Source organism: Gopherus flavomarginatus, chromosome 4, assembly GCF_025201925.1.
Source record: "Gopherus flavomarginatus isolate rGopFla2 chromosome 4, rGopFla2.mat.asm, whole genome shotgun sequence".
NCBI lineage: Eukaryota > Metazoa > Chordata > Testudines > Testudinidae > Gopherus > Gopherus flavomarginatus.
This window is the reverse complement of record NC_066620.1, coordinates 57,162,782-57,234,870: the sequence shown is the minus strand read 5'-3', so window position 1 is coordinate 57,234,870 and position 72,089 is coordinate 57,162,782.

The following is a 72,089-nucleotide window of genomic DNA, read 5'->3' as shown; positions in this document are numbered from 1 at the left end:
GTGGGCCAAATCAAAAGGTGTGTTGGGCCTCTGTATCTCCCACTGTGTAGTATGGAAATGGCAGGAGCTCGTCAGGTGTTCAGGATTTGGCCCTATGTTAATCATCATAATTCTTGAATAACCAGGAGAAATGAAACCTTTAACAGTACACAACAGTTCCAGGCAGGCAGTGGACAAGAATACCTGTAGGCCAGTGAAACCACCCTCAGAATGTAATTAGTTAAATGGAGCTAATTACATGGGCAAGAGACCAGAGTTAATACTCTTACTCTTGTGGGGGGGAAAAAAACAAACCCACAGGCACTTTAATGACCACCAACCATAAGAGCTGCAGCTTAACATCTTTTAAATGTTGGCCATTAGCAAAATTATCCTGAACATACAGCTAGGTCACCACTTCAGAAAGGATTTGGGAGAAAAGCAGGGATTCAATAGGCAAAAGATTACGTCATACAGCGTGTAGGCATCCTTCTAAGGCCTCCATCCAGGGATTGCCCTTGCCTAGCTTATAAAATCTGGCAGCTGTAGGCTGTAAAAATAAATAAGAAGTATGGCATTCATTCACATTTGCCAGACCTCCCATTCCAAATAAAATATACTGGCAATATTCAGATTTCTTACTAACCCTTTGGCTTTTTCAACAATATAATGTAAGTAGGAGAGGTGGGGAATAAATCCAGATTGTATGTTAAAAGTATGCTTGAAAACGTCCCCAAAAAATATAATTGCAGGGCAATTTTAGCAATACCTGAGTTTATTATCATAGTAATTAATAATTCATACTTCCATATATAGCATCCCCCATCTGAGAATGTCAATGCACTTCACAAATTTTAGGTAAGCCACCCAACCAACACTCCTTTGAGACAGGTACAATGTATTACCCCCATTTTATGGATGGATAAACTAAACCACCAAGAGATAGAAGTGATTTGCCCAAGGTCACGCAGTTAGGAAGCAGCAGGGGCAGGAACAGAACCAGGAGACCTGACAGTCTTTGTGCAACTGGTCATTTATGGAGAGATTTTTCTATGGTGTCGATTACCACTAATTAATTAAGCCTCACAATACCTTTGTGAGGTAGGGTTATATTATTATTCCCATTTTACAGTTGGGGAAATTGAGGTACACCAATTAAGCAACCTGCTCAGGATCACACAGCAAGTCAGTAGCAGAGGCAGGAATAGAAACCAGTCCACCTGAATGCTCGTCCAGCAGCTTAACGTAATCACAAGACTGTCCTTCCTCTCTGCAGATAAAGGTAGACATCACTGTCTAAATACTATAGACAGACAAACTGATTCAGCTCTACTCTTTTCCCTACCAGTGAAGATTTCCCTCCATAATTACAGTAGGAAATCTTCAGGTGGGGTGACCCTCTTAACATTATGAAACAGAGGTTGTAGATGGACACAGCTGCCACCAGGTTATAATTTCATGATAACTCTGCTGTATCTAAACCCTTTCTTCCTAGCAACTATCCGGTTAAAGCAAGCTGTTTTGGATAAACACTGTGGAAACCCCTTCCAGGAGATGAGTCTCTGATGCAAACACACAGCTTATAAATGAATGTACTTTTGTGGCACCAAAGGTGCCTATAGAAATTCTAACAGCAAGTTTTTAACAATCATTATGATACCAGTGTGCAAACAATTTAATTGCAATAATAACAAGGTGATTTCTCAAAAGAACAAATTGTCTCTGCAGCAAGCTATGCCTTATACAAATAACATATTTGCAGAAACCTCAGAAACAATTACTTGGCACAGGAGTAACCCCGTTAGCAAGTACATATGGAGCCCAATGACCCAAAAGCTGGGACATGCACAAATAGATTTCCTGTTCTTTCTAATTCCTACCTCAGTGACTTTTTCCTTTGGGGAAAAATATTGGCTCTGAGGAAATTGAGATGATTTGTGATTGGTTATTACACTGCAAAATGGATTTTCTCTGAACATCTGATCTAGTTCTCTTTCAAACTAACCATCTAATGGGGATTAGTAATGGGATTTGAATTCCTTCACTGCCAGCCTGCCAGCTAGGATGGCGGTCATTGAATGTTACCTTCTGAAGGTGGTTGGGTGGCTTGGGTGGTTGGAGTCTCTCAGCACAGCGGAGTGATGAGTCTATAACAAAATGATCCCCCTGATGTGTAGGCATAGAAAGGTAAAGCCTGCAGAGTCCTGTACTACACAGGTGTCAGGTACTGTACTGTAGCCCATGAAAGCTTATGCTCAAATAAATTTGTTAGTCTCTAAGGTCCCACAGGTACTCCTGTTCTTTTTGTGGATACAGACTAACACGGCTGCTACTCTAATGACAGGCACTCATGTACTTGGCTGATCTGTTTTAGCCCAGTGCTTGTCTTCTTAAAATGTATTAGCTGTTAGCTGTGACTTTTGCCCAGATATACAAAATGTGAGGGAGGGAAATAAGGGGACAAAATGATAACATTGTTCAGTCTGCAAATACGCACATTTCTGCTCTCCTTTTCTCTCCCAGTGATTATTGTGCAGCTCAATGAATTTTGATTGCAGTTGTAATTTTAAATAATAGAAAGATATGGGTTGTAGTTGTGGGGTGACAGGTTACTGGAAAACAAAGTTTAACTGAAGGATATACCAGTTCAGAGCCGATTATAGTATATAGCTATACCTTGTAATAAGACAGGTCTCACATTTTGGACCAAAATTTCTCTTTCCCTACACATAAGGCTGGTATTTTCTTCTTGTTTACTTCTGTAAACTATTGACATCCAGAATATTGTATTAGCAAGAGCCAAGTAAATCACTGAAAGTGGATAATCTGTCTGATGATGTTTTGCCTCTGTTTTTTTTGTTCATGAATTGAACATGTTACCGAAATGTTGGGTCCGCCTAGCTGAGAGCCAATGACAGCCAGAGAGGGATAAGGAAAGGTTGCTTTATTCTGCAGAAGAAAGGAGAATTTTGTACCTTGGTACAAAGACTCTACTCCATACAAAAAACAAGAATCTTTTATACACACACACACACACACACAGGCTTCGGTCGTGTTAGCATTTGATTGGTGGTTAGCAAACCTTGCACTTCTGCAATCTGCTGAGCAAAAACTGGCTTAGGACCAGCTTCAACTGCCTCAAGACCAATAAGGGAAGACAGTTCAAAAGTTCAGGCTACTGGGTCCGTGAGATGTCCAATTTCCCCTAATCGTTGCCAGCTATTACAAGGCTACTAGCTGTTCGGGAGTCACTGCTGACTGTCACAAACTACAAATACAATTGAGAAAAGTGAGGTGGGGGGGTAAAAGTGAGGTGGGGGGGTTGTTGCGACTTATTCACTGATTATTTCTTAGACTGATCCTTGGTGCAGAGATTGCTTGTAAGCAATTCTTAGCAAGTATTCAGTATTTGAAATTCAGATGAGCTAGTTAGCTCTGACAGGGCTTAGAGGTCACATACCATTTTTGTTCCCTGTCTAGATAAGCATAACTCTCGGAATCAGGATTCAGGTGCAAGTTATTTCATTTACTGGTTCAAAATTCATTTACTGTGAATATTCTGTAATATTAATTAAAAATTTCTGTTTCCATGAAAACACCCGACAGGAAGCTTGTTTCCTAGAATATTTGTGGTAAAAGAATGAGTCATGAATGCAACCACATCTAAGTTACATTTGTATTCAAGCATATATTTAGGTAACGTTTCAAGCAATTTGCCAAGCGCTCAAATTAAGGATTTACACAGGGACTAATATTCATTGGCTATATTCCTAGGCTATACAGTGCCCGGCACAGTGTTGGTGCTCAATAAACAATGTCTGGGATTGATACTGGATAATAATGAAAAGAGTATGACTGCAACTCTATCAGCCACTGCAGACGGCGTCAGCAACAACTTTATGTGTTTACATAAGTGGGGAAAAGGCTTTCAGGCTCTAAAGCAAGATGGAGCAACTCATTTTGCTACCCCCACCACTGTAACAGTCCAACCAATTCTTCAGACCCAGATATCCCTAAAACTTTGGTGAAGTTTGAGTTTTGATTCACATCTGTCTCTGTCTCCAAACTTGAGCTTCTGTCTAGTTTAAATATGCCAGTGTAAATCCATTGAGTTGCTCTGGTGTAAATGAAAGCAGAATCTGGCCCCATGGCATTACTGTACAATGTATAGAAATGAACTGTGATCTTTCACTTACTCTAAAAACAACCAAATGATTTCACAGCTTCATATTTGCCATTGTTTTACACTGCGAGTGTTAAATAGAAAGGGTAGGTAAGGGTTTATTTAGGGCACTAGTGTAGCGTTTGGAAGACATAGGTTCAAATTCTTGCTCAGGTGTGAACTTCCTGTGTGATCTTGAGCGAGTCACTTAGCCTCTCTGTGCCTCAGTTCCGCAGCTGTAGCACAGGGATAATAGCTCTGCTCTACCTCATAAGGTGATTTGAGGATAAATACATTTAAAAACTGTGAGGTGCTCCAATATTGTTATAATGGGTGCAATATAAGTACTTTAGGGCTTGTCTTCACTGCAGTGTTAACTCCAAGCAGAACTCACATTTTGCCTCAACATGACTCCCATCCACACACAAAAATCTCTAGTTTGAGTTATATGGTGCTGCAAGCTCGAGCTGGCTGGCCTATCGGGTCGGGAGGGAGGGAGTTGAAGTGCAAGTGTTGCAAATAATGCAGTGGAGATTGTGACATTTTCTCAGGCCTATGAGTCACCTTGTTATTCACCTGGCCTCCAGCAAGAATAAGACTTGCTGATGCTTAACTGGGTGTCAGCTCCCTGACACCATCAGTCTGTTTACTACCCAGACAACCTCCTCAGGGCTCTGCCAGCCCTTACTTTGCCTTGCAGGTTAACAGTCGGTGCACCCCAATCCTGCAGTCCTGTTGAAGTGTTCCCCTGCAGTGTCCAGTCACTGGACACTCACAAAAATTACCAGGTTCACTAATCCTAAGGGGATGATGTACACACAAGTTTGTTTGATTCAACTGAGGGCAGCACCTATGTAAAAACATAACACTGAGATATATTTATAGTGAAAACAATCAGAAGTTTATTATCCAAGATTAAGATTTAAAAGCTAATGAGTATAGTTATAAACAAAATGGTTACATATAAATCAAAATATTAAAACGCAAACCTGGGTCTACACAAACCAGCAGTTACCTTTCTTATACAATAAAGTATATTTCCTACCATCTCCCGATAAGTTCAGTCCTTTGCAGAGCTAGCTTGTTTCAGACACACCAGGATCCAAGCACTCATGAAGCATCTTCCTCCGCCAGGCTATTCGTCAGTGAAGGATAAAGAAATGACTCCTTGCATTCTTTTTATACTCCTCTAAGTTCCTGTTTGCCCCCCCAGAGACAGGACAACCAGCTGTGGTTTAGTCTCAGGTGTTTTGCTATCTGCTAGTTGACTTCATATGTAAGTTGGACTCCCATTGTGCTGACTTGCAATGCTCAATTTACCTGTGAATTGAGATAGATGGGTGACTATACCTCCTAGTCCTGTCTGGAAGAAACCTGTTTTTCTCTTTGGTGATAGACTTTAAAACATATTTTCACTACATATACACAACTCCTTAAACATCATCCATATATACATCTTATGACAGTGTTCGTAACCAGTGTGACACCAGCTTTCATTTAAGAGCTCACATGATATTCTTTATGGTTAAATACTATGAAAGTGGTGTACTAGGTAGAGTGAGTTTGTCAGGCCAGTTAGGAGTTGCTGTTGCAGAACAGTGAACCCTTTGCCAGCTGGTGCAAGGATCTGTGTGTCTTGAACCCAGGCCTTCAGGCTACTGCTGCATCCCCAAGGCCACCTGATGGCTCTACTAGTGACTGGAGAACTGGGAGCCCTAAGGCCTTCCACTTCACCAAAGGTACCACCAGTGCATAGGGACCTGATTGGAGGAACTCCAGAGTCCCTGACTGGGCTGAGGACTCTATTTAAGTCAGAAGGAGGTGCAGGAAGTTGTCTGTGAAATGTCTGGCAGCTACATTAGACCCTGCCTTCTCACCTGACCTCCTGAGCCCTGCCTTCCTGACTTGTCCCTGGTTCTCTGCCTTGCTCCTGGTTCTGGCTTTCCTGACCTGCTCATGGTTCTCACCTTCCTGCCTTGTTCCTGCCCCTGGTCTCTGACTCTGACCCTTAGCTTGACTCATGATGCTGACTCCTGCTCCAACCACTAGGTCTGACCACCCAAGCCCCTGTTGGTCATGACAGTTAGCGCCAATGGGCCTCTGGGATCACAGGGATGCAGCAGCTTGAGTGACAACAACTTGTCAAGTATCAGAGAGGTAGCCGTGTTAGTCTGGATCTGTAAAAGCAGCAAAGAATCCTGTGGCACCTTATAGACTAACAGACGTTTTGGAGCATGAGCTTTCGTGGGTGAATACCCATTACGTTGGATGCATGTAGTGGAAATTTCCAGGGGCAGGTATATATATGCAAGCAAGAAGCAAGCTAGAGATAACGAGGTTAGTTCAGTCAGGGAGGGTGAGGCCCTGTTCTAGTGGTTGAGGTGTGAAAACCAAGGGAGGAGAAACTGGTTTTGTAGTTGGCAAGCCATTCACAGTCTTTGTTCAATCCTGAGCTGCTGGTGTCAAATTTGCAGCTGAACTGAAGCTCAGTAGTTTCTCTTTGAAGTCTAGTCCTGAAGTTTTTTTGCTGCAGGATGGCCACCTTAAGATCTGCTATTGTGTGGCCAGGGAGGTTGAAGTGTTCTCCTTCAAAGAGAAACTGCTGAGCTTCAGTTCATCTGCAAATTTGACACCATCAGCTCAGGATTAAACAAAGACTGTGAATGGCTTGCCAACTACAAAACCAGTTTCTCCTCCCTTGGTTTTCACACTTCAACCGCTAGAACAGGGCCTAATCCTCCCTGATTGAAATAACCTCGTTATCTCTAGCTTGCTTCTTGCTTGCATATATATACCTGCCCCTGCAATTTCCACTACATGCATCCAACGAAGTGGGTATTCACCCACGAAAGCTCATGCTCCAAAATGTCTGTTAGTCTAACAACTTGTCAGCTGCTAATGCAATCACTGTGTGTAGCTGTAGTGCTGTTTTGCACAGTGATCATGCTGAGTATGTCTACGGTGCAGTTGGAGGTGTAGAGAACAATCCTCTCCTGCCACAGCTACATTTGCTATTTTTAGCCCCCTAACTCAATCAGAAATAGCATTTGTATATCTACCTAAGCTGGAAATTATATGTCCAGCTGCAGTGTAGATGTACCCTTAAACTCAACTAGGCTGAGATCAAGTGGAACAATTCAAGTGTAGTAACATGAGCTTCAGAGCTAACAGTTTCACTGAAGACAAGCCCTAGATAGCAAAACTTAGCTTCCCCCTATTGTTGTCCTTCTTACTCATGGAGTTAGTAAGTGAAGTATTATTCTTTATGTCCAAAGGGAATGGAACATACAGTGCCTATCAATAGAAAGTGACAGAAAAGCCATTGAGGCAACTCAATGCTGAGGGCGAGATTGATTTTCTGCCAGGGTTTTCATTGTTCTGTAAGAAATACAAAGGCCTTCTCACATTTAGTTCTGCTAGTTTCCCTCTGGATTGAATTAAGCACCCCATGATACTGAAATTAGGTTTCAGGTACACCTCAGTTGGAATGATGGCTAGCAAGTCTTTAGGCTACAAACAGGAAGTTCATTTACCATCATAAATATACTGATCCTCTAAATTATGGCACTGATTCACTTACAAAAACTTTGTTAAGGTGGTGTTAAGGTTGCTGCTGTGTGGGGCTTTCTGCCCCTACATCCTTATGGTACATGCGACTTCTAAATCCCACCGTCAAACATTAGAAAATCAGGACATGCCAGATTAAAATCTCACCACTTTAGCCCTGAAAGGGTGAGTGTTACAAGAAAAAACAACCTGCAAATTTATGAGAATAAAGAAATGGACAGTTAGGGTGCTGCTTGGCACACAGAACCTTCACTCTGCATCACTCTGCTTAGAAGTTAGCCAAGAAAAATTCATTGATGTTAAACATTTGTATTGTGTACCACCTAGAGGCCAGCTACGTCAGGCCTCATTGTGCTAGGTGCTGCACAATCACATATAGGACACGGCAGAGCATGCCGCAAAGAGGTTGCAGTTTAAAAGAAAAGACGTGACAGGTGGATGAGACAAACAAGCAGGCTGAGGTTGGGAGTGGGGGAGATAGTTTACCAAAAATAATACTGTAGGATGTGCACAGTTCTTAGCAATTCCACTTCAGTAAAGTTCAATATAGTGTTCCCTAAATGGCAGGGCGGTCAAGCTTAAGAATTAAAAAATCAGAACTATAAACTCATGAGCAGAGTCGGATCAGGGATTTGTGGGGCCATGGGCCAGAGCAAGTGGGGGCCCCTCCCCATTCCACCCCTGTAGGGGAAATGGAGTTGGGGCATAGGGGTTTCCTCTGCCCGCCTGGCACTCCAGGCGGGGAGCAGGGTCAGGGTGCAAGGGCTTCCCTGCGTCAAAAGTGCCAGGCAGGTGGGTGGAGTGAGGCAAGCCCCTGCACCCCAAACCCACTCCCCAGCAGGAGCGCTGGGCAGGCAGAATGGATTGTGGTGTGGGGGCACCCATTTTTCCAGGGCCCCTCAATTGGCTGGGGCCCCTGGGCACAGGCCCCATTGGCCCAGTGGCTAATCCGCCACTTCTCACGAGAGATCATTTCCACTCAGAATACCCATCCCTGGTGCATTCAGTCTTGCTCCATACCTCCGTTTTATATGTGACACATTCAGTTCTTAGCCAGCACTGGAGAGAGCAGAGCCATGTTATCCAGCCAGCTCCTTGGAACATCACTTCTCTTTTTTTGGTTTAACTTTCCAATGTTTTGCCCATCACTTCAAGCTTAAATAATTCCCTGCGGGCAATGTGAAAACCACAGCCCTTGCTTTTCTAGACCACCTAACAACCCCTTGATATTATGCTGAATTCTACAAAAGCCTTGATTCTCCCTATGTCAGTGCTGTGAATCACAGGGAGAAGCCAGAAGTATTTTAACTCCTGGCAGGCAATCCAGGCTTTTATTTACATATCCCATACTGTCCATACACAGTGAGAGCACATACTTGTTGGCGTCTGTAGACAGCATAGTTTTGTTTCAGCTAGCTTGTATTTATACTGCTTGTTTCACAAGTTCATGCTTTTGTGTTTCAGCCTCTTCTTAAATTAAATGTGTGGTGATCACAAGGGAGCACCAGGCTGTTAACAAGAGAGGCTAATGGAGCTAGTAGACCAAGGCCGAGTAAGCTTCCTCACACTGACACTCACAGATGGCTGATTAGAGTAATATTTATGAGGTGAGCACCAGTCTGACTGAAACCTACTGAAGCCACCAGCACCAGCTTTCCTGTGGGCCACCAAGTAGTCATCAGATCTGACTGACCTCCACTCACTACTGACTTGGGATGGGTATGGGACTAAACAATTTTTACGCCATGGACTATTCCCCTGAGTCATCTACTTTCATAATCAGATGCATTCTATGAGTTTCACTTGTGGCATTCACTCACAGAATAAGCCAATCCTCTTTGTTCAGACACTTTAAGGGTAAAGCTTAGACAATACTCTGAATTCAGCCTGTGCCCAGCAATGTGGTTTATATGAATGGGAAGTACCCTGGGCTGGAATGACACTCCAACCTTTATACCAACCCTTGCCTTTGAAAACTTGGCATTCCACAGAGGGTGGACCACATAGGTGACACATTTTTATTATCCTCCTAAATTATGCCAGGTCGGGAGAGGACATCCCTTCAAACCTGACAATGAATTGTCTCTTGAGGCAGTTTCCACTCTCACTGATTTATGTCACAGATTCACAGAAGCTAGAGTGTGTCTTCTAACAATACTCACTTCTTTTCATCTTTAAAGTGCTTTACGTGCATTAACTAAGTCCTACCGCTGCTACCCTGTAAGCGAAGTACTGACGCTAAGCATCATTCATTATCCCCATGTTAAAAAACTGAGAGAGGTTAAGTAATTAGACTAAGCAGGAAATGGTTGTGAGAACTGGGATTAAATCTCTGGGAGCCTAAGATAGTGCTCAGACTGTACATGGTGCCGTTTTGTACCACCATGTTATAATGTCTTTGTGAAAGGCAGAAGGCTACTAATCTTTGCACTGCTTCCCTTCTGTCTGCTTGACACACCAATTCTCTAGCAGATGACTGCTCACTACCTTAGCAAGAAGTACATAAACTGTGCAGAGAAGTGAGGAAATCTGGAATGAAGAATTTTGTTCACACGTGCACCTTGAACAGGGGTTACATTTGGGTCTGACATAGTAACACATCAGAAGACAGGAAGTTTTCATAACGTTTGATATGCAGGACAGCAAAGCCCTGTAAAGAGAACACACACACAGAGGGATGTCTGAGCTTCCATTCTGCAGAAGCTTAATTCCTCTAGCACTAGCACTCAGGCCGAAGGGAACTAAGGAATGTTATTCAGTTAGAGGTATACTTTCTCAAGTGGTGTGCCATTCCCATTAAAGTCAATAGTAGTCATACTGCTACAAAGTCCCAGCACTGCCTGGAAAATACATCCCTATTACTGTCTCAGAAAGTACCAATTGTTGATCTTTCCTAACACGAAATTGCATCTTTGTGAGCAAAAGATCAAGCCCTTTGGCTCTTCAAAGATAAGCCCACTCAGAACAATATTCTTTTTGGTGTTTCTCTCAGTGTGATGCCCCCAAAGATCACATATTAAAAATCAGTAGGTAATGCTAGAAGCTGCTGCTGTGATGATGTTGGTGGGTTGTTTTTATCTTTGCCAAATTATTAACTGTCAATGACTGTTTTGTTTTCTTGTTGTGTACTGATTTGTGCTTGCCAGTAACTGAGCCAGAATAAAGCTACAGGAGCATAAATTCAGGCCAGGGAGGGCAGCCTCTTTCTGAAGTCTTTGTTTGTCTCTCTCTTTCTCTCTCTTTCTCATGTGCGCGCGCACACACACAAAATACTCTGTTAAAAGTATGTTAAGGTTCAAAGTCCATCACATAAAATTTAAAAAATGCCAGAATTAAGGTTGCCTGTGCAACCTTAATTCAGCCCCTTGTCAGGGTGAAAGTAACTTAAAGGATTTAGCAGTATGCCGGAGTCCTGAGCAAGGGGGTGGGGCCTCAACCAAAAGAGGCAGGGCTTTTAAATCCCAGCGCCCTTTAAATCAAGAAAAGGCCCAGGGCTCTGGCTGTGGTAGCAGCAGCTGGGAGCCCCAGACCCTTTAAATTACTGATGGAGCTACCAGCTGTGGAGGCAGCTGGGAGCCCTGGGGCTTGAGGGTGATTTAAAGGGCCTGGGGTTCTGGCCACTGCCAGGATCCCCGAGCCCTTTACATCAACGCTGGAGCCCCGGGGCTCTCAGCCACCGCCACTACCCCGGGGCTCCAGCAGCGGGGCTCTGGAGTCAATTTTAAGGCCCTGGGGCTCCAGTGCAGTAGCAGCAGTCGGGAGCCCCGGGCCCTTTAAATCACCGCCAGAGCCCTGGGCTACCACTGCTACCCCAGGGCTCCAGCAGCAGAGCTCAGGAGGCAATTTAAAGAGTCTGGGGCTCCGGCCACCACTACCGCAGTGCAGTCCCAGGCCCTTTAAATTGCCGACAGAGCCCCAGAAGCTCCTGGCTGCCACCGCTACACTGGGGCTCCAGCAGCGGGGCTCTGGTGGCAATTTAAAGGGCCTGGGGCTTCAGCCGCTGCTGGGAGCCCCAGGCCCTTTAAATCATGGGCCTGGGGAAGCCAATCCAGTCCGGCATACCGTCTCTTGCCAGTACACCGTACCATACTGGCTTACTTTCACCTCTGCCCCTTGTGCGTATGCATTATAATGCAATCTTTAATTACATGACCACATACTATTTTTCCACAGACCTGTGCTCATTCAGTACCCAGGATGGACCTGCTTCTGGGGCAAATCAGGGGTGTTTAGTGAAGGAAGTTGTTGTCTGTAGGACCCTTGCCTCATTCATTGCAGAAGTTGGAAAGTGAGTAGTAAATCAGGCAGGGCGCTGCAGGAAGAGAAAGGATGGTCTCAGGGTTAAAGCAGTTGAATGCCACCCTGGAGAATTAGACTGTACCCCTGCCTCTGCCAAAAAGTTCCTGTGTAATGCCAGAGAAGTCACTCACCCCACACTTTAGGGGATGGTCACTAATTGTGGGTTCCTCATTTTCTGAGTGTTCAGCTGAATACCCTGTGGTCTGATTTGCAGATGTGTTGAGCACTCGCAGTGGCACCTCATGTCAATGGCAGCTCTGCTTTGAACATATAAAATTCTCTGTAATACTAAGGATTCTGGAGAGGGTGGGGAAAGTCATGTCCTAGATGTCTCAGATTGGTAACCCAGAATTAGTGGATTCTTTGACCTTATTCTCTCTGTGCCTCAGTTCCTCACCTGTAAAATGAGGACAATATCACCCTCGCCCCTCATTCAGGTGTTGTGAAGATAAATTGATTTATGTTTGTGAAGCACTCAGATGTTATAGGGAGAAGCACCATAGAAAAGCCCATGAGGAAGTTAACAATCCTTTCTTCAGAGCTAGGTTTGAACAGTGTATAGTAAACAAGGCCTGGGGATTAAACAAAATATTAAATAGTTGCTCATTGAGTGAGCCCTATCTGTCCTGTGCACTGAATGAGGCAGGGGTCCTGTGGGAAAGTAGTATGGAATATTGTAATTAAAGACTGTCTCATAATGCGCACACACACAGGAGCAAACTGGGGTTTCACCGTCAAGCTTAACATCTGTTTCCTAACTTTTGAGTGATCAGCTTAACCCTAATGTTCTTTTTAACATAGGTTGCAGGGGGGGTGGGGGGTGACAGTTGTGTGAATAATACAATAAATACAGGACCTGCTGGGCATATTGGCTGAAATTCACCCCTGTAGCTAGAGCTCATGGAAAGACCCTCCCGACCATTCATGTTCCACAGTGTGAAATTCACCCCTGTAGCTAGAGCTCATGGAAAGACCCTCCCAACCATTCATGTTCCACAGTGGCAGGTGGATGCCTAGGGAGGCATCTGCACACAGGCAGGGATCCATGCTCTAGTACCATAGACAAGCTGTCTGGAGGTGCTGGGGACACTACTCCAGTCCACAGCTGCTGGGGGCTGTGCTGCAGGTCTGGGCATTGGAGTGGACCTTGCTCTCCAGCCTACATGCAGCATCTGGTTTTTTTTTGCATTAAATGAATTCCACCTAAAAGCGCCAGCCACCTCAATCAAACCCCATCCAGATGGTGAGCCAGGGAGCCATGACTTGAGGGGGGATGCTTGAGTGGTGTTTGTTTCAGCAATGAAATGGCAGAGAAGCCCAGCCACCACACCAAGGTACTTTCCAGGGCTGGGGAGTGAAGCACAGGAGACAACCCTCAAAATACACAAGGGAACTTTATTAAAACCACCCCCCAAACCTGCCCTGTGATGTCCATGACAGGGAACAATCACAGGGCTCTGCCCTGCCCTAGCCCCTGGCACCTGATCGGCTCAGGGTGCATAGAAATAAGGGAGCAAAAATTCACCAGTCCCCAAGGAGGCTTCTCCCAGCAACTCTGCTGATGGGTGCAGCCTTCTCTCTTCTCAGCCACTCATTCCTCAAGGCACATACATTCCATCTTGTCCCTTGTGCTCCCTTCTCCTCTTCTTCCAGTGCATGATCCTTTGCAGTTCCTCTTCCTCATCCTCCTTCATGTGATCCCTTGTGGTCTCTCCTCCTCCAGCCTACAATCCCTGCAGTCCCTCTTCCAGTGTATGGTCCATCATGGTCCCTCCTCCTCTGGTGTGTGGCCCCACACTGTTCCTTCTCATGCTTCTCTGGTGCATGGTCCTGGTGGTCCCTCCTCCTCCTCCTCTTTCTCATTTGGCACACAGTCCCATGTGGTCATTCCTCCTCATGAGAATTATCCCTTGCGGTCCCTCCCTCTGCCTCTGTACAATTCTTTGTGGCACTTAACTTTATTCTTTCTATTTGCTACTTTTGTCTTCCTGGGCCCACTCTTCTGTCTCCCATACCTGTCCCTGCAGACCCCCAGGCAGTTCTTGACTGAACTAACACTGGTTTTCCCCAGGCTCGCCTGCCTCTGCTGCTCTCTGAAACCAGAATGTTAGGGGGTTCCAGGCTGCAGCTGGGCACGAGCCACTGACACCACAGCATTGTTGCATCAGCTCCTAGGATGAAGTATGCCAGGGGTGCAGGATGGGCCCATGTGATCTTCAGCACATCCTGGTTTTCCCACATGATTCCTGCCTCAGTCAGAGCCTGGTTGGACGGGGCTCAGTAAATGAGGCAGACATCAATATTTCTTTTTATCTGTCATACCACAGATAGAAACTGAATAGATTAGAACAGTGGTGCCCAAACTTTTCCTCCCACGCCCCCTCCCCCTTACCAGTATTGGAATGTGTCCACTCCCCCCAGGCCAGGCCAGGAGCTGCGGCCAGGAGCGAGGACTGAGAGTGGGGTCCAGGGGCTGGGGCCAGAGTGGAGCTGGGGGCAGAGTGGGGTGTTCTCTCCCCACCCCCTGATGGGGGCTAGCCCAGACCCCACCACACCCCCTCCAGGTGTTCTTTCTTCTATGCCCCCTGGGGGCTGGGGGGCGGGCGCCACAATTTGAGGACCACTGGATTGGAATATGTGGACCCAGGCCTTGTTTACTTCACACCATCCGAACCCTGCCCTGAATGCAGAATTTTGGGAGCACTGTGCAGCTCAGAGAGACTCTTTTTCAGCTCTCCCTTCTCCCAGCTCAGGGGCAAATATTTCCCTCCCACCACAGGCTCTGAGACATTGGTAACCCAAAGCATCAGGTCTTCTGTTTAACTCTCAGCCAGTTGTGTTCCTGATGGAGCTGGTTCTGTCCTATAGAAATTGGTACCTTCCCCAGAGGGACTAGAGTCCTGATACAGACTTCACATGCCATCCCACGGAAACAGACCTGGTTAACTTTCACAGGCTTTGAAAGATTATTTTTCTGGCCATTTTCAACCAACGCTTTTTCAGCAAAAGCATCGCCTTCCCTTGTAATCAGGGATCAGAGTGGAAAACAAACCTGGTGATAGCTCTTGCAAATTCCACCCTTAAAATAAGCTCCTTCAAGACGCCGCTCACAGTCGATTGTGAAGATCCTCTCACTGGCTGTGTGCCCCTCTCCCCTAGGCAGGGCCGGTGCAAGGAAGTTTCGCACCCTAGGCAAAACTTCCACATTGCGCCCGCCCAGCCCTGAATCAGCTGCCCACCCACCGCAGCAGCTCCCCACCCCCTGGCCGAGGGAGCCCTGTGGTACCTCCCCACCCCAGCTCACCTCTGCTCCACGTCCTCCCCGAGCACGCTGTCCTGCTCTAATTCTCCTCCCAGGCTTGTGGTGCCCAAACAGCTGATTGGCGCTGCAAGCCTGGGAGGAGGAAGAAGCGAAGCAGTGACTGCACGGTGGAACTCCCGGGCTGCCGGCGGCGCGCTGACCCAGGGGAACCCCTGGGCTGGGCTGCCGGCAGCAGCGGGCTGACCCAGGGAATCCCTGGGCTGCTGGTGGCAGCTCAGACTCCCTCTCCCTCCCAGGGCAGCGGCTGCTCAAACACTTAAAAAAAATTGGGGGCCCTGCTTTTTGGCACCCCCAAATCTTTGCGCCCTAGGCAACTGCCTAGTCCACCTAAACGGTAGCACCGGCCCTGCCCCAAGGGTTTGCCTTGGCCAGCTAACACAGATAACAACTGCACTGCCTTAGACTTTAACATGGGCTAGCATAAAACCTGTTAAAAATGCATCTTTCCTCCTAGTGAAGAAAAGGCCATAGGGATGCCCATGCTAGAATGTTTTGCCTCAGGTTAATTAATTGCCAGTTAACTGGAAGGAGTTAACACATTTTAAAGACCCATCTGGACATCCCTCAAATGTCTGATCCGGAATACACACCTGTCTGGTTTACCCTAGCTTGAGCCTGTGACTTCACAAGGGGGGTGAAAGAGGGAACAGGGAGGCCTGAAGAGGGGCAAAAGATGGAGTAGAGCTGCTTGCTCAGTTTCAGGAGGAGGAAGGGAGCCATGGTGGAAGTTAGCAGAGGAGCATATCGGGGGAGCAAAAGTTACTTATTGCATAAGGGAGAAGAGCTCCAAATTGTTTCATTGGCTAAGTGGTTTTATTTGGGGGATTGTAAATTATTATTGGGAGAAGGAGGGAATCAGAGCCAATGTGTTGGTTGCTGTTCTCTAATTGTGAACCCCACACACCCTACTTTTTTTAGGCACCAGCTGCCACTGTTGTAAAGTGTCCTGATTCCCTGTGTGCAGGATTCTAGAGTCCCCTGATATGTACTGTGTAAGGAATGGCATTAGTCCCTTTCATCTCCTCATAGTCTATTACATTTTAAAACCCCTATGTTAAAAGAACATTATTATGCTTGAAATGTCAAACACTCCAAGATGATGAAATGCCAGAATTAAGGTTGTTGCTTGTGCAACTTTAATTTGGCCCCTTTGGCGTCTGCATTATGGTACAGTCTTTAATTACATGATCACATACTCATTTCCTCCCCTCAGGAAAACACTTTTGCACACCTATCTGGGTATAGCATATAATCTGGCCTTGGATTTTTCATTATCTTCTTACCCTCAATGGTGCTAACAAAAAATGTACATGCAAACTCCCCTTCTGCATCTAATCCCCGCTCTTGGCTCCTGCCACCTTCCCCCTGCTCCTTAGCTTACCCATCCCCTGGGCCTGGCTCTTGCCACCCTCCTACTATGCTCCTATCCCCCCCATATCCCTGCCTATACACCTGTGGCCAGACCCTTCTCTACTCCTCCCTCTGATCCTGTCCATGCCCCACAACCCCTCGCTGCCCCTGCAGGTTCGCTGTAGGAGAGGACCATCAGGGCAGGCACTCTGGGTGCTAGCATTTGAGGGCACCAAATCCTCATTTTTGGTTTTGGTTTTTTGAGTGTGGAGGGGTATGGGGGGGGCAAAAATTGTTTTCTGCCCTGGGTGACAAAACCCATAGGGTCTGGACCTGTGTCAGCCCCTCTGCCACACCCCCTACTCAATCTGGTCTGCCAATGCTTCTTACTCCTCTTCCAGCTACTGTCCCCCTCACCCTGGTTCTCCCACTGCTGACTGCTACAACCTCTTGTCTCCTCCTCCAGATCCAGACTAACACGGCTACCCCTCTGATACCTGATTAAGTGAGAGATACCCAAATAATCCTGGCAAGCGATCTGAACCCCATATGCTGCACAGACGGGCCAAAAAAATCCCAAGGTCACTGCCAATCAGACCTGGGGAAAATTTCCTTCCCAGCTCAGCATATGGAGATCAGTTAGACCCTGAACATGTGAGCAAGAACCAGCCAGCCAAGCACCTGAGAGAGAGAATAGTTGGTGCTACCTTAGAGCCCTGCCCCCCCCCGTCCCGCCCAATGTCCTATCTCCAGCTGTGGCTGTCCTTGATGCTTCAGAGGAAGGAGATACAAAAAATCCTCCCAGAATAAAATGGGGATGGCAGGAAAGAATCCCTTCCTGATCCCTGCTAGTGGCTGGTTGAAACCTTGAAGCATGAACTTTAGGAACATAAGACATAAATTGGAAATGAGTCCCAGGGCTATTGATCCCTGCCGTCACAAGCAACCCCATCATACAATTACACTCATAAATGTGTCCAGCTGTCTCTTAAAACTAATTAAGTTGTTTGACCCCACAATTTCTATTGCGAGGATCTTCCAGAACCTGACTCCTCTGATAGTTAAAAATCTTCTTCTAATTTCCAGCCTAAATTTGTTCATGGCCAGTTCATTATACCCATTTGTTCTTGTGACAACATTTAGCTTAACTAGTTCTTCATGGTATTTACCCCTTTAATGTATTTATAGTGAGCAATCATCTCTCCTCTCAGCCTTCTTTTTGTTAGACTAAACAAGCCAAGCTCTTCCAATCTCCTCTCATAAGATAGGTCCTCCATTCCCCCGATCACCCGAGTAGCTCTTCTCTGCACTTGTTCCAGTTTAAATGAATCTGTCTTGAACCTGGCTGACCAGAACTATACACAATATTCTAAATGAGATTTCACCAGTGCCTTGTATAATGGGCATTAACATTTCTCTGTCTCTACTGGAAATGCCTCACCTAATACATCCTAGGATAGCATTTGCCTTTTTCATAGCTGCAACACACTGGTGGCTCAACACATTGGTGGCCCTGTGATCAACCCATACACTCTGCTTCTCTGTCACTTCCAACTGATGAGCCTCAGTTTGTAGCAGAAATTCTTATTATTAGACCCTAAGGGTATGACCTTGCACTTTGTACTACTGAATTTTATCCCATTTCTGTCACTCCAGTCTTCCAGGTAATCCAGATCTTCCTGTGTAATATTCCCACCCTCCACTATACTGATGATGCCTCCCAACTTTGTATCATCAGCAAATGTCATTAGCGCACTCCTACTTTTTCTGCCAAGGTCATTAATAAAAATCTTGAATAAGATTGTCCCAAGACGACTGATCTTTGAGAAGCTGCACTAGTAACCTCCCTCCAGTCTGATAATTGACCTTTCACCACAATCTGTTGCCTTCTCCCCTTTAGCCAATTCTTTATCTACCTTATAATGCTTTACTGATCCCCATCTTCTCTGATTTAACTAATAATTTCCCAGGTGGTAATGTATGAAATACTTTACTGAAGTCCAAGTATATTAGATCTATTGCACTTTCCTTATCTAAAAAATCAGTTATTTTCTCAAAGCAGGAAATCAGGTTGGTCTGCTATGATCTACCTTTGGTAAACCCATGTTGCATTACATCCCATTCACCTCTATTAAATTATGGCATGTTGAGGTCATGTAGGATGTTATTTAAAGGAAATTCTTGCATGTTCAGGTATATTATTTCATGGACTAAATATCTATCTGTTCTGGAGAGACTGTTGTCTCAACCAATGTAGACCAAAATCACACTGTCCCCACTGGTACCCCTGTTGGTGGTCTCTGCCAAGAGCAGAACACCCTCAGAAGAGGTCAAAACACTGAACTAAAAACTCTGATGGCAACTGGAGCTTTGTCTACACTAAGGCCCCCATCATTTCTGCCACCTGGAGACCCACAACCGTGGGGATTGTTTTTGCAAAACATCCCTTGTATGGGCAAGGCTAAGGAGACTGGCCTACTCTCTCCCCACTAGAAGGGAGTGCAGAATGTGTGCAGTGCAGCTCAGGATTCCCCACAGTGCCTTGCCAATGTGTCTTGATCCTCATCTAGTGGATAGTTTCTAATTTAACAGCAGCCTCTGCACGGCCCATTCAATCCTTGGCTTTTCTTCAACAAAAAGCGTGCTGACGGCAGTAATGTGAGCGATGGCTACCCGGCCACTGGAATCCAGACTGAGATCATGCTCCCTTTTCACATCAGCCTGGAGGTGTCAACCTTCCATCTGAGACAGATTCAGACATAGAGGTGAAAGATTTTATAGGGTATGTCTACACTACCACTTCTGTCGGTATAACTTCCATTGCCACTCGTTGGGGGTGGATTCATTGAGTCGACGGGATAGCCCCCTCCAACCGGCATACAGCGGCTACAGTAGAGAGCTTATAGTGGCGCAGTTGCATTGGTACAGCTGCACTGCTCTAAACTCTAGTGTAGCCATAGCCACGGTCCATTTCCAGTTCCCTGTGAGCTGGCCAGTGCCCCAAGTATTATCATTTATCCTCAGCATTTAGGAGTTGTCTGTCAAGAAAAATCTATTTTTTGCACATTATTCTGTCAGTCCAACCATAGGATACAACAGCACTTGTGGTCTGGACATAAATGTCAAGTTAAATCTTAGATATGCCTTGGTTGCAGCTTTATCCAGCTCATATTAAAATAAAGACCACTTTTCCTTTCATGCTTCCTCAAATTAATGAATAAATAAACCTTCCATTTGCCTAGTTGCTAGAAACTTTCACTTAAGCAGCATGTTTAGGAATGTTCAGTTTTATTCTTAGTTAGGACTGGCCAAGAATAAATCAAACTGCATTATCATGCAGAATCAACCGGTAATGCAGCGCGAGATTGTGCCTTTCATCCAGGCGTTTCCCAGCATACCCTTCCATTTAGTAAAAGCACATAACCGCTTTAATAAATCAGAGCTTCACCTTGCTGGATAGACTCACACTCTCACAGCAGCAGGCTCTTGCATAGGCCTTTCAGCACATAAAAATCATACCTGGGGATTTTCTTGGCAGCCTCTCCAGGCTCAGTCCTGCAGGAGCCCTTATTACTCATGATCCAGTGAGGGAATACTAGTTGAAGAGAGCTGGGGCTCCAGAATGAAGGTGCTGGCAAGAATGTGGTGCTCAGCATGTGTCATGCTGCATTGAGTAGCTGGCAGCAAGGGATGCTGTTTCACGGGGAGCATTTCTGTGTCTGGGGCAGCCTGTGCTGTCCTTTTCCCTGAAGGGCAGCATTTCTGCACACACAAGTATAGCAGCCTGGAAGGTAGCAGGGAGTTACTGGTATCCTGCAGCGAGGGAACAGAGTACTTGGGTGGCAGCAGGAATATCTTGCAGTGATGGACAGGGTGGCCATTTTAATGTCCAGGATTACAACCCACTGTACCCTGATAACACCCTACTTCTTCCCACCCAGCACCTTCCTACCTCATTCCCTCTGCTGACCAGTCTGAGCTCAGTGTGGGCTGAGAGGCTGGCTCATACCCCTCAGTGCTGCACACAGCTCTGCACCGCGCAGCAGCATCTCTATAGAGAAATGGCACATGCGTGGCATTGTCTCTCCACACCTCCTTCCTCACCTCAGATGTGCTCAGCAGCAGCAGCTAGGGTCGGCCAGGGGCAGTGCTGAGGAGCTGCATGTAGAAGAAGCTGAAAACAGGGCCAACATCAATCCAGACACGTGCCTGAAGATGCTAAGAATACTAGGGTTGGAAGGGACCTCAGGAGATCATCTAGTCCACCCCCCTGCTCAAAGCAGGACCCATCCCCAGATTTTTGCCCCAAATGGCCCCCTCAGGGGTTGAGCTCACAACCCTTAGTTTAGTGAGCCAATGCGCAAACAACTGAGCTATCCCACCCCCCACTGAGTTATTCAAGGGGATCCCTCTTGCCACATGCTGGGCACAGTGTTCCAGCCAGTCCGTCAACCTGCAGTGCCCACTCCCTTCAGCTTGCTGTGACTTGACAGAGTGTAACAAATCTCCAGGCTAAGCAGCCTTCCTGCTGGCCATGCTCCTGCAGGATCGAGGCCTCATATAGAAGTTTTACCCTCACTCCTGTGTTATCCTAGCAGAGACTGTGGAGGTGTTTTCCTACACGTGGTGCACTGAAGCAGGGATCATCTGTTAGCCTAGGCTATCCTAAGTAGCTTATCACACAGTCGGTTTCCTCCAGCTGCAGTGTGTTAAGGGTGGGGCATAAGGTGGGGATGATTCAGAAATACTGGAAGGATTGATCAGAGAGAAGCCTAACCAACCCCTCTCTATGAATACAAGCACTCCCAGACTTTGGGGAGGTTTGGATCTAAATTCAGATCTGGAGCCGGACCTGCCCCTGAGTAAATCATGACAGAACATCCAATTGCATAGGTGCTGGAACTAGGGGTGCTGCCACACACCCTGGCTTGAAGGGGTTTCCATTATATACAGCATTTACAGTTTGGTTAAATGTCTCTCAGCACCCACACTATACAAATTATTCCAGCGCCCCGTCCAATTCTGCCTTCTTTGTACTGATTATGTTCCTGGCAGCCCTGTGGCTGGGGTTTCTAACAATTATCTGGTGCCTGATCCCAGTGCTTTAGTGCTCATTCCATGTTGTTTCTCTTTTCCCTCCTCCATGTACATGGTGCAATATACACTCTAATAAAGTGATACTCAGACTGGGGCTGGGGAGCTGCAAGTGGCTTTTTAATATGTCTCCTGCGGCTCTTTGCAGCACATGATATTAAAACAGTGTGTGATTGCTTTTCATATTTTATTAACCAATTGTAGTTGATAAAATAATAATACTTGGTCAGTCATTTTGCTGTGAGAAAAATATAAACTAAATATTTCCCCATCATACTGTTTAAATATAAAGATATTGTACTATAGTAAATGAAACAATGTATTCACACTACTGTGGTTCTTATAGGTAATGCCAATCACTCATTTGGTTCCTGAACCACTGAGGTGTGAGTATCACTGCTCTAATATCTGTTTAGCATGGCCTGTAATTCTCACTGGTAATAATGCCTGGTACCATCACATGCTTTCTCTCTCTTTGACCCCAGCACTCTGCAAAAAGTGACACAACAACTCTGACTGCAGGTTCAAGATCTATAATTGTCAAGCACTAAAACTGAATCCTCTTCTTCCTACTGTATTTACTTATGTATATCTACAAGGAGCTGTCTCATGTGTCACAGCCCAAAACAGCTACAGAAGATAATGATTTTCACATAAACAAGCGCATCTTTCCTGAGGAGCTTTGCCAAAAAAAAAAAAAATCAAGCAAGCGTTTCTAGAAATTATAAAGCAGCAGAAAACTCACAGATATTAGAGATTAGCTCATAGGAAAGAAACATTTGCCCAGATTTCTTAAGGTATTTCGATGTTGCTGCACGTAGTGTCACAAGTCCTAACTGACTGAAAGTGAGATTTAGGCTCTTTAAAAGGGATTTAGGCACTTAAGAACCTAAATCCCATTGACAGTCCTCTTGTTTTAAAATCTCAGGCCTGGCTTGCCCCAGAGTTTATCAGGAGCAACTCAGGAGGATTTAATAGTTACACTAGTGAAGACTCAAGCACTCACCTCCTCTGTGGCCCTGTCTCCTCTGCCCAAGACAGTTTGGAGGAAAGGAGACTGGAAGATGAGTCCGTTTGTTAGGCTGTTCCTTTCTGACTCACCAAGGCCGGTGGAAGTTTCGTGTGTAGTATAATGGCAGAACACACAATAGCAAGGCAGGTAAGAGAAGAGAATTTTGTCCTCAGCCCTAAGACACTGAGTACCTTGTGCCAAGTACCCTCTACTGCAGCTTCTCTCCTCAACGTAAAAACCACATTCCTCTCCAGTGCCGCCCCCTTCTGAGCACATAGAGGCTACTCATATCCCCACAGCCCTTTAGCCTAGCTCATCGTGTGAGCACCAGGGGACTTCTCTGGTTTTTGGAGCATCTTTAAATAATCAGGTTTGAAGAGCCAGTGTGAAGAGCGCATCCCATGGGCTCCTACAAGCCCTCCCTGCTCCCTTGACAACTTACAGATATTCCTGGAATGTTCATTCAGCACCAAGGGACAATTTAACCCACTTTTGTGGGTCAACATTAAATTAGTGGTACCCTTCAATAACTTCATTAAAACGAGAGCTGGATCTGAACCATACTAGAAAGGGGAAACCATGCTAGCCTGGAAAGGGGCATGACCAATACAGTTAGGACATGCTGACTCATGCACTCGGGTGGCCTGTGAACCCCAGTGGAACTTACAGCTGCCCCTCCTCACTTTGAAACGTAAGGGAGAGCAGCAGTGGAAATATCATCTGTCTTCCCCCAAGGACTCATAGACTCATAGACTTTAGGGTTAGAAGGGACCAATATGATCATCTAGTCTGACCTCCTGCACAAAGCAGGCCACAGAACCCTACCCATCCACTTCTATAACAAACCCCTAACCTATGTCCGAGTTATTGAAGTCTTCAAATTGTGGTTTGAAGACCTCAAGCTGCAGAGAATCCACCAGCAAGTGACCCATACCCCACGCTGCAGAGGAAGGCGAAAAACCTCCAGGGCCTCTGCCAATCTGCCCCGGACGAAAATTCCTTCCCGACCACAAATATGGTGATCAGCTAAACCCTGAGCATGTGGGCAAGACTCACCAGCCAGCACTCAGGAAAGAATTCTCTGCAGTAACTCAGATCCCATCCCATCCAACATCCCATCACCGACCACTGGGCATACTTATCTGCTGATAATCAAAGATCAATTGCCAAAATTAAGCTATTCCATCATACCATCCCTTCCATAAACTTATCAAGCTTAGTCTTAAAGCCAGATATGTCTTTTGCCCCCACTACTCCCCTTGGAAGGCTGTTCCAGAACTTCACTCCTCTAATGGTTAGAAACCTTCATCTAATTTCAAGTCTAAACTTCCTAGTGTCCAGTTTATACCCATTTGTTCTTGTGTCTACATTGGTACTATGCTTAAATAATTCCTCTCCCTCCCTAATATTAATCCCTCTGATATATTTATAAAGAGCAAGCATATCCCCCCTCAGCCTTCTTTTGGCTAGACTAAACAAGCCAAGCTCTTTGAGTCTCCTTTCATATGATAGGTTTTCAATTCCTCGGATCATCCTAGTAGCCCGTCTCTGAACCTGTTCCAGTTTGAATTCATCCTTCTTAAACATGGGAGACCAGAACTGCACACAGTATTCCAGGTGAGGTGTCACCAGTGCCTTATATAACGGTACTAACACCTCCTTATCTTTGCTAGAAATACCTCGCCTGATGCATCCTAAAACCGCATTAGCGTTTTTAACGGCCATATCACATTGGCGGCTCATAGTCATCCTGTGATCAACCAATAGTTTCCTCCCTGGGGTATAGCAGCCCTCACTGGTGCAGGGAGGTGTAAACTGTACTCTGTACCAGTGAGGTGAGTCTGGCCTGTGGTTTTAACCTGAGAGATGCAAAGTATAGAAGGGCTGTGACTAAAAACCCTCTGTAGTTGTGAATGCCCACAGTAATTCCCAAACACCTGGCCAACCTATGTGAGCACACTGAACTGGCAGGCCTGCTGGCATGTGGCAGTGGGCAGTCCTCAACCCGCCTGTCTCCAACAAGACCTCACACCAGGATGCTTCTCCTCCTCTTCTAGCACAGAATTGATTCATTTGGCCTCTCAAATGCAGGTGAGTGCTGTAACCCCTGATTTCATTCTAATTAAAAAAAAAAAAAGTGGCCTCCTCCTGACTTTGAACAAATCACCAAAAACAGAAGCATTAACGTGAGTCAGTTCCCTGCTTGGTATAACTATGCCACCTGCCTAGCAAGCCAGCAACTGCTCTCACCTTTAGTTTTGACCTTGTTCTTGAAATGCTGATTAGTGCCAACTTGTCTCTTTCTTCCCTAGATCTCATTCCCCTCTGAAAGATTCTTCCACACCCTCTTTGCATTGTTTTTCTTAGCTACGTAGGTACAGTCTGGGGGGTGTATTGCTTGAAACCCGCTCCCTTCCCAAACAGCCATAGATTTAAGGCCAGAAGGGTCTATTATGATCTTGTAGTCTGATATCCTGCATACACAGGCCATAGAGTCTCACCCAATAATTTCTGCATCGTGGCATTTGAGTTGCTTTCCGTGACAGGTCTGGCAATTTTCCAATATCCAGGACAAACCTTATTTTATTAACCTTAAGTATCTTACGAGCTAATTGTATAAAAATGAAAATATTCATGTGGGATTGTATGTAATGTCTCGGGGGAGGGAGGGACATGACAGATGTAAACCCTGGGAAGTGGTATGAGCATCAAAGGACTATTTGAAACAATGGGCCAGATAAGAATGAACTTTTAAAGTTATGTGGGTTTCCCAGGAAATCTCTAGAAGAGGAATATGCAAATGTACCCCTTCCAGTTATGCAAGAGCTCAGCCTTGGAAGCTTTGCCCTGAGGAGGGGACCTTTGTCTGATGATCTCGTGTCACGTGGACAAGATCAGAGGCCCAAAGGAACAAATCACATATTCATGAGGAAGCTTGTTCTGAGTCAAGGATGTTATGAACTTGTGACCACAGAAAAACTCCTTGGTGGGGTTTGAAGGACTGATCACCTACCAGAGCCCTTGTTACAGTTGGGGGTGATCTCTATTAAGCTTATTAGCAAGTGTGTAGGGGTTCTTTCATTGTTTTAATATGTCTTTGCTGTTATGCTTAAGAATAAACATTCTTGCTTAGGAAAAGAGGTATGGTACTTTACAGCTGTAGGCACTTAGGCTGTTTACAGCCTCTGGAGAGAAAGCAAAGCAGGCCTACAGAGACGGTCTGACTGGCTATGGAATTCACAGTGTGTGCAGAGAACTGTGCAGCCCATTAGGAGGGAGTGAGATGCATATCTCGGCCCAACAGAGGTGACGGCTGGGAGTTGGATGCCTGAGAGTGGATGCCCTTAGTGGACCATGAAGGGGCAGCAGAGGTACAATTGCTCTGAACCGTGACATCCTCTATGGCATTTACTCCAATGTCCTCTCTATGGCCGAGGTCTTTAGTCACAATATATCACAATAGAAATATAAATGTTTAATAATAACTCACAAAGTGGAATTTCATATCAGGCACCCCCCTACCTACAGCTAGAATAACAGCCTCAATTTATAATCCCTTTCTCCTGGACCCACCCTTATAGACCAGTACCGCTCAGCCAATCAGAACACACCTCCTGCTCTCTGAGGGCATCAAAATCCCTGGCCCTATAGGAACAGGCTGGACAAGGGACAAGCAGCAGCTTCCTTCCTCTTGCTGCTGCCTCTGCCCCTGTTCCACCCCCTTCAGCCCCCCATCTAGGCCCAGAGTAGCTCCTCAGCACCCTCTCCCCTCACCACAGTGGTCCTGGGCAGAAGTGATGCTTAAAGGGTCTGTGAAGCTGGTTTCACAGCCCCTTCTGGTGACCCCTCCCAACCCTGGGAGCTGAGCACTGCACCAGCAGGAGAAGCTCCTAACCCAGCCAACATCAGACTCTAACTCACAATATCCCACCATCCTGTCAAAGGATCATTTGTTTGGCCATTTGTGGGTTGGGGATCAAAAAAGGTTGAAAACTGCAACTATAAACAACCATCCTGTACATGCTGGGGACAGTCCCGAACCAAACTCTTGGCTCCAGTTTGCCACTTCAGTCCCTGGGGGTGGGGAATTTAGATGCCAAATCCACATTTCACAGTGTTTGTGCTCTGTATCGCTCTGAATCAGAACCCTTGCTCCTGACCATGGATTTTTTTCAAGGGGCCAAATTCGGATCTGAAATTAATTTTTCTAGACCATTTCTAACAGATTTGCGTCCTCCTCATACAAGACTTTGGTTTGCCTTTCCTCCCACTGCAGACATGTGGATTTTAGTATCTCTTCTTCTCCCATCATCTCAGGCCTTTCTCCTGGCTTCTCTGCTCTATGTGGTGCTCAAACTGCTGTCTGTCCCTCACGTTACTTTTCACCCTGAGTCATAGTACCTTACCCTTGGCATGCGGCATGTCCAATGAGATGAAATGTGGGTGCAGAGGGGAGTCCCAGTCCCATGGCAGAGGCCTACCACCCCATCTGAGATGACATGCCATCATTTATCAATAGTGGCTTTACAGGATAGAACCCATAGTACCTTGTTGCACTGTGTTTAGTTATTAGCAATATTTGGAACATAATTTCATGGGGGAAGAAACTGATTAAAATGTACCAAACTGCATCATCTTTAGTCCTTTGCAAAATCCCTGATGTGGGTGGGTGTGGGGGAGGGAATGATTGATGTCAAATGTCCCCTCTCTCCAGGAAATCTTTCTTCCCCACACCCATAATAGTGTTATTTGGTACTTGATTAACATTTTCATCTCTCAGTGTTCAAGGAGGAAGCACCACAAGAGATTAGACCAAGGGATTGGGAGTCAAGAGATCTGGGTTCTGCTCCCAGCTCTTCCACTGACACAGCGCATGTCCACAGGCAAGTTACTTAACTTCTCTGGGCTACAGTTTTCTCCTCTGTAAAATGATGATGTGAATGATTTTACCTAGTTCACTGGGCTGGTGTGAAACTGAATTAATGTTTGTAGTAAGTGCTTTGAAATCCCCTGATGAAAAGAGATCAATTATTAATGAAGTATTCTCTTCAAAGGCTTTTACAAACATTCCCTAATTAACCCAGGCAAAACATCTACAAGGGCATATGATGACCTGTTTAACAGATGGAGCAACTGAAATAGATTCACCCAGCATCACAGAAGGAGTCAGTGCTAAGGTGTAACAGGTCAGCAGGACTCTTCTCTTGACCCATGTGGTTAGTACATGGGTGGAGGGATAGCTCAGTGGTTTGAGCATTGACTTGCTAAACCCAGGTTTATGAGCTCAATCCCTGGAGGAGCCATTTAGGGATCTGGGACAAAAATCTGTCTGGGGATTGGTCCTTCTTTGAGCAGGGGGTTAAACTAGATGATCTCCTGAGGTCCCTTCCAACCCTGACATTCTATGTTCTAATTCAAATCCTGTGTAAAGCTAATGAAGCTTGCTGACTGATCATGGCAGGTGCAACCTCTTAACTGTGGGTGTGGCCTGTGTTCCTGGGACATAAGGGAGGTTGGCCTACTGTGTAGGAACTAGGACAAAAGAGACCTAGAGTGAGGCTTATGTTCTGTTATATGATTATTATTTTACTTACCTGTAAAGCCATTCCCTTGTTGAGCAGAGTATGTGAGAATATTGGTATACAACTGATGGGCCCACTCTTACAGTCCGTTTTCAGACAACATTTATTTTGATTTTGGAAGTTTTGCCTGTGTAATGGCTGAGCAATGACTTCAGGCTTTGACCACATGATTCTGGATTTAGTGGCTCTGTTGGGTCTAAACTTTTGGTGAACTTTGGGGAGCCAAAACACACCCAGACTGGCCGTCTCTGCATAATCCTTTCTGAACCCTTTATCGAACAAAGCACTGACCTACAAACTACTCATGACACCCCCTTTCTCAAGTAGCCATTAGCCTTTATCTCTATGCATTTACTTGTTAAACTTGCTTTTCCTGTAAAATCTTGATTGATTATGCATGACCATTATCTTTTGTTAATCACTTTGTTTACTTCTGTGTATAAATATTGATGCTCACCCCTAATAAAGGGGCCACACTTAATCTAAAGCTTTGAGAGCTAAGGATAGTGTGAGCCCGTTGATCAACGCATTGGTGTCTGGTCTCTGACAGAATTGTGTGCCCCATACCAACTCCGCACGAACTCGGGTGCTGGAGAGGTGAGTGAGGACTTGCTTTATTACCTAACAATTTGGGGGCTCGTCCGGGATTCCTTCTGGTGCGGTACCTCTGTCCAGTGGTCAGACCACTCATATATGAATTGGCAAGGCGCCACAGGAGATTTCTCCCAGCCAATTCAATATTGAGGGGTCGTGTACTGGACAGCAGGGTAAACGCCAGTTGGAGGGCTCCTGTCAGACACCATGGGTCAAGGGACTAGCGTGCCTCTTGAGAGTCTGTTGGGGATTGTAAATAAGTTATGGAACGAAGGGAAACTCCCAGTACAGACAGGAATGTCTAGGAAGAAGTTGTACACACTATGTGTAAGGAATTGGACTGGGTATACCGCGGTATTGGCCGACCCGGAGATGAGGTGGCCTTCGTATGGCTCTTTCGAACAGGCTGCCTTAAGAGGAGTAAAGAGCCAGATCGAAAAAGACCATCCGGGACAGTTATGTTACTGGTTTTGTTGGGACACAGCAGCAGAGCTGTGGAAATCTTTAAAAATTATGGCAGTCAGGTACTCTCCCGAGAGTGAACCCCCTCCAGGTTATTTCGATGAAGGGTGTAGACCACGGCGTGTTTTGACTCGTCAGCTGGTCCCCTCTGCACCTGCCCCTATTCCTCCGCAGGGGGACTCTCTCCATGTAGCAGAGGGGAATCTGCAGAATCCCAGATTGGAATTTCTGCAGAAGGATGAGGAGGAAATGGAGGGGCAAACCTCGGGAGGAGTGGTTACTAGGCTAATGTCCAAGCAGGTACGGCAGGGTGCATGCCCCCCCCCGAGGATAGCCCAGAGGATGTCCCCGTCAAATCTCTTGCGAGTAATAAAAGTATAGTTAGAGAGATGCCTTTACAGGTGCACGATCAACCTTATATGGGCAATGATGGACGGTTACAACATGCTAATATTGTGGAATATAAAGGATGGCTAGAATGGGACTTGAAAGAGTGGGGACAGTTGTCAGGGTCTTTTGGGGAAAATCCCCGAAAGATCATAGAACTTCTAGAAAGATTGTTTTTAAGTTATAATCCTACTTATACGGATGTGGATCAGTTGTTAAGTAGAGTTTTGACCGGAGAGGAACGTAGTAGATTGTGGATGGCAGAAAGGACATGGGGAGATAGCAATGCAGTTAATCGTACTTGGATGGATAGGCGGGATCTGGCCGCTGGCTGGAATCCCCTAGACTGGACTCAGCCAAGGCTGACTCAGCTGCGAACAGATCGAGAGCGATTGTTAGAAAGACTCAAGGAAATGGCTCGCCGCTCGCCTAATCAGGCTAAGTTCATGCAGATTCGGCAGGAATCTGATGAGCCGCCCAGAAAGTTCTGGTCGAGGCTATTGGAGGGGGCCCGAATGTTCACTCAGATGGATCCTGAGAGAGAAGCAGACCACCCTACTCTTATTTCATTTTTTGTGAATCAGTCGGTGCCCCCTGTAAGGGATTACTTCTTAAAGTTTCGCCCTGGTTGGGGAGGTGAGTCAGTCACTTCAGTGTTGGACGTAGCTGATTTTGCCTGGGAGAAAGAAAGGGAAAGTAGTAAAAAGAAAGAGAAAAAGGAAGAATATAAGCTGATGGCTTTAGCTTTTCACGGCGGTGTTCGAGGCAAAGGCCGTGGCCGTGGCAGGGGATTCCAGGGTGCTCGGGGAAGAGGGTCCTGGCGACCCCAGCCATCAGGAAATTGTTTTCAGTGCGGACAGCCCGGTCACTTTAAACGTGAATGCCCCTGGGGACGCCCAGAGGGTCTGGTTGCATCCGCAGATGCTTACACAAGTGAGGAATACACCCCTGCACCACCAGCTCAGCCCATTCCCCAGGCCTGGATCAACTACGGGAAACAGCAGCAGCCGCAGCAAACTCAGCCTCCTCAATGACGGTACCCCGGGGGCGAAGGCAAACAATGTGATGGTCTTATTTCCTTAATGTCTTTAGCCGGCTCCTTTCTCACTTTCTCCCCTCCCAGCAAAGAGCCTCGTTTAACCCTTTCAGTCCAGGGACTGCCTGTCTCTTTCCTCATTGATACTGGGGCTACTTTCTCTCTTTTAAATCATGCCCCCTCTCCCTGGCTATCCTCTGAGGTTAAAACTGCGACTGGGGTGGAGGGCAACCCACAGTCTCTGGAACTCACTTTGCCTTTGAATGTTGTTTATGCTGATAAATGTTTTCCTCACCGTTTTCTTTTTTCCCCAGCTTGTCCGATCCCTTTGATGGGCCGGGATTTACTCTGTAAGCTTGAGGCTACTTTAACCTGCACTCCTGAAGGGGTAGGATTATTGATGACAGTGTTAGGAGATTCGGCCCCTACTCAGGGTAATTGGGAAACACCCCCCTCTCTCTCCCCTGACCTCACTGACTTGCCTTCAACCCTCTGGGGAATTTCTGACACTGATGTTGGCCTGCTCCTTTCGGCAGAGCCCGTAAGGATTCAGGTGAAGCCTTCCTTAACCCCCCCGTCAGTCCCTCAATACCCCCTGTCGCTGGAAGCCCAGGAGGGCATCCGCCCCATTATCGAGGGATTCATTGCACAAAAGCTAGTCCGCCCTCAGCGCACTCCCTGTAACACCCCTATACTGCCTGTCAAAAAGCCTCCTAAAAAGGACGGAGACCCTGTTCGTTGGCGCTTTGTACAGGATCTACGAGTTGTTAATCAGTATGTGGTCCCTCTTCATGCAGTAGTTCCTGACCCAGCTACTATCATCAGCCAAATCCCCTGGGATGCTGAGTGGTTCACTGTTATTGACTTAAAATCAGCTTTTTTCAGCATTCCTGTGCACCCAGACTCTCAGTATCTCTTTGGTTTCACCTGGCAGGGACAAAGTTATGTCTGGCAACGACTTCCTCAAGGCTACAGAGACAGCCCCACGATTTTCAGCCAGTGCCTCCGCCACGACTTGGAAGGTTTCACCAGTCCGCAGGGATCCACATTGGTCCTATACGTAGATGACATCCTATTAGGTAATCGCGAAGAAGCTGCCCTCCGCATCGATGGTAAGGCACTTTTATTATACCTACACACCAGAGGCCACAAGGTAGACCCTAAAAAGATTCAGTGGGTCTCACAGAAGGTCCGATATCTGGGCTTCCTGTTAACCCCAGAGGGAAGACAGATGGACCCAGCCCGCATAAAGACTATTCAAAACTGCCCTCTACCGAACACCAAGAAACAACTTCGAGGTTTCTTAGGATTAATTGGCTTCTGTCGCCCCTGGTTGCCGTCCTGCGGGGAGTTAAGCAAACCGCTCCACCGACTCACTGCTAACCTTGCTCCTGACCCTTTGCAGTGGTCCCCGGACACTATTCAAGCCTTTCAGTTACTCAAGGACAGTGTGGCCTCCTCCATGTCTCTCCGCCCCCCCAATTACAGCAAACCCTTTCACCTTTTTGTCCACGAGAGGGGCGGAATTGCTAGTGGTGTCCTTACCCAGCTGAGCGGGCCCCACCATTTCCCGCTTGCTTTTTACTCTCAGCAAATCGACCCTGTCGCTCAGGGAACCCCATCCTGCACCCGGACTCTGGCAGCAGCTGCCCTGCTGATCACAAAGGCAAAGAGCCTAACCCTGGGTCATTTTACCACGGTTTGGACCTCTCATGCCTTGTCAGCCCTTCTGCGTAGGGGCACAACCCAAGTCTTTTCGGCCCATCGTCAGCAACAGCTAGAGGCCGAACTCTTAGAAGACACTAACCTAATTTTTGAAAGGTGTGGACCCCTTAATCCAGCTACCTTGCTTCCTGACCTGCCAGTCCTCCAGGATCAGCACGACTGTGTGGAAGTAGTTTACAGCATCTTACAGATACGAGACAACCTGTTTGACGTGCCACTGGACAACCCCGATTGCATCCTCTTCTCGGACGGAAGCTCCTTCTATGTTGATGGCAAGCGTTTCACTGGTTATGCTGTCACCTCTGAATGGGACATTCAAGAGGCCGCCTCACTGCCAGGCAACTGGGGAGCCCAAGCCGCTGAACTCTATGCCCTGGCCCGAGCTTGCCAGTTGGCCGCTGGTAAGACCGTTACCATTTTTACTGATAGCAAATATGCTTTTGGAGTTGTGCATTGTCATATCCACCTCTGGAAGTTTCGAGGTTTCCAGACAGCTGCCGGTAAACCCATTCAGCACCTCCCCCTCATCCACAAGCTTTTGGACGCCCTCCAAAAACCCTCTGTCCTGGCTGTAGTTCACTGCCGGGCCCATACTAAAGATAGTAGCCCCGTTACCCGTGGGAATGCCCTGGCTGACGCCTCCGCCAAGAAGGCTGCCACCTTACCTTTAGCCATGCCCACATTGGCTATTGCAACCTCCTCCTTTACTCCACCGCACCCCGTACCAGTACCCGCTGCTGAACTACAATCGTGGGAAAGCCTCGGGGCCACTCTGGTCAAAGGGACCTGGCTTATGCCAGATGGCCGAGCCTGCCTCCCTCGCTCCACATACCCCGTGGCAGTTCGCTGGCACCATGATAAAGGGGGTCACTACGGCACGCACGCCCTCGTGGACACCATCGCTCGCTTTTGGTATGCTCCAGGCATTCAACCCTATTGCCTATCAATAGTGAAAGCATGCAGCACATGTCAGCGTAATGGACCTGCTCCGCCTCTTAACAAAATTAAGGGTGGAAGACCTCCGCCTGCTGCTCCATTTCAACATCTTCAAATTGACTTTGCAGATATGCCAAAGGCTTTTGGGAAAAAGCACCTCCTTGTTTTGGTTTGCCCTCTGACTTCCTGGGTCGAAGCTTTTCCTACTGCTAATTGTACTGCTGCCACAGTGGCGAAGATTCTCCTTAGAGATATTGTACCCCGTTTTGGCATCCCTCTTGTGCTCGACTCAGATCGCGGACCTCACTTTACTGGTCATGTCCTTGGCCGTTTAGAACAAGGACTGGGCATTTCACACTCCTTTCATACACCCTACCACCCCCAGTCTAGCGGGAAAGTTGAGCGTATGAATAGGGAACTTAAGTTTACATTGGCTAAATACTGTCAGGAAACAGGATTAAAGTGGCCTCAGGTACTTCCCTTGGTCCTGTTTCACCTTCGTACTCGCCCAACCCGCGCATTGGGATTATCCCCCTTTGAACTGCTCTATGGACACCCCCCTTTCAAAGGCGGGGCGCTACCACGTGCTGATGTTTCACTATTGGGAGGGGATCATATGACCGCGTGTCAGTTTCTCTCCCTACAGGCTCGCCTTCGTACCCTTTGGAAAGCCTCGCAGTTTTCCCAGACCGTGCCGCTGGAGGAACAAATCCACCCGTTCCAACCAGGGGACTTCGTCTGGGCCAAAAAGTTCGTTCGTGACGACACCCTCCAGCCAAGGTTTACTGGACCCCACCAGGTTCTTTTGACAACCCAGACTGCAGTGTTCCTGGAAGGACGCAAATCTTGGATCCACCACTCCCACGTCAAGCCAGCCGTAGTGGACCACAGTGACGGACCAGCAGCTCTTGTCACCACTGAGGACACTGCCTCCGACCAGTGGACCAGCTTACCTCTCTCAGACATTAGACTTAAATTGACTCGAAAAAAATGAGAGGACCCTTTATTCTGACAACTGTATGTTTTTTTATGCTTTTTTAGTTTATTTTCTGCTTATGAAGAATGCTGTGTTTTTGTAAATGACACCTACTCTGACACTTTTCAACGTACCAAACACCTAAGGGAAATGGCTAAAAACTACTCCTCTGGCCAGCCACCTTATGATTGGTGGGGAGCCTTATGGAATTGGCTGCCCGGATTTGGGTGGGTTAAAAAACTCTTGGTGGGTGGTGTTGGGGCCATAGTAGTCCTTATAATACTGTGTTGCTGTATTCAGTGTGTCCCCTCCCTCATAAACTCATGTAAGTCAGTTTATTCTTTTCCCACTTCAGCTAAAAGCCTTACTCTCTTCGAATTGGCCCAGGCTGAAATTGCCAAGCGGCCCTTGAGATCTTGAAATAGGGTGTAGCTTTTTGATTAATAGTTATCTCAAAGCTACAAATGGAGGAATGTTGGGTCTAAACTTTTGGTGAACTTTGGGGAGCCAAAACACACCCAGACTGGCCGTCTCTGCATAATCCTTTCTGAACCCTTTATCGAACAAAGCACTGACCTGCAAACTACTCATGACACCCCCTTTCTCAAGTAGCCATTAGCCTTTATCTCTATGCATTTACTTGTTAAACTTGCTTTTCCTGTAAAATCTTGATTGATTATGCATGACCATTATCTTTTGTTAATCACTTTGTTTACTTCTGTGTATAAATATTGATGCTCACCCCTAATAAAGGGGCCACACTTAATCTAAAGCTTTGAGAGCTAAGGATAGTGTGAGCCCGTTGATCAACGCATTGGTGTCTGGTCTCTGACAGAATTGTGTGCCCCATACCAACTCCGCACGAACTCGGGTGCTGGAGAGGTGAGTGAGGACTTGCTTTATTACCTAACAGCTCTAGACTTCTACCAGACCATGATCCAATTGTTCTGTTATAAGCATGATCATTTAACTCCTGCATCTTTTCCAGACCCTCTGCCGTCTCCTCTTTCTCTGTCCCCTGGAAGATATGCCCATGTCTCCGTGGCATTTAACCCTGCAGCTCCTTGCAGGAATAACGAGACTATCCTATCTATATCTTCACATTCATCGGCCCCATCTACACTCGACATTTTGGCATACAAGACCCATTGCAACCCCTGGTATATATAACACACCTCGGGTGAATCCTGGTCCTACTGAAGTCAATGGGAGTTTTGTTGGTAACTTCAACAGGCCCATGATTCCACCCCTGGTGTTCACATACAACAGAAGTGCTCGCAATGGGAAGCACACAGGTGTTTACACAAGCAGTGGGATCCACAGAACTCTCTTGCCTCCTGTAGATGCTGATTTCCAGGTTTGCAGGTACAGAATTCCTGATGCTTTACTTTATTTACTACTTTAACCATCTTTTTACGACTCCTTTTAAATTATTCCCATGAACCTTAATCTCACTGGCAATGCAGTGCTACCTCTGCATTTAGAAACCCATACAGTTCACCACCAGACACATTTTTAGTCACCACACTTCTCAAAAACAATCTCACTCTTTGCATGTGAAAATACCTGGAGCATGACTTGATCATGGTACACAACTGTCTGTGTAATTTGCACCATACTGAATTTTTGAAATTCAGAACTGATCTGGGAAGAATTTTATTTTGCAAGAAAGGCATGGGATTTCCCACACTTGGATTCCCCCCCAGGCTATGAGGTTTGGAGCTTTTGAAGCTTTTATGGTGTATGGGACAGCATTGAAAAGGTTAAGCTGTTGGAAATGGTGCCATGCCCCTTGGGATATGATGAGCCAGAGAGAAGTTGGTCTGATGAAGTAACCCAGTATCCTGCTGGAGAGCTGTGGACCAAGTCAGAACTAGGAAGAATTAATTCTGACCCTGAAATTGCACAGCAGGCAACAGAGTTGAATCAAGATCTGAGTCTTAATAACACTTAACACCAGAGGTGAAAGTAAGCCGGTACGGGCTGGTATGGAGGACAGGTAAGAAAAGGAGACTGGCTGAGGGAGGGAGAAGCTTGCCCCCTGCATAAAAATAGTTTAAACTCAGCTGTTCTGTGAGTAGTTCAGCTCTTGGGATTAGAAGTGGTTTCTGGCATCCTTGTTAATTTAACTCACAGTAGCTTGGGGGAGTGGGGAGGGTGTGTTTGACCATGGCAGGGGCAGTCTTTGTCTGCCCCCAGGATGGGGGGATCTTGTCTCCAATACTAATATACACAACAAATACAAGCATTTGGCTCCACCACTTAAGTCCACAGCTAACAAAAGCAGGTGGAAGGGGAAAACTCACTGTCACATTGGTTTCTCATCTCCTCCCTCCCCGTCCTCCAGCCAGGCTGCAGACAAGGCCTCTTCATTCCTCCTCTACCCCCACTCCCAGCAGGGGTTCTCCTCTAGGTTCTAGCTTGCAGTAGGGACACTGGCTGAGATACCTGCTGCTTCTGCCTGCATAAGAGCAGTGTATGACCATGGCAGGGGCAGTTCTTTTCTGTCCCTGGGATGAGGAGATCTCCTATACACAAAAAACACAATCAAAATCAGGAACCATTTCCAAGTTCAAATCTATCCTATTCCCTCCCCAGCAGAGGGTCATGGTTGTGATGTCCAAACTGCTTGCAGATCCTCTTTGAAATGTTACTGAACCGGGCAGGGAACAGCTGAGTTTTAACAGACTTATGCAGGAGGCAGGGTTCTCCCTCCCTCAGCCAGTCTCCCTGCTCCCTGCTGCAAGCTAGAGGGAAGCCCTTGCAGCTGCTGCTCAGTGCCAGGCAGGAGAAAGCATGGAGCCTAGTGTCCACAGCCTGGCTAGAGGAGGAGGGAGGACACAGAGAAAAATGTCACAGTGAGTTTTCACTTTTTCAGGCTTATTCCAATAGTAAAGTTTTATTACAGACAGTACTGGAAGTAGTAACAGTAGCTTTATTTTCTCTATCCATGTCATGCAATGGGAGGGATCCATGAAGTACATAGGAGAGGTGGGTTGCTTATGATTGGACCATATGGCTAAGAAATGTAAATTACTTTCACCCCTGCCCAAACCCCAGGGCTCCAAGCCTCCTCTGCAGCTGGTAGCTCCGGGGGTGATTTAAAGGGCCCAGCTCCTAGCTTCAGCTGAATCCCTGAACCCTTTAAATCCTGATTTAAAAGCCCCGGGATTTAAAGGCCCCACCTTTTCTGATAGAGGCCATGCTTCTTCTGGTTGAGGCCCCTCCCCCTCCCCAGGATTCTGGAGTGCCGGCAAGTCCTTTAAGTTACTTTCACCCCTGCTTAATGCTTTATATTTCCATGAGTTAACTATGGAAGAAGTGATGCTTTGAGGTGGGGAGGGAGACTTACTTATTGTGTTGGCATGATTGTATCATTAGCTTTTGGCAGGCTGAAATAACTTTCTAGAGGTTTAAATTGTGTGTGTGATATTTTAATTGATAGAGCCTATTGGATTGGTTTTTGGGTTTTTTTTAGAAATTGAAATGTCTAATTTTTCAAATCTACCTGTGTGGTAGGTAGATTTACATTATCCCCATTTCATATAAGGGAAAACTGAGATACAACAAAGGTTAAGTGACTGGTCCAGTCACATACTGAATCAGTGGCAGAGGCAGAACTAGAACTGTCTATTCTTGGCTCCCAACACCATTCTAACTATGATGCCTTTCAACAAACAAACTTGTTTATTTTACTAACTCCCCTCCGGACTTATTAGGGACTTTTACTTGTAATTCTTGTGGTGTTTATCTGCCCTAAATCCGTTCGCCCATTATTGCTGAAAATGCCATGTCCCCAAAGGTTCTATTAGTTTTCCAGCTGAAATCCTGCTCCAGATCAGTTCTTCCTTTCATTACAGCTGTAATTCCTCCAGTGTCTTCATGCTAAGCATGCGCTGAAACTATGAAAACTAAGTCTACATCTTGTCAGACAGCCTGAGACAACAACAATAGTAGCAACTGCACACAAACGGTCCTCAATGAGAAAAGTGTCTATCCACCTTTCAGATACAATTTCTGGTCACCCTTTCATTCTAATCCTGTGCTATAAATTGGATTGACCACATAAGTAACATTTTAATGAATTCATTTTATTTCTGTTTTTAGGTTTTGTAAACATAACTTTAAAAAATAAAAAAACAAAACACTCATTTTTGGCCCTTACCTATTTGACAGCGTCTCTTCAAATCATGTATATGTAAACACTCAGTCTTTCCAATGTAATATGTAAGACAACTTGACTGGAATTTTGCTATGGAAATGCACACAAATTTGCTTCCTTTTCCTGGTCAGTATATTGTAACCTTCTTGTGATTCATATTGTTTTCCCTTAAAGCTTTTGCTTCTTTGTGAGACAATGAATGTCAACAGAATCCACTTTGAAAGAACACATATGACAGGAGAAGGCAGCAATGGACAATTGTAGAAAGCAATAACCTTCCCACAAGAAAGAAAAAAGTGGAATGAGAAAAAGATTTGTGTACTTCGTTTGCAAAAGCCAAATGGGGAACTTAATGAAGGGCCATTGGGCCATACTTGTCATGGGGAAACTGAGTTCTCTGGCCTGTAAAGTGCTTTCTGCAATAGTTTTGGGAACTAGCATTAACTACAGCAAAGGAAGTACTTTCAATCTCACTTTAACAGGAGAATCTCGAGTTGCTTAAATTTTTACCTCTGCTCTCCCTTCATCTGTCTCACTGACCTTTAGTCTGTATTTTAGAAATGCAGCAAAAGAGGTTGAGATATAATTAAACCAGAGTTGTATATTGCCTTTGGGTTTTGTATCCTTTGCTCCTCAAGAAATCAGACACATGTCTCCAGCTGCCATCTCCAAACAGCCAAGATAATACTGACAGCCCCTACATTTAACACATGATGCCTGAGGGCAGGGGAGCATTCTCTGAGGAGAGTATCTAGCTGTGGAATTTACCTCCCATCCCGCTCTTCCAGAGTCAGAGTTTGCTAAGAGCCCAGTGCAAGGCTTGTGTTTCTGCCTAAGTGTTTGCTTGATTTGAAGTGAACGCTAAAGATGTTAAAGAATGGATGCAGGTTGGCAAGAGAATGGTGGCTGTTAAGACCAAAATGGCTATAGTTTTGTTTTTCATTATGTAAATATGCCCAGCTTCTTGTGCAAGGCATGTACTATGTGCATTTCTCTATAATTCAATATTATGTAATATAGACATTTATTCTGCCTCCATTTTAAAATCTCATCTACATACAAAGTTGGGATTGGCTAAGAACATAAGATCGAATTTGACTCTTGTGTCAGGTCTGCAGCCTGAACTGAATACTAAGGTTTGCAGCAATGAACAGTTCTAGAACTAAACAAAAGAAATACTATTTTCCCTGCTCCCTTCATGTTTTTGTGTCTAGAAAAGAGGATGTGATAACGGTTGTCAATTCCCCCTCTGTCTCCTACATTTCCTTTTTATTAGATACTGAGGATCAAGCTCATTTGAACAACTCCAGTGCACCTGCTTACACAAATAGGGACTTTGGGCCAGAGGTTGGTTTTTAAAAAGGAGAGACCCATCTGTTGGGCCATCTTGCGTTCTCTCCTAAAGAACGCTAAGCTTTCAAAAACAGATGTTTATGTCGCACTGATCTGCAAAATCTGATCACACAGACACAGCTGGGTGATAACTAAGTGCAAATGAATGCACTTGTGTGTGCAGAATAGGTAATTGCACTGACAAGTGAGTGTTTTGTGCCTGAAGTTTCCTGTTTGCAGCTGTACATTTTATGGACACAACTTAGGTATCTGTTTTTGAAAATTAGGCCCCCAAAGTACTTCCTAGTGAACAGGCACCTCCTGGTCTTCTAGGCACGGTAGAGTACAAAGGATAAAGCACTAGCCAGAATCCTGCTCTACGTACACTGATGTGAGTCCCTTGAAGGCCATGAAGTTACTCTAGATTTATTCCAGTTGCTGTACTCTAATCTGGCCCACTACAGTCACATGGGTTTGGAAGGAGGATCTTGGGGCTCAGGGCGGGATGGAGATAGGGATTGTGTTGGGGTGGAAAGTCCCAAGGCGAGCTGACTCCTCTCCAGCACTCACAGTATCACTGTCACCACAAGGTTTGGTCCCTCACAACAAATACACTCAGGTGGCAGCCCTATGCTAGATTCACATTACAACAATGAGTTAACATGATTTAAAATAGAAGAACTGGCAGCTCCTCTGCTGCTGGAAACTGAGCTATTTTGGGCAGGTGGCTGCATTAAAATGTTCTTTCTTGAAGTTACATGGAAAGCAACAACTTAATAAGTTCCCTAATGCTGAAAAAAATCTTCATGCTTCAGTGTAAACTGATCCCCAGCTCGGGTGAGGAAGAAATCTCTCCTCATTGTGTAGTATTAACCATACTTAGCACTTTGTATAGCCAACAATGCTTAACAACTGATCTTGCACAATTCATAATATTTTTGCATTATTATATCATCTTCCACCTAAGACTCTCAAAGGCTTTCTCAAATAAGCCTCACAGGACTCCAAAGAGATACTGCAGTGTAAACATCCCCATTTTACAGATGGGAAAACTGAACCCAAGACAAAGTCACTGTAAAATCTGGGACTACTAGAACCCAGCTTCTCTTAACTAACAGTGATATGCTTGAGCAGGCCACCCCAAATATATTAGACTGGCATCCATGCCTTCCTCTGAATCATCAGACATTAGCTGCTGTCAGACAGGTTACTCTTCTAGATGGACACTTGATCTGTTCCCATGTTGCAAGTTCTATGTAGCTTTCAGCTGAGTGTAGCTCTTTAAAAAATCTATTTGCGTTTTCTGACAAACTAATGTTCTGTGCAGTACTGTAAAACATTCAGTGTCCATTAATAATCAACAATTATAGCCTTCAGGACACACATATGTACAGTTTAGAAGAATTCCCAGGGAGGCGCAATGCTGACATATCTGCCCCCTTCATCAGATTTATTGTGTTTGGTTTCACACAGCAAACATTTTTGTGCAGTCTCAGATTGTCACCTTAATTTGTTCCTGCATTGCAGTCGCCATTACTCTGTGCAGTTCAGCTCCTGGGGGAGCCCCCCACATTTGCGATACCTTTCTACTTTTCTGAATAGAAGATGTAAAAGGGTTTCACTGAACACAAGAAAACATCTGTTGAGGAAAATTAAATAACTGGGAAATAAAAGCCAGTCCCCAAGGGCCCCTTTGTGGTGGATGTTTCACTCTGCTGCAGCCTCTGGTTACACAGAGAGGTGCATTGATAGTTTATGGCAAACCAATTCAGAAAGGAATCCCAGAGCAGGCCTCGACTAACCAATGTGCAGCAGGTACACTTGCACTAGGTCTCCATCTCAAGGGGGTCCCGAAGCACCAGATTTTGGTTGGTGGCGTTAGACCGGCTGCATGGGGCCATTCAGGTTTGGTCCTGCCACCCCTCCATTATGATGGAGGCAGCAGGGCCAAATTCGAATGAAAGTGGGGGAAGGGCAAATTCCATAGTTCAGAGGGCCTCAGAATTCTTTATTCTGGTACTGGGCAATAATTGGTTAGTTGTTAAAATGAGAAACAAGCTGGTGCTGAGAATGCCTTCTTCATTACAGTTCTGAAGGCAGCACTGGAACTTCATGACTGGTTTATCTTATGCTGATGTGTTACTTAATCAAGGTTTTCAGTGGGCATGAGTGAAGACAGAGATCCTTTCCATAAGACACTTCCTAGCCTACATATCCGAGAGATGAATACAACATGGATTTGTTCATCAAAAGATATTAGAAACCTGAAACTGATCAATTCCAATTGAAAGCAGAGGGAATTGACCTACAAGAATCACTTCTTGTAAATACACCAGCTTTGTTTGTGCAAAAGGGAATAGTGTGATCATCAGCTGATTAACGTTACCAGAAAATCTTGAGTGCAGAAATATCTGCTGATGTCCTGACTGAGCAAGGAGACCTTGGATGTTGGTCTATGCTTCCTGATTAGAAACAAAAAGATGCTTTGAACAAGTGAAAACAAAGAAGTTTATGCCTCCAGCTGAAGCATAGTGAGGGGTTTCCTTTGGATGGTCTGCTCTTCTCAGTGCTGTTCATCAAGAGTGTCAGTGTGCTGAGCAGTTTCTGTGATGGCAAATATCTGTATATGTATCGATACGACTTTGTGCTGCTATCATGCCTTTCATCTAGAGATGTCAAAGTGTAAAACCTACCTAATTAAGCCTTCCAATACCCACCAGCTCCTTGTGAGGAGGGTAACTGTTATTCTTATTTAACAGATGGGGGAAATTGAGCCACAAAGAGATAAGGGACCAGATAATGCCTATTGGACATGGGCCCACACCAGAGGCAGCGTGGAGTGGTTCTGTGCTAGTGTGAGATCTAAGAGGCATTATTCCTCAAGGAGGCAACATGGAGAAGCAGCACACCCACAGTACAGTTCCTTAGGAAGTTGTAGCATGCCCTCCTCTCCGCCATGTATCAGCTCTGAAACAGGTTAGTGGGCTGGCCCTACCTTCAGCCTGCCTCTCTTTGTCTTTCTGAAGTGGGCTGCACCCTCAGGCACTACCAGGAGCAGAACTGGAGCTGATGAGAATGCAGAGACTGGAACTGTGCTGGCTCCCACACGGAGAACACGTGAGGAAAGGCTCTTTGTGCAGTGGCTAAAGGGTTGGGCACAATCTGGCCTTGCAGCAAGTGGATTATCTGAATTGCACAATGAGTCAATGGCAAACCTTGGAACAGAACTCAGGAATTCTAAATTCCAGCTCCCTGCTCTCATTGGTAGACAATAATCCCCTCAGATCAAATGACAGGGAGGACATTTGGCCATATAGAAACACTGAGCCCAAATAATCTCTGTAGTAACTCCATTAACTTCAAGCACTTACTTACACCAGTGATGAGAGCAATAGAAATTCCTAAAATAAGGAAAGAGTTACCGTAGGGATTAATTTGCCCTGTTATGTTTGATTGATATCTTTGCTACAACAAGACCACAAAGCCCAAAGAATTGACACCTTTTTCTATGCTCCATACAAGTGGGATATTTTGTTTTGTAAATTCCCCTAAAAATAGACATTTCTGAACATAAGAGTGGCCATGCTGGGTCAGACCAATGGTCCATCTAGCCCAGTATCCTGTCTTCCAACCATGGCCACTGCCAGATGCTTCAGAGGGAATGAACAGAACAGAGCAATTTATCAAGTGATCCATCCCCCATCATTTAGTCCTAGTTTCTGGCAGTCAGAGACTTAGGCCACATCTACACTACAGCATAAAATCGAAATTATTAAAACCGGTTTTATAAAACTGGTTTTATAAAATCGATTTTACGCGTCCACATTAGGGCACATTAATTCAGTGGTGTGCGTCCATGGTCCTAGGCTACCATCGATTTCCGGAGCGGTGCACTCTGGGTAGCTCAGTAAAAGAATGAGACCAATAACTTCGATTTCCGTCCACACTAACCCTAAATCGATATAGTAATATCGATTTTAGGGTTACTCCTCTCGTTGGGGAGGAGTACAGAAATCGATTTTAAGAGCCCTTAAAATCGATTTAAAGTGCCTTGTAGTGTGGACAGGTACAGCGTTAAATCGATTTAACGCTGTTTAAATCGATTTAACGCTGTAGTGTGGACCAGGCCTTAGGGACACCCACAGCGTGGTGTTGCATTCCTGACCATCTTGGCTAATAGCCATTAATGGACCTGTCCTCCATGAACTTATTTAATTCTTTTTTGAACTCATTTATACTTTTGGCCTTCACAATATTCCCTGACAACAAGATCCAAAGCCACAGGTTGACTGTGCGTTGTGTGAAAAAGTACTTCCTTATGTTTGTTTTAAACTGACGGCCTATTAATTTCATTGGGTGACCCCTGGTTCTTGTTATATAGAGGGGTAAATAACACTCTTATTCACTTTCTATTTACCACCCTTGATTTTATAGATCTCTATCATATATCCCCGCACTCCTGTCATCCTTTCCAAGCTAAACAGTCTGTCTTTTTAATGTCTCCTGACATGAAAACTGCCCCATACCCTTAATCATTTTCGTTGCCCATTTCTGTACCTTTTCCAATTTTAATATCTCTTTTTTGAGATGGGGCAACCAAACTACATGCAGTATTCAAGGTGTGGCATACCGTGGATTTAGACAATGGCATTATGATATTTACTGTATTATCTATTCGTTTCCTAATGGTTCCTAACATTGTTAGCTTTTTAGATTGTCACTGCACATTGGGCAGATATTTTCAGAGAACTGTCTAGGATGACTCCAAGATCTCTTTCTTGAGCGGTAACTGCTAATTTAGAACCCATCATTTTGTATGTATAGTTGGGATTATGTTTTCCAATGTGAATTTATCAATCAACTTCTGCTTGAGATCAATGGGAGGTAGGCACTCAAGTACCTTTGAGGATCTGGGCTGCCTTGCTTAATGACTTTCCTTCCTTGATCCACCACTAAGGTACCCAAACACTTGAAGGTGATGGAGTTACCTCATGCAACTGGCAGTCTTCACCCTGTGCTGTTTTATCACTTCAGGCCATCACTATATCTAGTTGGTCAACATGCTGTCCATCTTGTTTAGAATTTATTGAGAGGAAGCAGTGATTAGCCTGAATAGGGAGTGAAGAGTCCAATGTTTTCTCTTCTGGCACTGTGCATTCTGTGATTGAGAAGACAAGCTGGTGTTTGTGTCTTTCCTGTGGGAAGAATAATAAGACCAACTGCAATTTGAAACCCCACATGAGAACAATTTCGTGGAGAAAAGCCACAACGAATCAGAGGAACATCCTGAACAGCTGATACCACTATAATTGCACTTGGAATGGAAGGAATAGAAGGGAAATGACAGTGATTTCAGCCTGTGTTCATAAAGCAACCTTCGTCATTGTCTCTTGCATGCATTCTGTTTCTCCCAGCAAAAAGATGTTGAGAAGTGCTTTGTCCAGTTCTTTGTTATATTCCTTTGTCTGTGACACTCATGCTAAGAGTGGAATATTAACAGGGCCACTCCAACTCCCATTGAACTCAAGTGGGAGTTTTGCCATTTAATTTAGTGTGAGCAGGATCATGAACAATTTCCGTTTCTTAGGACACAATTGTACATAATAATGAATTAGTTGCCAGTCTGAAGGTTGAAGGCAATTTGGGTGAAAGTGATCATGAAATAATTCAATTATTCCAAGGAAAGGAAAGAGTTGAGAGCAGGAGAATAAGGACAATGGACTTTAACAAACTCAGAGAATTGGTAGGAAAAGTCCCCTGGGAAGAAAATCTAAAGGAAACAGAAGGTCAGGAGAGCTGGTAGTTTCTTCAAGAGACAATATTAAAGGCACGACTGTAAACTATCCAGATACAAAGGAAAATGAGGGAGAATAGTATGAGGCCAATATCAGGAGCGCTTGACCTGGAAAATAAAAAGGAGTCCTGCAGCAAGTAGAAGCATGGACAGTTTGCTAGAGATGAGTACAAAAGAATAGCACAAGCACGTAGGGACAAAGTCAGAAAGACCAAGGCACCAAAATGAGTTAAACCTAGCAAGTGATTTATGTAAAAGGCAATAAGAAAAGGTTCTTTAAATACATTTAAGAGCAAGAGAAAGATGAAGGAAAGTGTAGGTCCTCTACTTAGTGGAGAAGAAATGCTAATAACTTATGACATCAAGAAGGCGGAGGTGTTTAATACCTATTTTACTTCAGTCTTCACTGAAAAGGTAAATTGTGACCGGACACTTAACACGATCGACATTAGCAATTGGAGGAAGGAAGGGAAGCCAAAAGAGGGGGAGGACAGTTCAAGAATATTTAGGTAAGTCAGATGTATCCAAGTTGGCAAGGCATGATGAAATTCATCCTAAGTTACTTAAGGAACTAGATGAAGCAATTGTCTTTGAGAACTTATGAAGGACAAGTGAGTTCTCATAGGACTGGAGAAAGGCAAACATTGCGCCTGTTTTTAACAAGGGGAATAAAGAAGACCCAGTGAATTATGGACCCATCAACCTAATTTCAATACCTGGAAAGATATTGGAACAAATGATTAAAAAATGAGTTTGTAAGCATCTAGAGGATAATAGGGTGATAAGTAAGCTCTGTTCTTCAGGCACTATAAAGCATGCTCCTGTGGAGAAGACCAGTATAAAAAGAGCTCCAGCAGCAGCTCAGACTGTGGGGGGCAGGGAAGTCAGTGATAATTTTTAGCTGATATCTCATTCCTGAGGATAACAAAGGCACAGAGAGTGCAGCCATTGCTGACCTCCCAAAGCTGCCCAGGCCTATATGTTGCTAGTCTATGTACTGCAGATAAAAACTGAACCTCTCTTTGTTGTAATGATACCTCTTCTAGTATGAGGAAACTAATGAAAAGTCAAGAGCTGTGTCCTGCTCAGCGGGGGGTACCAACACTGTAATGGGAAATAAATTCATACATTTACCCAAGATTCCTTGCCCTGCATTGGGTTCACCTGTGCTCAACTGTCAGGGCTGACTGGACTGTGGCAGAATCTCAAACAGGTCCTGGCTTGTAGCATACCTGGACCCCCACGGTTGCATGTTCCCCATCCTCCTCCTTTTCCTCCTCCAACTCCCCCTCATCCTTGCTGTTCATGTCAGGGTGTTACGGTGTGCCTCCGTCACTGCCTGGTGAACCTCACTCCCTAGCTAGGTCAGGTAGATCCACACTCACACACACCCTGGACGGTTTATCTTTCACCAAGATGTGTATGTATTCCTGTAGTGAGGTTGAGTGACCTCCCTCCAAATGGGAGAGTGAGGGACAATTACACTCCACTTGGAGGGCGGAGCCTAGATCACCCCGCCTCCCTCGCTGGAAGTACCAGGGCGTGGCTGGAAGTATAAAAGGCAGGCCCTGCAGCACAGTTGGGGGAGAGCCTGAGGAGGAGGACATGCTGTCTATTCTGCAGCATTGCAGAGGGGAACCTACGCTTTGGCTGCTCTTAATCCCTAGATACTCATGAGGACTGGCCTGGAGTGCATGCTGCCATAAACCCCGAGGAGCTGGAAGAGGCTTGGAGGCCACAGGTACCAAACCCCAGGGAGGCAGGAAGTGGCCCAGGGGCAGCCACAAAGCAGCCGGCTGCAGAGCCAGGTGTGGCTCAGTCGGCGTGTTGTGGTTGGATCCCCACTGACATAGGGGCAGCCAATCCTGCCCCTGCCAGGTCCCTGGGTTGGGACGCGGTGGAGTAGGCAGGGTCTGTGTCCCCCTGCTACTCCACCCCAGGGTGGCTGACTCCCTACACTGTGCAGGGAAGCTCTAGCCCTGAAGAAGGAGCTTCCCTTATCAGCTCACCCATAGACTGTTTGCTTTGCTGGCTGCCTGAGCCCTGCCCAGGCTAAAGCCAGCCCTGAGACTGTTTGCTTGTTGGCCGCTTGAGCTTCCTCAAGCCAGGTCCCAGCCCAGGTATGGACTCTGTTTAAGGGCTGGCAGACTGAACCTCCCCAATCCCAGGCTAAAGCCTGACTGTAACTGTTGGTCACCCCATCCTATTGTGGGCTCTGGACTATCCTGCAGACTCCTGTCCTGGCCAGGTGGGACCAGACTGAGTGGCCTCCCTCCCCAAGGGAGAGCAAGGGATCATTACAATTCTCCTCTTACATAGGCCTGGTCTACACTACGCGTTTAAACTGATTTTAGCAGCGTTAAACCGATTTAACGCTGTACCCGTCCACACTACGAGGCCCTTATATCGATATAAAGGGCTCTTTAAATCGATTTCTGTACTCCTCCCCGACGAGAGGAGTAGCACAAAAATCAGTATTACCATATCGAATTAGGGTTAGTGTGGCTGCAAATCGACGGTATTGGCCTCCGGGCGGTATCCCACAGTGCACCACTGTGACCGCTCTGGACAGCAATCTCAACGCGGATGCAGTGGCCAGGTAAACAGGAAAAGCCCCGCGAAATTTTGATTTTCATTTCCTGTTTGCCCAGCGTGGAGCTCTGATCAGCACAGGTGGCAATGCAGTCCCAAATCCAAAAATAGCTCCAGCATGCACCTTATGGGAGATACTGAATCTGATCGCTGTATGTGGAAACAAATCTGTTCTATCAGAGCTCCGTTACAGAACATGAAATGCCAAAGCATTTGAAAAAAAATCTCCAGGCTACACGGTGCTGCGTGACAAGCGTAACAGGAAGCCAGAGACTCAAATGGACGTTCATGGAGGGAGGGAGGGGGTACTGAGGACTCCAGCTATCCCACAGTCCCCAGCAGTCTCCGAAAAGTATTTACATTCTTGGCTGAGCTCCCAATGCCTGTAGGTTCAAACACATTGTCCGGCGTGGTTCAGAGTATAGCTCGTCAATTTACTCCCTCCCCACACCACGTGAAAGAAAAGGGAAAGAAATCGTTTCTTGACTTTTTTCATTGTCACCCTATGTCTACTGAATGCTGGTGGTAGACGCAATGCTGCAGCAGTGAAGAGCAGTATCCGCTCTTCTCCCCTCCCCGGTGGCAGACGGTACAATATGACTGCTATCCATCGTCACCATCAGCCCGTGCTTGATAACTGCTGAATACCCCTGGCTGGCCTCAGGGGTGCCTGGGTAAAAATAGGAATGATTCCTGGTCATTCCCAGCAGATGGGACAGAATGGCTGGTAACCATCCTCATCATAGCAACTGGGGGCTGAGCTCCATCAGCCCCCTCCCTTTCCTGTGTAAAGAAAAGATTCTGTCCTGCCTGGACTATCATAGCAGCGGCATGCTGGGCTCCTCTCCCCCGCACCGTTTAATGTCCTGCCTGGACTGTCTTAGCGGTGGGAAGCTGCCTCCCCTTCATTTTATCTCACTAACAAGTCACTGTTTCTTATTCCTGCATTCTTTATAACTTCATGACACAAATGGGGGGGACACTGCCACGGTAGCCCAGGAAGGTTGGGGGAGGAGGGAAGCAACGGGTGGGGTTGTTGCAGGGGCACCCCCCATGAATGGCATGTAGCTCATCATTTCTGAGAGATCTGACACGGAGCGGCTGTGCTCTCTGATACACTGGTTGTCTAGTATGCTTACCTCATATTCTAGGCAGGGCTGACTCTATTTTTAGAAACCATAAAGGAGGGATTGACTTGGGGAGTCATTCCCAGTTTTGCTTTTGCGCCCCCGGCCAATCTCAACCAGAGGCACCCATGATAGCAGCAGACAGCACAGAAGGACAGATAACTGTCATCTCATTGCCAAATTACACTGGCAGCAGACGGTACTGAACGACTGGTAACCATCTCTGCTATCATGCAAAAGCAAATGAATGCTGCTGTGTAGCACTGGAGTATCGCCTCTGTCGCGGCATCCAGTACACATACGGTGACTGTAAAAAAAAAAAAAAAAAAAAGCTGAACGGGCTCCATGGTTGCCGTGCTATGGCATCTGCCAGGGTAATCCAGGGAAAAAGGGCGCGAAATGATTGTCTGCCGTTGTTTTCCCAGAGGAAGGAATGACTGACGACATTTACCCAGAACCACCCGCGACAATGATTTTTGCCCCATCAGGCACTGGGCTCTCAACCCAGAATTCTAAGGGGCGGGGGAGACTGCGGGAACTATGGGATAGCTATGGAATAGCTACCCACAGTGCAACGCTCTGGAAATCGACGCTAGCCTCGGACCATGGACGCACACCACCGAATTAATGTGCTTAGTGTGGTCGCGTGCACTCGACTTTACACAATCTGTTTTATAAAACCGGTTTATGTAAAATCGGAATTATCCCATAGTGTAGATGAACCCTAAGTGATACAGGGTTGACTTCCCTGCAGCCCTAACTTCCCATCCCACACTCACCCTCTGAGCTTCCTCCTAAGCTGCTTCTGAGATGCCCGTTCCTTCCTGTTTCTTCCCCTTATATTCTCCCCAATTACTGCTAGCCCAGTATTGTTACCCTGGTGCTCACAGTCCCCCACCAGAAAATGTATACTTGCCCTTAACTGGGCCTGCAGCCTTCCTTGCAGCAATATCAGTGCACAGGGTGCTGCTGATAGCACCCTGTCACTCAGGAGCCTGTCACTCAAGTTCCTCAGAGGTATCTATGGTGGTATGCGGAGCAGTATCGGTATCTCTGCCCAGTATTGCATGCAGCTTTTAGTAAAAAGTGCCAGGTCTGTGACTTGACTGTTGGCCTCCCTGGCCTTCTGATATGCCTCCTGCAGTCCCTTCACTTTCATGAGGCACTGCTGATGATCCCTGCCATACCCCTTCTTATGCTTCCCTGTGTAATCTGCTCATAGATGTCCACGTTTCTATGGCTGGTCTATAGCTGTGCTTGTACAGTCTCTTCTCCACACAAACCCAGGAGATCCAGTATCTTCTGTAGACTTCAGGCCAGAGGGCATCTAGAGCACGTAGCTGGCATGGTCAGCTGGAAAGGTGCACACAACAGTGGAGAGCTCTGAGGTGTGCATGCCAATATGGACAACCAGGAAAAGGCATTTCAAAAATTCACTGGGTTTTAAGTGGCTGGGTGCAGGGGTGAGGGGGCGAGGATGGCAGGGCTTCTGGTATGCATGACCCTTGGGCAGTGGAGTTAACAATTGTTACCAGAGCAGTCAGCGTCAAACATTGTCAGACAGGAGCTGGAGGACTGTAAGGGTCAACCCAGGTAATGCAATGCCTACACTCACGCTGTGTCGACCTCAATGCATCACCCATGGCTCTCTGCTGCTTGGGGAGGTGCTGTTACTCTATCGGTGTAATGGAGAGCTTACATTGGTAGGAGACTAACTTAAATGGCAACACAAGTACAAACAGGTCAACACAAGGCAGCTTACATCAACCTAACTTTGTTGTATAGGTGAGGCCTTTTAGACTCAGGCTTAATGCTGTTAGAATGTTATTGAAATTAAATTGTTAAAACTGAAGTAAAATATGTAGTCTTTGGAGTTTCCTAAATGCTGGTGAGTGGATGACTGTGATACTCAAGTGCTAATCTTTGTATTTCTCATATGAAGTGTAATAGCTGTACATTTGTGTTACATAACTGTAACATAGCTGGGACAGACCCCATGTTAACAAGCCACTAATCATTGCCGAGTCTCACCCACAGAAGTGGTTATACCCTTTTGGGGAGAGAATGGTCAGTTAATACCCATTACAAAGCTACATGTACAGAGAAAACTCTTTGACTCTCAGTACAGCAGGTAGAAACCTGTTTACATGACACTGGAGAAAGGGGAAACTCTCACCCAGGGATGAGTCATATAGGATGACTTCACTAAAGAACTACAGTAGAACATCAGAGTTACGAACTGACCAGTCAACCACACACCTCATATCAGGCAGGAGAGACCCCCCCCCCCAAAAGGAAATACTGTACAGTATAGTAACTGTGTTAAATGTAAACTACCAAAAAATGGGGAAAATTTTTAAACATTTTTTGTAAAGATAAGGAAACTGGTTTTGTACCTGTTTCATTTAAATTGAGTGGTTAAAAACCATGTTTTTCTTCTACATAGTGAAGCTTCGAAGCTATATCAAGGCAATGTTCAGTTGTAAACTTTTGAAAGAACAACCTTAATGCCTTGTTTAGAGTTACAAACATTTCAGAATTACGAACAACCTCCATTCCCGAGGTATTCTACTGTACCTCACGGACTCCCTGCCAGCACCTTTGCATTTGTAGGCACTGGGGGTCAGAGTGCTCACATGGCTTGGGGTTTGGGATAAAAGCTGCCCTGTGAAAGGTAACAAGGTTCTTTTTGCTAGACTGGACTTAAGAGGCAAAGACTTTGTCTGCCAAGTAAAGGACCCCTAGCTTCCACAGTTGGGATAAACCTCAGAAGCTGAACCTATAAGACTCTTGTAACATTGAACAGAAGTTTTATAAGGTAATAACTGAAGTTTATGACTGTCCATCTTCAGTATTCTTAGCATTGTGCAAATATCTCTTACTACATTTTCATTTAACTAACAAAGCCTACATAAGTTCATTGCAGGAACAGACTGAGCATTGCCTTATGGGATAAAGGAGGGAGATGTAAGGAGGAACTCACCTCTGGTATGTGTCTGGTCTTTTCAGAACAGAAAAACTTGGATTTTCTCAAAAAAAGAACGGGAGTACTTGCGGCACTTTAGAGACTAAAAAATGTATTTGAGCATAAGTTTTCATGGGCTACAGCCCACTTCATCAGATGCATAGAATGGAACATATAGTAAGAAGATATATATACATATAGAGAACATGAAAAGGAGGAAGTACCCATACCAACTGTAAGAGGCTAATTAATTAAGATAAGCTATTATCGGCAGGGGGAAAAAAAATCTTTGGTAGTGGTAATCAAGATAGCCCATTTTAGACAGTTGACAAGAAGGTGTGACAATACTTAACATGGGGAAATAGATTCAATATGTGTAATGACCCAGCCACTCCCGGTCTCTATTCAAACCCAAGTTAATGGTATCTAGTTTGCATATTAATTCAAGCTCAGCTGTTTCTCGTTGGAGTGTTTTTGAAGCTTTTCTGTTGCAAAATTGACACCTTGAAGTTTGTTACTGAGTGACCAGAGAGGTTGAAGTGCTTTCCTACTGGTTTTTGAATGTTATGATTCCTAACGTCAGATTTGTGTCCATTTATTCTTTTGTGTAGAGATGGTCTGGTTTGGCCAATGTACATGGCAGAGGGACATTGCCATATCCAGGGATCTGCTTACTTAGTGTCAAGAGGGACTGGGCTTTCCAGAGGACTTTTTAAACTCTATACTGAGGCTGGCAAAAGCCTAGTATAGAGTTTAAACAGCCTATTCCTGACTTCACTAGGAATAATCCTCAAAAGCAAAGCTGGAGAAAGATGCAGTTCCACTGACCACAATAAATGTGCAACAATTTACATCAACTGTGAATTTGGCTTAATATGCTGGACTTTGAATCAAATGGCCACCTAATGGCAATGACCTTTGATCACTGTGGACTTAGACAGGCCTGGAGCTGTTAGCCTATTTTTAAACAATCCTTTAGAATCACAAGGATGAACAACTTAAAGGCAGGACACATTTAAGAGATTCAGCTAATGGAAGAGTTGTCTTGTCAATTGTTCTTTTGAATATTTTCACCCTAATGGCAATAGTATCTTCCATTGTTTGAAGCTTCAGAATGTTGGAGTGTTTGTGCCAGTCTAATGACATACTACAGGCTAATACTGAACTTAGAAAAAAGGAATGTGTTAGGGCCAATGCATAAGGTCCAAATTCAACAGAACATGTGAAGTGCATGCTTAAGTCTAGTCACGGGCTTAAGTCCCACTGATAGGGCTTAGTTTAAGTGTTTTGCTGAATCTGGGCTAAGAAAAGCAGAAATGTTAAGGGACGCTTTGCCACGTTGATTTTTAAAACAATGGCAAAAGTTGACAATTAAAGATACCTTGATCAGGAAGCTCTTTACTTTCCTGTGAGTAGCTAGCAAAGTGCATTTCATCTTCCACATATGAGCTGGAGAAGATTTCAGTGCCACTTTCAGCAGCACACCAATGATCATTCACCATCCAGTTTTGGTAAGGAATACAGCAGTGATTGACAATAGATAGCATTTAGCAGTGCCAGTAGCTGGATTTCTGAGCCCAGCCACATTGTGGTGACTCCTGGCCGTGGCATCCCCACATTGTCTAGTAACTGAATAGCCCTTCTGCCTCCAAGTCACAATATATTAATGAATTTTTATTGTTGGGCCCAAGCTACAAAGTCTGAATCTGAGCTCACTCAAAATTTATTCAAATCTGGATTCTTGGTTCTCGTCATACAGAAAAGAGCCAGACATGAAGTGAAGCTCTGGACACAAACTTGCTCAAAATGTGGGCTGTTCAAATCCAGGGTTTGACTCTAGTCTCAAGCTATCCAAACAGAATTGTGACATTCAATAATTAAGATAAGTTGCAGAACCATTTAACTGGGCAACAAATTCCTTTGCGAGAGCCATGAATACTTACTTTATGACCTAGATCAGGGGTTTGCAACCTCTGGCACACGGCTCACCAGGGTAAGCACCCTGGTGGGCCGGGCCGGTTAGTTTTACCTGCCGTGTTGGCAGGTTTGGCCGATCGCGGCTCCCACTGGCCGCAGTTCGCTGTCCTAGGCCAAATGGGAGCAACGCAGGCCGAGGGATGTGCTGGCCGCGGCTTCCCACCGCTCCCATTGGCCTGGGATGACGAACTGCGACTAATGGGAGCCGCGATCAGCCAAACCCTCTGGATATGGCAGGTAAACAAACCGGCCCGGCCTGCCAGGGTGCTTACCCTGGCGAGCCGCATGCCAGAGGTTGCCAACCCCTGACCTAGATAAAGCTCAATATGCTTTCTTTGGCTGGGAAATCCATGTTCCCTGCTGGTATGGGTCACTGTTATATGTTAGAGAAGGAAATAAAGTAAGTCACCATATACAATTTATTCCTGTGGAATCTCAGTTCAGCAGAGGATCTGAGCATCGCTTCCATAATGGGTCCCGCCTAATGAGTAGCCACTAAAATGAGCATAAGCATGACAGCAAATTAGCAATTACATAAACGACACTATAAAGGAGATGAATACATGAAATCAAAACCTTTCTGGGGTCATTGATTTCCAGTCACACAGTCCTTAATGAAACAGTGGGTTGGTGCTTATGCTTTTCCAGCCTCATCACAGATCCTGAGGCTGCTCCGTAGAATGAAACTTCAAAAAAGGAAAATTGTCACTTTTCAACTTTAGTTTCCCTGGTGTAATTGTGAATAAGGAGGTGAGGGTGATACAGCAGACTGGATGGCTCTAGGGGTTAATAATGAGGTATGGAGCCTTCCCACCGCAGGCTGATTGTTCAATCACTCAGAGTCAGTAGTGACTGAAATCCATTACCATCTGTGGTAACCTAAATTAAAAGAGTTGCTGGTCTCAGTCCAGTGCCTCAAGATCATGTATCTGTCGCCAGCACCACTGGTTCCAGTCTCAGCAAAGAGACTAAGTTCTGGATGAACACTAGAAGTGGACCTTCCAGATCAGGGATAAGGCACATTAGTGTGAGAAGCTGGTGTTTCACTGTCCTTATTGCACCAATTACACTGGGTGAAAGGAGGACTTCAGCCTCCAGGACTTCCAATCCACCATGAAAATCACTCTGGAAACAAAGACAGGGATGCAGCTCTATGTAAATCCAGGGTGGTATTTGGCATATTGGTTGCCTTTGTCCAGAGCAGCAGTTCTCAACCTGCAGCCCAGTTAGCAAGACCTCTGGGCTGCATGGCAGGGTCTGGTTTCCAGCTGCCTGGTGTTGCAGGGTCCAGGCTGCCCAGTCGGCAGGGGCCCGAGGTCAGGACTGCCAGCCAACCCCATGGGACCCAGGGGCAGAATGCCCAGCCCCACAGGGTCCAGGGCTGCTGGCCCTGAGGGGCCCGGGATCTGGGACTGCTGACTGGCAGGGTCCAGGGCCACCGGCTGGCCCTATGTGGCGGAGGACCAGGGCTGCTGGCCAGCCCCATAAAGTATGGAGTCCAGGGTCCGGGGCTTCTGGCCAGTCCTGCGAGGTCTGAGATTGGGGATGCCAGCCCTGTGGGGCCTGGGTCAGTGTTGGGGACCTGCATGGGGTCAGGCAGGTGGTGGATCCTGCATAATGGGGTCCGGTGTCCCTGCCACCTGGCTCCCTGCCTAGGGCTCTGCTTTTGACCCCACTCAGTGGAGGGGTCTCTGTGCAAAAGACGCTGGGCATAGGGGTCTGTGGGATGGGGTTTGGGGGAGGGGAGAGCTATGGTTCTCAGCCTGCGGTCCAGGTAACACATTGTGGGCCCTGGGCCGCATATTTAGGTTGAGAACCACTGGTCCAGAAAAATTCATCCACCAAACAATGTATTTCCATAACCCTCTTCTCTAACTTATGCCATATATTTTCACTGTGTTGTATAATTTAGCTCTCTAAAATGCTTTATGTATCATTTGTATGGAAAATAATTTTATATTGCATTTGTGTTGCACTGCATGTGCATTAATTACAGAGTATGATAAACTCAGGACAGATAGCTACAAGGGAGGGGTAGAAACCAGTCTCAGAGGGTTAAAAGGCCCTCCTCCCTGTCAACTGGGGGGTAACTATGAGTCAATCAGGTTTAACTGAGAAGGAGTTGCCAAGGTATCAATTAGAATCAGCTGAGAGGGAGCTACCTGAAGTTAATTAGGATCAGCTGATTCCAACTAAGGGCTGCCTGAGACCTTTTTAAATCCTCCCCTGGGGGGAGAAGAGAAGGACTCCTGCTGCCAGGAGGTTAGGAGCAGCAAGACAGTGAGTCTTACCAGGTGGAGCGGTAGTATTCTCTCCCACAAGGGAGAAATATACTCTAAAAAGGACCAGTGGAGGAAAGGAACAGACTTCCCCTGTGTCCCAAGGGGGACCAGATTACCCAAGCCTGTCTCACCAGGTCTAAAAGCAGTGGAGGCTGGGGAGACCGAGAAGGTGCCTTGCCACAAGAGTTATTGGAGTATATATCTGGATAGGTATTTCTAGTGGTCAGAGCAGAAGAGGAGGGATCAGGATTCCTGGGTTCTATTTCCAGTTTCCCCACTGTCTTATTGTGTATCCTTGTGCAAATCACTCAAGAGTAAATTTTTTAAATGTGGGTGTCTCAAGTTAAGCTCTTTAATGAACATTTAGTTAGCTAAATAAGTGTCCTGTTTATTAACAGATTTCTGGACAGATGCAGCCAAGGCTAACCTCAGATGCCCTTGGCCAATTATTTCTTATTTTTATTTGAATTTAGGACAAAATCAAATTAGTCTTTAAGCAAAGCCTTAGTGGTTACTAGTCACAGTGGAATGCTAAGATTTCTTATCAAGAATCCATAAATACAGGAACCCTGCAGAGATAGAAATATAGAGATTTGTTTAAAATGAATGGGGGTAGTATAATAACTAAGGTTGGGCAAATAATTCATAATATCACTGCCCTTGGCAATTTGCCTGCAAACAGATCATGGTTTTCTGGAATGAAAGACATGATTTCAATGGAGCTACATCAGTTTACACCAGCAGTATGTATTTAGCTCTTCTACACGCATGTTCATAATGGAAATCCTTGCTAAGCTTTTGATATTTACATAGACTCCTCGGCTTAAGAGGAAGCACCTTTTCGTTTTGATAAGTGGAGTAGGGGGAGATAAACATCTAGGTTTCTGGATCCAAATCGTGATCACTTTTAAAGGCAATTTAGAATGAAATAGCTTGGAAGTGAAGTAAAGTGAGGAGAATTATGCTGACTGCTGTATCACAAAGCTCCTCATCAGGAAAACAACTGGTATAAATGATGTAGTGGAGTGTAGTCTAATGAGAGATTAAGCCACATACAAGGTGATTAGCCCAAGTCCTGAGGGAGCATCCCACTGCTTGCCTGGATAGAACTACAGAGATTCATTAAACAAAATCATGTACAGCCTTCACCAGATAAAAAGAGCCAATGTACACAGAAACAAAGAGCTTGGCTTTGGCTGAGCTACTGAAGCAAGGTTCTGACCACTGGTGCTTATTAAGCTCAGATGGCATCTATATTTGCAAAAGTAAGCATGTTAGAATTTTGCCAGGACCCCAGAACGAACTTGCACAATGACTTTCTCCCTCCCTAAATTCCATCTGAAACTTCACTGGTAACGTGTTGCTGAGCCCTGTTTAAGAAGTTGCCATGTCGCATCCTAAAGGTGGTTGCATTTCTGTGGCAGAAGTCTGTAGATATAAGCCTCATGGTCCTTCATCCAAAGCACATTGTGATCAATGGACATTTTACCCTTCCCACCCTCCCATGCACTCATTGCCCATTATCAATAGTACCAGATACTGTCTATTCTCTTTAGTGCACTAGCTCATTCTTCTTGCCTCTTCTCATTCCACATTCAGAATGAGAAATAGAAGGTCTAACTGACTCTCCTTGCTTCATACCTTGTGCTCATGGAGGTCCGGCCGCCCCAGTACCTTTTGGTGGCCATGATGGGTAAATAAGAATGCCAAGACAGCGGGGGCATACAAGTCAATTGTCTGGCACACTAGCAGCATCTGCTAGTTAAAGCAAATCAGTCATAGTGGACTGGAGTAGGGATGTGCCCCTGACTATGATTCAGTGATTGCTTTTGACTCATCTTGGCAAGAAGTCTGATCTGAGACTGGATCTGAGGATTAGGTTCAGGACAATCTCTAATGTTAACTCCCCTTCTCACCTTCTGATCCTGGCTACAGTTGGCTTTATGTATTTTTGAGAAACTGAATATTTCTTATTCTCTCTCCTCCCTTCTCCTGATTCAAGCCTGCAAATGTGTTTCCATGCTGCTGCTTCCTCATTCACATTGATTTTTTTTTTTTTACTAGTGGCATTCACGCAAGGGGTCATTAGAGGCCACATTGCAGGTGGTGAAGAGGGATGCAGTCACCAATGCTTAAGGAGTGTCATGAGCAGAAAGAATTGGGTGAGCTTTGGTTTCCCGATGTTAAGGCTCACAGGACATTGCATAGAGTCCACACGCAACTTAAGGCATGCCTATGATGAAGTTCCTTTCCTTTTCTGTGGGTCCTAATGCTGTAGTTCTAACTGAAGGGTGGTATGGTGGCTAGCTTGGGAGCTGGGAGAACCAGGTTCAATTCTCTGCTCTGCTACAGATTTCCTGTATGACCTTGGGCAAGTTATAGGAAACCAGACTGCATCAGACCTAAAATCTAGTATTCTATCTCTGACAGTGGCCAGCTTCAGAGGAAGACTTAAGAAAGCAGAGGTGGGACAATCTATTCCTCTATTAGGTCTCATCCTGATCTCTAACAGTAAGAGTTTCTTAAGCCTGAAGCACAAGGTGTAAATATCCCATCCAAAATTCATAATTTATGATAACTCCAGATAATCTTGATATACATGTGCAATTCCTTTCTGAATCTTAAATTCTTGGTTTCAATTGCTGCCTGTGGCAGTAAGTTTCAAGGGTTTATTATATATAGAAGGAAATATTTTTTCACCCAATCAGTTTTGAATGCCCCACCTTTTAATTTCATTGAACGTCCCTCTGCCTTTGTGTGCCTCAGCTCCCAAACATGTACAATGCGGATAATAGCACCTCCCTACTTCACTGGTGATTAAAGATCATGAGGGGATTAGATACTATGGAAGGGGAGAGCTCAGAAGTGTGATAGTGTGACATTCTATTCCTTGGGGGGGAGTACTATAACCCCCATATTCCTCATTTTCATATAATCGTGATCTTACATATAGAGCATGCCTTGTAAGGTATCGGGAAAGGTTATGATCTGAAAGTCGTTTTTTCTATCCATATATGTGTATCATTAATGCATATGAAGTTATGAGAATTGTGTTGTATGGTGGTCACTAAAACATGCTATAAGTTGGGAAATCAGCCAGAAATTAGCTCCCCAGAGGCAACAGCAAGAAAAGTAACCAATATCTGGGTGGAGTGTCAAATAACCCATTAACAGCCGTTGTCCAACAAGGGAGTTACAATGCAATGATTCACCTGCATGAGGCCACAACAGGGGAATTGCTCAGCCTTGCCTGGAGAGACTCAATAATGCCTCCCAGACATACCTAGACTTGTGCTCCCCAAGCACATGGACTGAGGGTATAAAACAGACTGAGTAGACACATACTGGGCCCTTCTCCTGCCCTCACCTTTGCTGCAAGCAACTAAGACACTGAGAAGAAAATGAGACTCCAAAAGAGGAGATTGGCCCAGGTTTAAGGAACAAATCTGTATATTAAAGACTGCAATATCCAGTGAGGTGAGAAAAAAATGCTCAATCCAGCTGCTGCCAAGTCTAATAGGATTGACAGTTTAGATTGTGTGCTTATATTGTATTTCTTTTGGTAACTAACTGACTTTCTGCCCGTCACTTAATATCACTTAAAATCTATTTGTGTAGTTAATAAATTTGTTTGTTCTACCTGAAGCAGTGTGTTTGGTTTGAAGAATGTCAGAGACTCCCCTTGGGATAACAAGCCTGGTACATATTAATTTATTTGTCAAACTGATGATCTCATATAAGCTTTCAGCATCCAGGAGGAAAATTGGACACTGCAAGACAGAGGTTCCTAGGGTTGTGTCTGGGGCTGGTGATATTGGCTAGTGTCACTTGGTTGCATGATCCAAGGAGCACCTTACATGTTAGAGGCTGTGCATGAACTGCCCAGGAGTGGGGGTTCTCACAGCAGAACAAGGTAAAGCTGGCTCCCAGAGTCAAGGATTGGAGTTACCTAGCAGATCACTGATCCAGATAACACCAGAGGGGAACGTCAGAGATAACTTTGCTTGAGCCGGTATTATTAACTGCAGTGGAAGTTGCTTGTACTCAGAGTCTGCACAGTCATCCCCCGACCCTGGATGTGTAACTGATGCCACTGTTTACATCAGTGGTTCTCAAACTGGGGCCACCACTTGTGTAGGGAAAGCCCCTGGCGGACTGGACTGGTTTGTTTGCCTGCCCTTTCTGCAGGTCTGGCCCATTGCAGCTCCCACTGGCTGCAGTTCACTGCTCCAGGCCAATGGCGGCTGCGGGAAGCGGTGTTACATTAATAAAATAATACCAACAGGATCTTATAAGGTGGACAAGGCAAAACACTACATTTATTGTAAATACAGAGAGAGCAAGAAATCAGGATATGCAATTTAATATTATTTCACTACCGTTCCTTATTCATTCACACACTCATTCATACAAGTTCTGCAGAGTTGTTATAGTTAACCAGCCTAGAGGTTGCTCATGGCAGAGTACTGGCCAGGTAGTCTGCACATGAGGGCGGAGCCGAGTCCTTGTCAGATGCGTATCCGATGCTCCTGGAATGTGGTTGCAGAACTAGACTCAAAATTTTCAGTCTTTGGAGTCTGTTCTTATAGGATTTTGTCCTTATACAAGTCTATGGGAATTGCTTCATCCTGCTGATGTTTGTCTGAGGTGACTAACAATCAGCAAGTAGCACATCCCTGATGTCCGAGTGTTTATCTTGTCCTTTGGAGTCTTCAGCCCTCCAGGGGGGTGGGCACTTGGGTGGATGGATTCCAGTCTGCCCTCCGGGGGTCAGCCAGTTATCTCTAGTCTGCTCATTCTTTGGCCAATTGAGACTGAAGTTGTAATTCTTAGCTGGCACTTCCCTGACCATTTATTCTTTATCTAAATCAATTTATCCTTTATCTAAATCCAGCATCCATTCACATACATCGTCTATTTTAACATACATTTATCACTTATTACTTTACTGTTTCTTAACTTCTAGCAACTCTCAGGATGTTGCAAATCTACTTAACTTTAACATACATAGCAAACAAGTTAAAAGCTGTGTTCTGTTTTGAAGAACAATTACAGTTGTTTTTGCAAAGCCTGATTCCTTTTTGAGAACAGACTTTCTGTCTTAGGATGTGTTAACACAATTAGCAGTTTGGCCTTGCGTGTTTCTCACAGAGAGGGAGAGACACAGAAATGGAAAAAGCAAGAGGCCTAAGCTGTGGGGAATTCAATTGAATTTAATCTTACCCTTTGTCTCTCTTGGCCTTAGACTTGTTATTCACATACACTTTATGGTTCTAATATAGAAATTCCCTGATATGGTCCAACAGCGGCGGCCAGCAAATCCCTTGTCCTGTGCCACTTCCAGCAGCTCCCATTGGCCTGGAGCAGTGAACTGTGGCCAGTGGGAGCAGCAATCAGCTGGACCCACGGGTGGGGCAGGTAAACAAACCAGCCCGGCCTGCCAGGGGCTTTCCCTACACAAGCAGCGGCCCCAGTCTGAGAACCACTGGTTTACGTTATTAATGAACCTGCTCAACCCAGACTGCAGGGTTAAGCCTTCAGTCGAGAAACTTGAGGTGCTTTTGCTTCCACACCACCCACCTCCAACTCCATCTCCTCCAACATCTTCCTCCCCTCACATCAGGAAGGCTGAAAGAAACAGGCTGCAGGCAGAAGGAGCTGTTTCTTGGAGCTTTCTGAGCTGGTCTCTAATGCAGAATTTCCAGTGATTGAGGAGGATGGAATCTATTCTTAAGGGTCAACAAAAAGCCTGAGCATCGTGTAAGTCGGACTTACATTCTTTCAGGTCTGTATATATTAATTATTGCAGGAAGGAGGGGCTATCAGAAGAGTGTATTTTTTATCAGAGTTTTAGAGTTAAGGTCCTCCCAGAGCGAGGACAGGCACACCAGTTTATTATGTGTACAATCAAACTAAATATAGACATTTAAGTGTGGTAGTGCACACCCAGCCCCAGTTCACCACCAGTAGATTAAAGGCCCCAATTATACAACTCTTATTCACAGGAGTAGTCCCACTGAGATCATTCAGACTATTCCCATGAGTAAAGAAGTCAGGATCAGGCCTTAGGTGGCTGCTATCTACTGTTAAATGCCCAATTAGTGGCACTGCCTGCAAAATCCATGGCACTGCGAGGGCTGAGAGAGAGAATGAGGCAGCAGTGAAGAGAGGATAACTTGTCAGTGAATTGTTTGATTCTCCCACTAAAGTGAGTTTATATTTTAAAAAAATCTCAACCAGGGACCTGTCAAGCTACCTAAGATGAAAGGGTAGGTAAGGGAAACTCTTCTCCAATGAATCATCCAGGCATGAGAGAGAACAGTTCTGACTCTCCTTCAGGCTACAAGTAGTAATGTCTCACTTCTATCAGCTGCTCAGCTGGGTGGAAATGCTGGAGGAAGGCCTCTTTCCCCATATCATAACTTGAGCCCCAAAGCAACCTGGCAGAGTCTGGTTGCTATGACTCTGAAGACACTATCAGTATAGCACAAGTGGAAGGGCTGAGCTTTGTGTCATTAAGAAAAGCCACTGTTCTTTACTATTGGCCTATTAGGGCCTGATTCTCCTCTCATTCAGACCAACAGGATACAACAGGAAGAATTATGGGAGGTATCCCGCAATCCAATGAAAAAATTGCCTAGAATGCTGTTATACCAGTATAAGATCTGGTCTACAATTAAAACTTAAGTCGAAGTAGCTACGATTCTCAGGGGTATGAAAAATCTACACTCCTAAGCACTGTACGTATGTTGGTTTAAATCCTGATGTAGACACAGCAAGGCTGATGGAAGAATGCTTCCAGTGACCTAGCTACTGTCACTTGGGGAGTTGGAGTTCCTACAGAGATGGAAAAATCCCCTCCGTCACTGTAGACTGCATCTATGCAACAGGTGCCCTAGCCATGCCACTGTAGCACCCCTTGTATAGACATGGGTGTGAATTTCAAGTGCTATAGTTATACTGCTGTAACTCCCTATGTGGACATTCTTGTTCCAGAATAAAAGGGCCCTTTCCTAGTTTAGTTTGTCACTTTGAAAGTGACTTATTCCAGAATAAGTGTGTCCAAACAGGGAGTTATACTGGTATAACTATAGCAGGGTAACTGTACCGGTGCTGGTGTAACTAAGGACATGTCTTCACTAGCAACGTTAAAGCAAGGGGCACGGCTCCCAGTGCTGGTGCACTGTCTACAGTGGCACTTTACAGCGCTGAAACTTGCAGCGCTCAGGAGTGTGTTTTTTCACACCACTGAGTGAGAAACTTGCAGTGCTGTGAAGTGCCAGTGTAGACAAGCCCTTATACTGTGTAGACAAGCCATGAGCATCAGCCGGTATAGCTACACTGCAATTACAGGTGTGAATGCAGCATGTGTACACATACCCAAGCTAGATTTGAGCTAATTAGCTTAAATAACAATAGAATGAGAGCCTGGCTGCTTGTTCTGTACTCAGTCCTTTAAATAATACTGCATGTCTTCAGAGAGACAACGGCCACGGGGTTGCGGGAAGCACTAATTATAGCAATGAGCTTCTCACTGAGGGTTTGGCTACGCTTAGGCCATGGCTACACTGGCACTTTACAGCGCTGCAATTTTTGCGCTCAGGGGTGTGAAAAAAAAACCCCTGAGCGCTGCAAGATACAGCGCTGTAAAGCCTCAGTGTAATCAGTGCTGCAGCACTGGGAGTGCGGCTCCCAGCGCTGCAAGCTACACCCGTAAGGGATGTGATTTACGTGCAGTGCTGGGAGAGCTCTCTCCCAGCGCTGGCGCTCCGACTACACTCACACTTCAAAGCGCTGCCACGGCAGCGCTTTGAAATTTCAAGTGTAGCCATACCCTTGCAGTTGTGCAGCGCTAGGAGTTAACGCTGTCTTCGTACAGCTGTGTAGGGAAAGTGTTGGAGTGTGGCCACACTGACAGCTACCAGCGCTGCAGTGTGGCCACATTTGCAGCAGTGTTGGGAGTGGTTCATTATGGGCAGCTATCCCACAGAGCACCTCGTCCCATTTTGGTGCCGTGGGTTGTGGGAAGGGGGCAGAGGGTGCGGGTCATTCTGCTTCCTGTCCCAATGTCCCGTTTTGCATCGCTTCACATCCCAGCAATCCCTGTTTTTCCGTCCATGTTTGGCTCCATCTTGACTCTTTCAACGGTTTCTGTGCAGCGCGATTTCTGTAGGAAATGGAGCCTGAACTGCTGAGGAGTATGCTGACGAGTCTCGCCAGCGCATCATGTTTGGCAGTTGAGCTATTTCTTAAGATCCAAAGTGATAAGGAGTCCGACGATGATAGCAAGTCGCCTGACGTGTATGACACTAAATTGCTTCGGCATTCACGGAAATGCTCAGCACCGTGGAATGCCGCTTTTGGGCTCGGGAAACAAGCACTGAGTGGTGGGATCACATCGTCATGGAAGTCTGGGATGACGAGCAGTGGCTGCAGAACTTTCGGATGAGAAAAGCCACTTCCATGGGACTGTGTGCTGAGCTCGCCCCAGCCTGCGGCGCAAGGACACGAGATTGAGAGCTGCCCTGATGGTGGAGAAGTGGGTGGCTATTGCAATCTGGAAGCTGGCAACTCCAGACAGCTACCGATCGGTTGGGAACCAGTTTGGAGTGGGAAAGTCGACCGTTGGAATCATGTTGATGCACATTTGCAGGGCCATTAATTGCATCTTGCTAAGAAGAACCGTGACTCGGGGGAACGTGCAGGACATTGTGGATGGCTTTGCACAAATGGGTTTCCCTAACCGTGGAGGAGCGATAGATGGGACGCATATTCCTATTCTGGCACCACCCCATCTAGCATCCAAGTACGTTAATCGGAAGGGGTATTTCTCTATGGTTCTCCAGGAGCTTGTGGATCACCGTGGGCATTTCATTGACATTAACACAGGCTGGCCTGGAAAGGTGCATGATGCACACATCTTTCGGAAGACTGGCCTGTTCAGGAAGCTGCAGGCAGGGACTTTTTTCCCAGACCGGAAGATTGCAGTAGGGGACGTCGAAATGCCCATTGTGATGGAAACCCCGCTTACCAATTAATGCCTTGGCTCATGAAACCGTATACAGGGAAGCTTGACAGGAGCAAGGACTGGTTCAACTACAGGCTGAGCTGGTGCCGAATGACTGTGGAGTGTGCATTTGGCCATTTAAAGAGGCGCTGGTGATCTCTGTAGGGGAAGCTAGATTTGGGGGAAAGCAGCATCCCTGCGGTTATATCCGCGTGCTGTACCCTCCATAATATTTGTGAAGGGAAGGGTGAAAGATTCAGTCAGGCATGGACCTCTGAGGTTCAATGCCTAGAGGCTGAATTTGCACAGCCAGAGAGCAAGGCTACTAGAGAGGCCCAGCACAGGGCTGTAAGGACTAGGGATGCCTTGAGGGAGGAATTTGAGGCTGAAAACCAACAGTAATGTTTGGTGCCTTGCACGGGAGTGAAGTGCAGTGGTTACAATGTTAGTAGGAATCTGTGTTTCCTAAGCTGATTTGCAGTGCCTGTTTCTTTCCTGGGCTAAGACATCTTTGACTTTCTGCAATAATAAAGACAGTTTTCAAAGCCAAGAATTCATTTATTGAAAAGAAAATAACTTTATTGACGGACATACAACATTTTGGGAACCTAAAAGGGCAGGGGAATGGGGTGGGGAACCATACAGTCACAGGTTTGAATATGTCTTGTCTGGAGTGCTGTGCAATGACTGCTGCACTTCAGGATGCCTATACTGCATGGTGATGGGGGTTGAGTGCAGACGGTAAGGGTCGTAGTTCTCAGGGCTGGTTGGTGAAAGTACAGGTGTTGGAGGCAGCTGGTGGTGGTAAGAACTTGGATGCTGGGGAAAGGGGTTTTGAGCTGACATTAGGGCACAAGGGAAAAAGCTTTGGGATGGGGTGGGGGCCGGTGTGGTAGTGCTCTGCCTGCATGGCTACGAGCACCTGGATAGAGTCTGCTTGGCACGCCAGGATGCTTATCAGCTGCTTTGTGCTTTTCTTCCTGGCCGCTGCATTTTTCTGGCGGATCCTGCTTTCCCTTTCCCTCCAGTCCTGCACTTTTTGATTCTCTGTGACAGAGTGATCCATAACGGCTTGCAGCATGTCGTCTTTGCTTTTTCGCAACTTCTTCCAGAGGTTTTAGAGTCTTTGAGCTGTTGATAACACGGGCAGCCGAGATCTCAAGGTTGCTTGTGGAAAGGCAAAGAAGGCAACACTTAACAGAGGCAGCATTGTTTATATCAGACAGTTATTCCCACACAGTGAAGGAATTTACAGTCTTCACAATAGCATAATTTTCCCATACCAAAGAGAGTGCACATAACCCACAGGAGCCCTGAAATGGTGAGTAAAGGGGACTGATTGCTTCACGGCTGTACTGTCCTTGGGGTTTTTGTGCTTTGAGGAAAGCAAACAGCTGCAGGGGGCATCTACACTGAACACTCTCCCAACATTTTCCACAAATGTTTATCCTGGAAGATATCTCGCTGCTGCTGGTCACCTCGGAAGAGTGGGAGGGGCTTCTATAGCAATGCGGATTCCTTCCTGGCCCCTATGCAGCTTGCCTGTGTCTTGCAATGGTCCCCCCACCCCTCGCGGCACAGTGGCACGGACGCGTTAGCCTGACTGGGACAAGGACCACAGTGGCTCTCCCAATAAACTTGCGCAAGCGCATTGCCCATGCTCTGGCTGAAACTTCTGAAGAGATTACCGAGGCCAATTACCGCGACGTGATAGACCACATCAATGCGCTATTCCACATCTAGGCATGCATGCATGCAGCCCTAACCCTCCCTCCTCTCCCCAAAAATTTCCATCCTGAAAATAAAAGCCGCTTACCGGGAACCCGCTCCTCTGTTTGTCCTCCGCCAAGTACCGGCTGCTGCGACTGACTACCTTCCTCTTGGCTTGAGAAGAGCTCCTGGCTCCATGCCTCCAGGGACTCCGGGGTGTCTCCCCCCATGCCAGTACCCTCACAGTTTCCTCCGCCCCCTCCCTCTTCCTCTCGGCCCTGCTCTGAAGTGTCCATTGTGGTCCTCAGATTGGCGGTGGGGTCACCCCCAAATATCACATCCAGCTCTTTGTAAAAACGGCAGGTCGTGGGGGCAGGGCCGGAGCAGCGGTTTCTCTCGCAGGCTTTGCAACAGGCACTCCACAGCTCCTTCACTTTAACCCTGCACTGCGGTGCATCCCGGTCATGTCCCCTTTCCAGCATGGCCCTTGATATCTGCCCATAGGTATCATAATTCCTATGGCTGGAGTGCAGCTGGGACTGCACAGCTTCCTCCCCCCAAACACTGATGAGGTCCAGCAACTGGCCATTGCTCCATGCTGGGGCTCGTTTGGTGCGTGAAGGCATGGTCAGCTGGAAGGATTCACTGATTGCACTCCACACCTGGCTGAGCAAACAGGAAGGGGATTTTTAAAATTCCTGGGTCATTTAAAGGGCGGGTCACCTGAGGCCAGGGCAGTAGAGTTCGAACTGATGAGCAGAGTGGCTGAACAGGCATTCTGGACAGGGCCGGCTCTAGCCATTTCGCCGCCCCAAGCACAGCGTCATGCCATGGGGGACGCTCTGCAGCTCGCCGGTCCCGCGGCTCCGCTGGATCTCCTGCAGGCGTGGCTGCAGAGGGTCCACTGGTCCCGTGGCTCCGATGGACGTCCCGCAGGTGTGCCTGTGGATGCTCCACCTGAGCAGCGGGACCAGCGGACTCTCTGCAGGGACACCTGCGGAAGGTCCACCGGAGCCGCCTGCCGCCCTCCCAGCAACCGGCAGAGCGCCCCCCGCATGCCAGGCATGCTGGGGCCTGGAGCACAGGACCGGCGCTAGGCGTTTGAGCACCCTAGGCGGACGGCAATTTCGCTGCCCCGCGCGCTGGTCCCGTGGCTCCGCTGGAGCTGCCGTAGTGGTGCCTGCGGAGAGTCCGGTGCTCCGTGGCTCCAGTGGAGCTGCCGCAGTGGTGCCTGTGGGCTGTCCACTGGAGCTGCGCGAGCAGCCGACTGTCCACAGACACGACTGCGGCAGCTTCACCGGAGCCGCCTGCTGCCCCCGCTAGCAAAAAGGCACCCACCAATTATTCTGGCACCCTAGGCAATTGCCTAAGCTGCCTAAATGGTAGCGCCGGCCGTGCTGGAGCAGACCCTGTCTGCAGGCAAGCCACCGAAGGGAGCCTGCCTGCTGCCCTTGCGGTGACTGGCAGAGCGCCCCCAGCGGCTTGCCGCCCCAAGCACGCGCTTGGCGTGCTGGGGCCTGGAGCTGCCCCTGATTCTGGGATACCTCTGAATACCTCTGGAGTCCAATAACAGTGCTTTTGGTGGCCACACTGGCGGAGCAGCGCTGCATCACCAGAGCTGCAGTTGTTATTCCCCAGACCGAGGTGGAGTACAGCCAGCGCTGTAGCCAGGGAGATATAGCACTGTATGTGCTTTGCAAGTGTGGACAGTGAGTGAGTTGCAGCGCTGTAAAGCCACCACAAGCACTGCAACTCTCCAGTGTAGCCAAGCCCTGACTAGCAGCCCTAAGAGGTCTAGAGAAGAAATAACAGGGTATTTTCAGAGGATTGAAACCTTATTCTTTTCTGGTTTATTTCTCTGTTCGAAGTGCCTCAGGAGTGAGATGGTGACACATTTCTTGAAATTGCAAGAAGGCACCATTAGACTATGGAATAATCTCCCAAAGGATGTGATGAAAGCCTCAATGCTTGACACATTTAAAGCTAGATAGGACAAAAGCCATGGGGAATAAACTGTAGGGGACAATCCTGCTCTGGCTCCTGGTGGGTCTTTTCCATCTCTCTCTTCTATGAGTCTACTGTATCATACACATGAATGAGACTTAGTTTGTGTGTAGATAGGGCCATCTAGTGCATAACAATGAAATTTTTTTCCTACCTAAATAAGGCATATTCAAAATATGCTAGCATCAAATATTATCTTTTCTTTCGGGTTCTGTGCTAATGAATACAGTTGAACACTGATTTTTATGAACTAACTGGGGAATGAGGAGTCTGTAAAAGTTAACATCTCCAAATTGCAACAGGTACAGTGCATAAGCTAATTTGTTAATCTTTCAATGGTAATGTACATAATGAATGATAACAAATGTTCAGTGTGCCTCTTATAGTCTTGTCTGTTTGTGTGTACATAGTGTTCCTGTAGCCACCCATGTTTTGAGTGTGTATGCCCTCTGTTCAAGTATACCCGCATGCACCTTGTTGATTGAGGGATAAGATTTTTTTTTCCCCCATCAGGAAAAATGATTCATATAACCATTCACTCATAAGAGCAGAGATCTGCGTAAATCTAATAAAATTAAATGAAATTTTGTGTTAGATCCTGTTCTTAAGACGCTGTCTGTATTCCTGTTGAACATCTGAATTCCTCAGAGAAAGAGGATACAAAGTTTGGAGGTACATTTTAAAACCTTGGACTATATGTTCTTCCTCTGATCCCACTGTGTTACTCGCATTGATAGCTGTGACCTGCATGAAACTCACAATGGACTAAACATAATGCTTTATCTCTGGACCAACAACATCTGGTTCAAGAATCACTGAAGAAGTAATTTTAAAATGCTTGTCAGTGTTTTAGAATAAATTTAACTGTCACTTCTTCTCCCTTTTCCCAAGCAGATACTGACCCACTTCCCTAAGCTGATATTAGGTGGTGCTTCCTGCTGGTAGAGATGTGAACCTAACATCCTGACTGTTTGTGATTATCGAAGACTTCAGGCACTTTTTTCAAGAGCTGTATTGTTAGCCCTGGTGTCCTGCTAAGATGGAGGGTCAGATCATCTGGCAAGCATGTAAATGCCTTAAGATATAGGGCTTGCCTACACTAGAGGTTATGTCTGCATAACTTCTGTTGCTCAGGTGTGTGTCTAAGCCATCCCTGAGTGATGTAAGTTACACCAACATAAGCGCCAGTGTGGACAGTGCTATGTCGGCGGGAGAGCTCCCACTGACATAGCTATCATGGAGGTGGTTTTATTATGCCGACGGGAGAGCTCTCTCTCAGTGCAGCTGCACCGCTATAGCGCTTCTAACATAGACTAGCCCATAGATTTCCCCTTACTCAAGAGGAGACAGCAAACCACACCCTGAAATTTTCTATTTTTCCTCCCACCCATCCCACCATCTAAACCTCCATCTCATGGGTGTTTACACAGCAGGAGTTAGTGTGCGTGTGGGTGACTACATGCTCACCATACGTACCATTTCAATTGCAAATCATAGTCTTCACTTCCTGCCCTGTTGTTGGATAGTTAATACTTTCTGCATTTATACATCTTCAGAGCATCGTACAGACACCAACTAACTAACCCGTACCGTACTCCAAAGTGGCAGGCAAGTATCATCATCCCCATTTGATGATGTGGAAATTTAGATGGATAAATTAAGTGACTTGCAGAAGGCTATGGAGGGAGTCAATTAAGGTGACTAGATAGCAAGTATGAAAAATTGGGATGGGGGTGGGGAGTAATAGGCACCTATATAAGACAAAACCCAGAATACTGGGACTGTCCCTATAAAATCAGGACATCTGGTCAACCTAGAGTCAATGTCAGTCACTAGTTCCTTGTTCAAGCTAAGTGACTACACTGCCTGTGTCTGTACAGAGCTTCTGAAGTTCTTGAGGAGCCTTTTGAATAAAAGGTGTTACAAAGATGGGAAAAAATGTCTCAGAACTTGGCATTAAACTATAAGCGTTAAACTGAGCCCTACTTCCTTAGCAAGTCAATGATTAATTTTATCAGAGTTTACAAGCAAGAATTTACCAGAATTTACATACCTACATTTTTAGGTTTCCTACAGAAATTGTAACATGTCCCTTGTTTAGAGCATCCCAGACTTTTAGAGAGGAAAAAGATCACATTGCTCAGACATGGCAGTGCCAATGGCCTTTGCAGGACTGCACCAACATTGCATATGAAAATGTACATAAAATTCTATCAAAACAAGGTCCTGGTACTGCACCATTAAAGTCAGTGGGTGCTTTGCCATTGACTTCAATGAGCCACAGTTACAGTTGGATGAAATTCCTCAAAGTTTTAAATTCAAAATTTGAAACAACATCTGGAAAAAATTCAGTAACATTTTCACAAATTATTTCCTTATTGCTTGACCAGCTCTATACCTCAGCAACCTATTTTGAATTTTCAAAATTTTGAAAAGGAGTGAAACATCTACAAAATTGTCTTGAAATTTTCCCTCCCACAAACACACACACTCTCCCTCCGCCTCCCAACTAGCTCTCCCCCTGACCCTAATATTTGCTTGTATCCGTATCTTCCTTAATGGAGGACTAGACTTGCTTCCTAGCTGAGTTCATCAACTTGTTGGTCATACGACCCTGCAGTTATAAGAAGAGGATTTTCAGACTGGGGGGAAAG